Source organism: Homarus americanus, unplaced genomic scaffold, assembly GCF_018991925.1.
Source record: "Homarus americanus isolate GMGI-L3 unplaced genomic scaffold, GMGI_Hamer_2.0 scaffold5589, whole genome shotgun sequence".
Lineage (NCBI taxonomy): Eukaryota > Metazoa > Arthropoda > Malacostraca > Decapoda > Nephropidae > Homarus > Homarus americanus.
In genome coordinates, this window is record NW_024736650.1 from 3189430 (window position 1) to 3259375 (window position 69946).

The following is a 69946-nucleotide window of genomic DNA, read 5'->3' on the forward strand; positions in this document are numbered from 1 at the left end:
AACTATCTGTGCAGGTGGGGGTCGATATGCTCCGAAATGTTAAGCGTGACTAGTGACAGCCCTCATATACCAATATTTATCATCCATGGTCTCATAATGTTTCCCACAAAGTATGCACAGATAGTTGTTTTAGCTAATGTACACGAAATTTCATAAATGTACACGCATTCACAAACGTACACGATTTCACAAACACACACGAATTTACATAAACGCACATGATTTCACATAAACGCACATGATTTCACATAAACGTACACGAATTCGCAAAAACGTACACGAATTCACATACACACATGAATTCACATAAACGCACACGAATTTACATAAACCAGACAGAGACACACACACACTAGAATTACCATCACAATTTGGAGGCGGTAATCAAAACCCGGAACCGAGAGACGAAATTATAAACTCTGACGAAATCTACAAGTGTAAACAGAGTAGATTTCGTCAGTGTACTTCAGGTTTCTAGCTCCATAAGGTGACAACCCCCCCTTCAGTATTACTAATCAGTATATTTAATCCCTTGAGTACCATGAGTCCAGTTGAGTACTATGTCTTTAACCTTTTGAGAACGGTGACGTATTCTGACTACGTTCATATTGTACTCAAGAAGTAGAGTCAATCCTTGTTAATATTGTACTCAGGGGGTAAAGTCAACCGTACTCAAGGGGTTTAACAGTAGTATTTAAGAGGTTAAGTCATCGTACTCAAGATGTTAGGTCAAGTCATCGTACTCAAGATGTTAGGTCAATAGTACTCAATGGGTTAAAGTCATCGTACTCAAGATGTTAGGTCAATAGTACTCAAGGGGTTAAGTCATCGTACTCAAGATATTAGGTCAATAGTACTCAAGGGGTTAAGTCATCGTACTCAAGATGTTAAGTCACACATTCTCGCAGTGAGTAGGATTCGAACCTACGCGGGAAGATCCCATCTGATTTCTAGTCAGACGCCTTAACCACTCGGCCATCACTGCTCACTAATGAACGGTTGTTAGGACTGCATATAACTCTTACCCTTTGCAGTATACTGTGATGTGTGTATGTTAAAAAAAAATTCTCATTGACTGTCATTCTTGAAACAGATGAAAGAATTAATATTGAAATAAAGGAAATAGAACGTATAATAGTTTAGTTACCTTACCTAACTTAACCTGACCTAACTTAATCTAACCTAAGCTGACCTAACCTGACCTGACCTAATCTAACATAACCTAACCTGACCAAACTTAATCTAAACTAAGCTGACCTAACCTGACCTGACCTAACCTAACCTAACCTGACCTGACCTAACCTAACCTAATCTAATCTAACCTAACTTAACTTAACTTGACCTGACCTGACCTAATCTAACCGGGCCAGTAGGGTAACCTTGGTGGCAGTGACCGGGAAGACGAGTATAACCGGTTGAAGAACATGATGGCCTGCTTAGAGGTCACCTGAGAGGGGTAGTGGTGGGTCTGGGGAGGGGAGGGGGGGGGAGGGGGGGGAGGAGGGGAGAGAGGGGGGGAGGGGAGGGAGGAGGGGGAGGGGAGGGAGGAGGGGAGAGGGGGGAGGAGGGGAGGGAGGAGAGAGAGGAGGAGGGGAGGGGGGAGGGGGAGGTGGAGAGGGAGGAGGAGGGAGGGGAGGGGAGGAGGAGGGAGGAGGAGGGAGGGAGGGGAGGGGGGAGGAGGGGGAGGAGGAGGGGGGAGGGGGAGGGGGAGGAGGAGGGGAGGGGAGGAGGAGGGGGGGAGGGGAGGGGGAAGGAGGAGGGGAGGAGGGGGAGGAGGAGGAGGAGTCAACCAAAACAGGAGGAGGACTAAAGCCGAAGTGTGATGAATTTACCTGAGTTACACCTGAGCCGAGTCCTGGTAATTGTCGCCATTATATACAAGGGAAGAAGAAAAACATCAATAAAACACTACAATAACAGAGAGAAAGTGACGCCGTGATAATTATGATACAGTCAGGGCCGTCAACTGGTCACACACACTGTCTGTCTGTCTGTCTGTCTTTCGAGGCGAGGTCGGTGAAAGAGAAAGAGAGAGAGAGAGAGAGAGAGAGAGAGAGAGAGGTACACATAACTACCACCCAACATTAAAAAAAAAAGCGAATGTAATTTACCTGAACAATATCCTCCATTAAAGCATTCGGCAGCCACAGGTAAATCACTCAGCCACAGCTCAGCCTCAGTGAACCCTAACACAAATATATACGGCCGGTGTGGATAACCTTCAGGGTGATCGGAAAGTCCCTGTGCACCTCCACTCGTTTCCAATATTTAATGGAAGAGAATAAAATAATTAACTATATCGACAGCAGGTGAAGAATAGGCACCCCAGATCATTAAAGACACTGATGTTAACCTAATCTATCTTCCCTAGGTAGTTTTAGGGTGATTAATCATGAGGTGAAATATGCAGGGGCGATTAATCTACAAGTAATCCCTATACCATCAGTAACCCAAGGTGCACAGGGATTTTTCGATCACCTTAACACAATTACCAAGTTCGGGCCACCATCATCACCTGAGAACACCTGTTATACCAATAATTAACATCTTCACTATAATCCCACGATATATCCAACCTTCCCTTTACATTATATTAGGTTCTAGTGCAGCAATATGTTCATTATAAAACTCAAATATCATTATCATCTAATTTGCTTTACGGGAGGCACATCAGTGAGCAATCCCCCGATGCTGTTATTGTGTTGTGTTTCATCATTAACGAGAAAACGTGTCTTAACTCCGACTATAACTGGGGCAGGGAGAGCAGATAGGCGCCAGGGTAATAGTGCAGAAAGAGTGTATTTTTTTTCCCCTTTCTGCCGTATTGATATTTGTGTTGATACCAATAAGTGTAGAGAATATTTTGTTGTTGTTTGTGTCCCGTTCTGTCCGACGAATCACAAAATCCACGTGTATGCGGGAGAGAAGTGTGGTTATTGGTCCTTGCCTCACTCTTAATGTGCTGTGATTGGTCATTTTATTTTTTCCTTCGCTATAATGTACGTTGATTGGTTCTTGTCCACAGGAAGGTAATATTGAAGTGTAGTGGTGTGTCAGGTTAGGTTAGGTTACGTCAGGTCAGGTTAGGTTAGGTTACGTCAGGTCAGGTTAGGTTAGGTTACGTCAGGTCAGGTTAGGTTAGGCTACGTCAGGTTAGGTTAAGTTAGGTTAGTTTAGGTCGGTTTAGGTTAGGTTAAGTTAGGTTAGATTAGGTCAGGTGAGGTTAGGTTACGTAAGCTTAGATTAGGTCAAGTAAGGTCAGGTTAGGTAAAGCTGTGTTAAAGTGAGGTAAGACTTGAAACCAATCCCCTCACAGTACCATGGAAAAGGACCAATAAACGCTCACCATTCCCGTATACGCGTGGATAACACTTAAACCCAACCTTGTCTCACCTAAGCCAACCCAACCCAGAACACATAGTAAACACCACCAATATGTTCCATTTATTACAGTTTATCTCTCACTCACTCTGTATCTCACTAGATTTATGTCTCACTGAAACATCTCTTTATGTCTCTCGCCTTGTTTATGTCTCATTACCTTCATCATTAACACTAATCAACTCAGGCTGGAGAGACGGTAATGCCGCCAGCGTCTTTGATCTCCAGGGAACACACCACCTGGAGATTAGACACCTCAGCTTATTTCACCTGATCCAAGACCCTAACGATAACCTAACTTAAAGCTAACTTAATCTACCACTAACTTAACCTAACGCTAACTTAATCTACCACTAATCTAACCAACCATTAATGTAACCTAACCTACAACTAACGTAACCTAAACTACCACTAACCTAACCTTAAGCCATCCCAGCCCACGCTATTTAACCGGTCACACACACACACTGGCTCACGACTAATTTCACTATTGTTGACACACTTCGTTAATACAGGCAGTGATGGCCGAGTGGTTAAGGCGTCTGACTAGAAATCAGATGGGATCTTCCCGCGTAGGTTCGAATCCTACTCACTGCGAGAAACTGGTTCATTTTACACTTAAGGTACACATTTTAAATTGAGACACACTACACCAACCACCACGTCAAGTCCTTCCCTTCACTTACAATAGAGTGAACCAACAGCTCCCCCCACCCAGGACATTTACCCAAGCCACAACACAACGATTCATACGCCAAGAACGCGTTTATAAATTCTTTAGTGTGTGTCAAGTATATGGCACTGGTTAATGTTCACTCTCACCATACTGGCACTCGTTCACCATACTGGCACTCGTTCACCATACTGGCACTCGTTCACCATACTGGCACTCGTTCACCATACTGGCACCCCGTTCACCATACTGGCACTCGTTCGTTCATGCTGGCACTCGTTCACATTCCTGGCACTTGCTCATTCCTGGCACTCGTTCACATTCCTCGGCACTCGTTCACATTCCTGGGATTAACTAATAACATGAACACGTGCGTACATCACACACCTGTAAAGGCCACTGTACCTGGGCGTAACATCACACACCCAGGCCATTGTATTCTGGCGTAACATCACACACCTGTAGGCCACTGTACCTGGGCGTCACATCACACACCCAGCCACTGTACCTGGGCGTAACATCACACCCAGAAAAATAATTTCGTACCTGTATATTACTTGTTGTTTACGTTTACAGGCATATAAATACATGTATCGTTTTTTTTTTTTTACCTAAAACTTTTATCCTCCTTTCGCAGTGAGTAGATTCGAACCTACGCGGGAAGATGATCCCATCTGATTTCTAGTCAGACGCCTTAACCACTCGGCCATCACTGCTTATTTTAAATGCAGCTAAGGACTTGGTGACATTGGAAGCGGTGCGACACACACACACGAGGTTAAGCGACGTCCTGAGCACAGAACATGAAGCCTTATCTGGCTATTACCACCTGACAGACACGCCATGGTGGTAGGTGTAAGTAATAATAATAATAATAATAATAATAATAATAAACGGTTTATTAATAAGAGTTGCAGACGGTGGTTGAAAACATACAAACTTACATGTGATGTGTGTGTGTGTGTGTGTGTGTGTGTGTGTGTGTGTGTGTGTAAGTATTAAAACAGAATAACCATCAATTTTAACTGAACTCCAGAAAAAAAAAATACTGAAATAACTTACCCCAAAAAAACCCAACTTTACGAAACACAAAAAATAACCCAAGCACATTACGTCACTTCCTGTTAAGACTCAGGTAACGAGGTGATTACGTGTTGCCTTAATTATAACAGTCACCTGTTGTTTGGTCTGTGTACCTGTGTATATTTGTCTTGTAATATATGAATGTAAATATTGTTATGTTTTCATTTACATAAAGACGATATTGGTGTTTTCGGTGTGTGGAGGGGGTGGGTTACTACTATTATTTCTACTGCTATTACTATTCTAATACTACTCCCACTATTATTATACTGTACTACTACTATTATTACTCCTATACTACTACTACCACCACCTCCCTTAACCACCACCCCCACCTCTTCTTCTATGACCTAACTTCTCAGCCAAATAGCGAACATTAGCGGGGGAGGGTGGGGGGGGGGGACTCAAGGTGATATAAGGTCATCCGTGTGAACCGAGGTCACTAGGGAGTCAAAAAAACCACTAGTTTGTGAACCGGATTGTCTGCCACTCTGCCGTCATTATCGCGGCAGACGGCGGCAAATTCCCCAAAAAATAAAAGTTTCTTATCCAAAGTTTCAAGCGACTCAAAGTTGGTAGATATTGGGTAATAAATATTGATGGATTATTTTTTTTATATTAGTAAATTGTTTTAGTAGTTTGTGGTATTTTTGGGTCTCGTTGGTATATTAATTTTTATTTTGAGTTTAAGTTGTTTGATATGAGAGAGAGAGAGAGAGAGAGAGAGAGAGTAGTTGATGAAAAATATATAGAGGAAGAAGAGGAGGAGAAGAAGGAGAAGAGGAGTAGGGAAGAAGAGAAGAGAGGAGGGAGGAGGAAGAGAAGAGGAGGAAAGGGGAGAAGAGAAAAAGGAGGAGGAACAGGGGGATAAAAAGGGGAAGGAGAGAAAGAGGAAGAGGAGAAGGAGGAAGGGAATGAGGGATAACGGTGATGGTGATGATACGGCTCATGAAGATTAGGTCAGGTTAGGTTTTATCATTGGGTGCTTTATCATCAGGTGAAATGAGGTCAGGTTCCTAAAATTTCTGAGACCCAAGAAGAAGCAGAAGAAGAAGAAGCAGAAGAAGAAGAAGAAGAAGAAGATTATTATTATTACTATTATCATCATCATACTTACCATAATATAAGTAAAGTATAAGGTGGTGTCTGTACCCACTAACACACACACATAATCCTCCCTCAGGCAAAACTCGGCCAAGAAAATTTTGAACACGTTTTCTTCATTAGGGAGAGAAACGTGAAGACAATTCCCTGCGAGGTTTTCCATGACAGGTGACCACCAAGTTAAATGACTTTTACTTTCCTGGAATTACTTTCACCAACTACTGTACTACAATATCTGCAACACAACACCTGTACCACAAAACATTTACAACACCTGCACCACAACACGTGTATCATAACATCTGCACCACAACACCTGTACCATAACACATGTACAACACCTGCACCACAACAAGTGTACCATAACATCTGCACCACAACACGTGTACCATAACATCTGCACCACAACACATGTACAACACCTGCACCACAACACATGTACAACAGCTGCACCACAACATATGTACAACACCTGTACCACAACACATGTACAACACCTGCACCACCCTGTACTTGCCAACAGTGCGTAACAGAGACGTGACCGATCGCCCAAGATGCTAACGAGCCGATCAGTGGTGAAGAGGATAACGGTAAGTAAGATTAAAGTGAAGGTGGTGACGCAGCCGATCAGCTGGAAGTTACACAACAACCACCACGTCACGAGTAACCTATTCAACGTGTAAACAAATGACGTCATCAAGTGTGTCGTGCTACTGCGATAAAAAACTCATTATTTATTCACGTAAGTTAAGACAATTTATGGAGGGTCATCCTGTTAACCCTTTTGTTGCTTGTATGTGAGATTATTTTTAATGTAATCTTTTTTTCTTTTTCTTTTAGGGGATTAGCCCACCCGGGCACAGGTCACTGACCCACATCAGCCTGAAGTGAAATGCATAGTATAATAATAATAATAATAATAATAATAATAATAATAATAATAATAATAATAATAATTGTTCATAAAAATAAAATTTATAATAAATAATACAAATTCAAAATAATAATAATAATAATAATAATGAATATAATAATAATAATAATAATAATAATAATAATAATAATAATAATAATAATAATAATAATAAAAATAATAAAGAAAATACAAAATGAAACCAAAAATCAAAAGTGAGAAACAAATATAAGTATGTTGTGTTGTCAAAGTAAGAGAAACAATTGAGACCCTGCAATGTGTGTAAATGAGGCAGAAAGTCAGATCAGCAACCTGGGACTTGGTCAATTTCGTGATGCCATATAGCAGCAGGGTCTACCATTAGACAACACATTATGCTTCCAATATCTTCCCAGGCGGCAGTACCTCCCTGTTTGGTAGCTGCCTAACCTCCAATTTGGGCCAATAAATGAATACAAATCAGTGAGATATATGAACGTGAACACTTGAAATATTTATGCCAGGGTACACATGTACTACAAGCCACACGTCGCTCTACAGTAGTACATTGTTATGATTTCGAAACCTTCCCTCCTCTGATTTTAACTATAAGTGTATTCTAATTTATTCAGTAGAATCTTTCTACCTGTGCGTGTACCTGTATTTCATTTATCATTTCACCACTTATACCTCCCATTCACTCTATGGAAAGCTGACTTCATTATCGATCAATGGAGGAAAACTTGACGAGAATTTTTATAACCTGAACAATATATATCGTATCTTAGGGATTCTCTGATCTTAATATAAATCAAAATTTAATGAGAATCTGCCACAAGACAACCAGTTTACAGAGCCCCTCGAGGGACGATCCACCCACAAAACATTAAAATGTCCTCCACCATTTTCTACACAGCCGTTTTCTTTGACAAGTCCGCCGCGGTCACTTCCAGGAGTGACTCGTGTAAAAGTACCATGATGACTGATTACTTTCATAACACGAGTTTAAACAAGAATGAACATACATCTCGGAATGGAAATGGTGAAGTAATTTATATACGCTCCTAAAACAGTTCTTTTTCAGCGCATGTCATCAATAACCAGGTGTCGACATCAACCTACAGGTACTAAAATCCAGTTTGCTTTCACCGTTTTTGTTCTATCACTATTGACATACACATTCTTTTAAGGTCAAATGTACACGCATTGCATGTACGCGCACAAACGTTGCATGACTGAATCACCTTACAAGCGTATTAACACAAACATTTAAATTCACAACAACACGCGAACACACACACACACACACTGAAAATGATAACGTGTAGAATATAGGGATAGAGACATATAGATAAAAGAAGAGAGAGATAATGGGATGAAAGCGAGGAACGGAGAGCAATGGGCAGAGGAGAGTAGGGAAGACGAAATGAGTGGGAGACCAACAATTTGATTCATTGAACAATCCTAAGCACGACGAACCAATAACACACGAAATTTCTCTATGTTAACATCATTTAGCATTACGACTAGAGTTATAATAATAATAATAATAATAATACCGATCAATTTGTAAACAGGCCATAAATCCGGTCGTTTTGCAATAATACCACAAATAATCGGTCATTTTGTAAACAGAAGAATATTGACCATTATGCAAATTGCTGCTAATCTTACTGGTCAATTGACAAATAAAACCAACCAATATTCAGGTATTGTGTGTATTTTATTCGTGTCGTCGCGTCATAAACAATATTCTCACCAATGGTATTAATCAGACGAAAATTATTCCACAAATATTAAATCAAGGTTAAGAAAATTAGAAAAATGGTTAATGGGAAAAAACTGAGTGGAGAAATTGTATGGTAATTGCAAACACACACATGACACGAGTTGATATATAATACACCATTCACTCATAAAACTGTACCTTCCCCCGTGTTACAACAAAGTACCTCCCCGTGTTACAACAAAGTACCTCCCCGTGTTACAACAGAGTACCTCCCCGTGTTACAACAGAGTACCTCCCCCGTGTTACAACAGAGTACCCCGTGTTACAACAAGTACCTCCCCGTGTTACAACAAGTACCTCCCCGTGTTACAACAGAGTACCTCCCCGTGTTACAACAAGTCCTACAAGTACCTCCCCGTGATACAACAAGTACCTCCCCGTGTTACAACAAGTACCTCCCCGTGTTACAACAGATACCTCCCCGTGATACAACAGTACCTCCCCCGTGTTACAACAGAGTACCCCCCCGTGTTACAACAGAGTACCTCCCCGTGTTACAACAGTACCTCCCCACCGTGTTACAACAGAGTACCTCCCCCGTGTTACAACAGAGTACTCCCCGTGATACAACAGAGTACCTTCCCCGTGTTACAACAAGTACCTCCCCGTGTTACAACAGAGTACCTTCCCCCTGTGTTACAACAAGTACCTCCCCGTGTTACAACAGGTAACCTCCCCGTGTTACAACAGAGTACCTCCCCTGTTACAACAAGTACCTCCCCGTGTTACAACAAGACCTCGTGTTACAACAAGTACCTCCCGTTAAACATACTCCGTGTTACAACAAGTACTCCCTGTTCACAACCTCTGTCAACCACCAGTACCTCCCCCGTGTTACAACAGAGTACCTCCCCCGTGTTACAACAGTACCTCCCCTTTACAACAGAGTACTCCGTGTTACAGAGTACCTCCCCGTGTTACAACAGAGTACTCCCCCGTGTTACAACAAGTACCTCCCCGTGTTACCAGTACTTCCCCGTGTTACAACAGTACCTCCCCGTTTACAACAAAGTACCTCCCCGTGTTACAACAAGTACCTTCCCCGTGTTACAACAAGTACCTCAGAATACCTCCCCCGTGTTACAACAAGTACCTCCCCCCGTGTTACAACAAGTACCTCCCCCGTGTTAACAAGTACCTCCCCCGTGTTACAACAAGTACCTCCCCCGTGTTACAACAAGTACCTCCCCGAAACAGGTACTCGTGTTCAACAGAGTACCTCCCGTGTTCACACAAATACCTCCCCGTGTTACAACAGAGTACCTCCCCCGTGTTACAACAGAGTACCTTCCCCGTGTTACAACAGTACTCCCCGTGTTACAACAGAGTCACTCCCCCGTGTTACAACAGAGTACCTCCCCCGTGTTACAACAGAGTACCTCCCCGTGTTACAACAACAGAGTACTCCCCGTGTTACAACAACAGAGTACCTCCCTCTGTGTTACAACAGAGTACCTCCTGTGTTACAACAGAGTACCTCCCCAGACAACAGAGTACCTCCCCGTGTTACAACAGAGTACCTCCCCCGTGTTACAACAGAGTACCTCCCCCGTGTTACAACAGAGTACCTCCCCCGTGTTACAACAGAGTACCTCCCCGTGTTACAACAGAGTACCTCCCCCTGTGTTACAACAGAGTACCTCCCCCTGTGTTACAACAGAGTACCTCCCCCGTGTTACAACAGAGTACTCCCCGTGTTACAACAGACTACCTTCCCCGTGTTACAACAGAGTACCTCCCCTGTGTTACAACAGAGTACCTCCCCCGTGTTACAACAGACTACCTTCCCCGTGTTACAACAGAGTACCTTCCCCCGTGTTACAACAGAGTACCTCCCCTGTTACAACAGAGTACCTTCCCCCGTGTTACAACAGAGTAATAACATTATAACAACAACAACCCGTGTTATATGGAAGTACTGTGTATGTATGTGTATGTGTGCGTATATGACCTATGTGCGTCAAGATATACACAGTACACATCATTGCGTGTAAATGGCGAATAATTTCAATATTTGACAACCAGAATGATAAACGGGGTTAACTTGTTTAGTCCACATAATAAAGTTTTGCTTAGTAAATACAAAAGATCATATAATTCCAAAATAACTACAAGTACATTATTTCTCCTATTGTCTTACAGATAAATCGATATATAGCACGATTATTTTATTTAATTATGTACAGTTTTAAGCTTGACATTATAATTTAATATGTGTGTGTGTGTGTGTGTGTGTGTTTATTATGCTCAATGTTATGTCGATATCCTCCGGCTGCAACGTCAGATACCCACGTAATTATTCAAAATAGTCGAAATGTACAGGATATCAACCCATTTGTCGTAAATATAAACAATATTAGTAAAAACTGTTATTAATACTGACTGTTGTCCAGAGTGTGCGACAGGCGGGATTAAAAAGTGGAAAATGTTTACCGAAAACAACCATTTGTCAACCAGTGTTTGTTTACGATTGCACCATTTTAAAACAGTTTGAGTAATAACATCACACACTCACATTTAAAGACCATTTGTATGTTTCCTGATTAATGGTAATGTGAGTGAAGTGTTGTGTTGGGGTAGAACTCTATTAAACTTTCAATAAATGGTTAATATGTGTTATGGGGTCACCACCTCAACTACGGTTTGTCTTCTTGGGATTTTGACTAAATTATTTATTTTACTGGATAGATAATACATGCAGAGGAATAAACAACGGAAAAACTAAAATTAATTTACCTGAAACAAAGAAATGGTCCACGTCGGCGAACTTAAAAGATTACTTTAGACGTCAGACTCGTTGGCAGGAACCACCTCTTTTGGTTTTTCCCTTGTTTTGATTCCCAACAGCAGCTCATATCATAAATATATTAATAAAACTAATAATAATAAAGTAATAATAATTTTCGTATTTTTAGTTCAGGGATATTGGACCGAGAAGGGTTTCATACCTAGTGTAATCTTGTCTCTAACAGCGACGAAAATGATTTATTGTAGATAATATAACCCAATCAATCCTTCCTAACCTACCTTCCCAAGATTGTTGTTTTATTACATTTTAAATTGGGTTCAGTACGTCGGTTCAGGTCAGGTTTCTTTCTTTTAATATATTGTCAACGAGAGGACGACCAAGACGACCCAAGTGTAAAGCATTGTATTCACTCTAAGCAAAACATAACACTGATCGGTCCGACTAATTACCCAGTCAGTTGCGCAATGAAGTCAAATGATGGTCGTACAAGCGTAATTCGGGCTGTGAATCACTTCTCGATTATTATTGTGAAACAAAAAATTGGTAAACTTAATTTAATCTGAGTTGTGTTGTTAGGTTAGGTTAGTTAGGTACTTGCACGTGATCTATTAACTCAGATTAAAGTAAGTTTTCCAATTTTTTGTGACTTTCTGACACCAAATACTAGTCGAGAAGTGATTGGCAGTCCGATTTATTCATCTAGGACCATTATTTGACTTCATTCCGGCTACATTTGGCTACATTTGGGTAATTAGTCGGACCCTCACAATGGCCCTCCTGGTCTGAGTTTGTTATCTGACGAATACCTCCTTCAAGTGTTAAATACATCGTTAAAAACAAGAAATGGTTTGTACAGTCCAAACTACACCTCACAAATTTGCCACTTTAGATCAATGATATTATTTTCACACTGCAAAAATCACATCAAAATAAAGAAAAATTCCTAAAAACTAAGGATTTGTTGGGCTTTTGTTCTAAAACCATTACATCAGCTTACCTTACTGTTGACCTCACCTTAGCGTCTGCCACACCGCCACGCCTAGACAATGTCCATCACCACATTAAAGCCATCACACAAAACATACGTCTCTTCCATTGTTTCTCTTTATCCACCTTTCGTTCACACACTGCTGATTAGTTAAAATATTCCAGGGCGTTTTTTGGGAAAATGTTAACCACTGATGGGTAATAAGTACTCCTGTTCTTGAAACCACTACCGGTCAGTCGCTCGCTGTGAATTTTATGAAAACAAACGCAAAAAAAAAAAAATCCTGTAGCTGCGTTGAAATGATTAAAGAGAATAGTAACAGATCGTAAATTGTAATAACACAGCGTGACATAAGAAAAGTAGATGACGCTACTTGTGGACAGTCTTAGCAAGAAGTTCGCCAACCAAGCGATGTTGTTACTCAGCGGGGAAGTCTTCCGGCTGTCTCCAAGTTTATAAAGGCATCATTTAATCTGGTATTATAATTTATTTGAAAATTTGTATTATCATCATCAACCTCTACAGCACGAGAGCAAACTTCTTCATCACAGTAGCAGCATAGCGCCTGCATGTCATCGAGTTGACCGAACTCTATCTGTGATCTGTTTATACAAGGAGACAGAAAGACAATAAGTGGTTATTTCGGCAGGAACAAGAGTGATTTTAGGATATAATATGGAAATTGAAACGGCTGTTGTTTACTCTTTATCATAATTAAAAGTTAATAGACTAAAAAGATTTAATTTTCACGAACGCCACAAATTCCACATATATATTTTACAAATGCCTGTAGGGTGACGGGCTAAACCTAACTCGCTTACTTTAAATAGTAAGCTTAAATACCCATGTAACTCGGCGAATAATATTATTATTATTATTATTATTATTATTATTATTTCTCCCAGTATATGACGAATAACAGAGTTCCTCCTTTAAGCATCCGTTTTCTCTCATAACCCGCACTTGTGATCACGTCAGAGCCCCCATCGTGAAACCCCTTCAGTGTGTTCCCGTTCAACACTACAGTCTCTTCATTTTCCTTCCAGTATTGCATTAAGCACCAACACATTATGGAGTAGAGATAAACAACGTAAACCAAATTATACAAATAAGTAAACAAAACCATGATTCAATTTTGTTATTTTGTATAAGAATTGTTTTGTTTTAATGAATCTTTATACAGGATATGTTCTCGAGTGAAGTATTTTTGAGTAAATTAATAAATAAATTAATTTATATAGGTAAAAGGCTCTAGTTTATATTATTCAATACATAACTTTGTGAATTCTGCTCGTTTGATATTCGTAATGTATTATTATCGTTATTACTGATATATTATTATTTTATCATTACTATCTTATTATTATTATTATTATTATTATTATTATTATTATTGAGAAGCAAAATTTAAGGGTTCCATATCCCTCTCGGGCCGTTAAAGGAAGCGTAGATGCAACACTTAACCAAACCCTCGGTGGGACACTGTAATCGACCACCTATCACTTCCTCATCTGTAAAGTTAGGTACCCATTATGAAGCTGGGGTATTTTAGTAGTAGTAGTGGTAGTAGTGGTAGTAGTAGTAGTGGTAGTAGTGGTAGTAGTGAAGTAGTTCTAGTATAAAAAATATTTTTCATCCTGGAATTCAAACAACATTTACAAACGCATAATTCACAGACTCAGGTAGCCAAACATTTTTATTAATTAGCCAAATATCATTATTAACTAACCAAATAGCCTCACCAAATAGCCAAACGTCTTCACTAATAGCATAAATTATTTCTCCCACAAGGAAAAATAGATAATTACAGAATATTCCCTTGCTATTAAGCCTCTTCTATCTAAAAAACACAAAATCATCTGTCATCATTCAGAACTTTCGTAAGATACTATTTTTTTCACATTTTTCTATCCTTAATTTTAATGTGAAATGCCACGTTTAATGACTTCAACTTTAAAGGTAATAGCGTTATCGTAAAATGTCAACACAGCGTGAAGGCGACATCTAGCAGCAGTCAGTCTTCGTTACTACCAGAGATTGTCGTCACTTCCGCCTCGACTCGTGTGAGGATGCTTGTCTACGCTCCCACCATTATTATTAACTGTCTTGGGAGTCTCGGTGTAGTGACTGTAGGTTTAGGATCATTTTAACACACACACACACCCTCTACCCTACCCCCACACACTGCTTCCCCTCCCACACACTCTCTACCGCCCGCCCCCACACACTGCTTCCCCTCCCACATACTCTCTACCGCCCGCCCCCACACCCTTAGAGGTCATGTTGTTACAGATAAGATAAAAGGAAAGTAGTATACAGAGTCATCAAAAAATAAACACCCTTTATTTTAACATATAGTCAGGGTATACTTTTTGGATGACATTGTTAGTTGTGTTTTGGGGGGGTAATATTTTTCTAATTGTTATAATATTAGTGTTTCCTGAAGACGTTTTACCGATAGTCTTACGTCAGGTGGTGTGATGCTCTCTGTGTCAAGGCAAATATCTCAATTGATTTCCGTCATAAGTTCATAACTATGGAAAAAATTAGTCTATGCAGCGATTAATTTTTTTTTTTTGGCTTCTAACTAACCTCACACCGCCCTGACACCACCCTCACGCCGCCACCCTCACACCGCCACCCTCACACCACCACCCTCACACCACCCTCCCACGGACACGCAACAGTTTATAAAATACAGGAAATAAAACCTTGTAACGGAGTATCCAGATTCCTATTTCAAGGCCGACAACATTATTATGAGAACAGCGAGGCAATCAATACCATGTAGAGATGTGCGTGTGTGTGTGTGTGTGTGTTTACAGAGACGAGTTTCAGTAATAAGACGTGTTTACAAATTACTTGACTAAAACATCTATCACTTGCAGTTTTCAGCATTAAACATCAAAGGTCAATGTCTGACAGCAACCAACACCTGGGAAATATTACACACAATGGAAACGAGAATTAAAGAGTAACAGTATAATGACGAGACGTTGTTGAACCGAATTGTAATAAAAAAAATCATATGACGGAATTTTTGTAACCTCGAGTTTTACTTGAGTTGTCACATTAGGAGAAGAATGTGAGTGAAACAAAGATTATTTCAACATTAACGATAACGAAAGAAGAAACAAAAGGTCCTTATTTGAATATTTCCCACATTCTCACCACATAACATACACAAGGCCAACACACACACACACACACACACACACACCACACATACACACACATACCACACACACCACACATACACACACATACCACACATACACACACACACACCACACATACACACACACACACACACCACACATACACACACACATACACACACACACACACACACACCACACATACCACACATACACACACACACACCACACACATACACACACACATACACCACACATACCACACATACACACAACACACACCACACATACACACAATACCACACATACACACACACACACACACACACACACACACACACACACATACACACACACACACACACCACACACATACCACACACAAATACACACACATAACAATAACACACACACACACAATACACACCACAACAACAACAATAACACATACCACACACACACACCACACACACACACACAGACAAAAACCTAAGCGAGGAAGAGAGAATCCGGGATATGTATGAAGGAGGAAGGCCAACACACATTGACAGGCATCCTAAAAAAAGTAGAACATGACGTCAAACTGTCATTGTATCAGAGCAACGAGGAAAAGTCCCCAACAGGTCACCAACGCTCGATGTAACTCCCCCTTAAAGGATGACCCTGGAGGTGGTGTATACTGCTGGTGCTGCCTCAAGGTCCTGCGTGATTGTCGAGTTAACCTAACCTAATCTAACCCTGTGTGAATTACTGATTTCTCGTTCTTAATCTCTGACTGTTTGCAATATTTCAGTGTCTTGCTGATTAAATTATGTGTCAGGTCCTCATTGGTTAGGGCAGTGACAGAGCAGCGTGGTGAAAAGTCTCTCAGGGCTTATGCCTGATACTTTGTTTACATCGTGAGGCTTCTCCGTGACGTCCTCAGCGCCGCACGACCACACCATGTTGACCTCAGCCTACATTACCCCCTTCACTACAAGGACGCCACGTTTAATATTTTATTTATTTAACATCAAACGAATTTCTTCATACACAAAGGGTCCAAGTAATACTATAAGCTACGATCTATAACTAAATTCATAGACAAAATTACCCTAATAACAACTTATACGATATACTTAAATATTATAAGTCACATACCACAGAGAATAACGGGAGCATTTTACGATACAAGGAATAATGGATCACGTTTGTCAGATAACCAGTACTGCTTCTCTCTCTCTCTCTGAAAAACATTTATTTCCTTCTCCTGCAGACGGCACCGTAAGGTTTACAGTAAACACCACGACCTCTAAAGTCTCCTGATTGTATCGACGGAGAGAAGGACATCATTATTGTTCTCGTCTAGTTAGTGTGGTGTAATGAGGTCCACCAACACGAGCCTCAGCCAGCCCTTGTAATGAATCGTTTAAAGCTAAGTAAGATGGAGGGGAGGAGGAATGTGAGTTAATGAGCAGGTGTCACGAATACCTGTGGGATATTCGTGTTTGTAGCCGCTGTTACCTGGCGGGGTTACCTGATGCGAATACCTTGGCACGAATGGTCAATATTTATTACCCGAACGTAGGAGTTAATTAAAGACAATTACCTGGTGATTTTTCTTTTTGCTCCAGGTGTTTTCCAATTACTGGGTTGAATGAGATTGAGTCGTATTTTTTTTTTCACTTGGGATTGATGAAAAATTTTTGAAGGAGATAATGAAGAATAATGAGATTAAACAAAATAAAAAGATAGATGGAAGTTGATGAATAACGTATAAAAAAATAAATATTTTTTTAGTATTATTGTGGTGTAATATTTTTATTAAACTTAGAAAATGATCAAGATGCCAATGGACATAGAAGACTTATTTTTAAGATCTAATTTTAATGGGATAATTTTAGAGGGTTTCATTTTAGGGCGTCAGTCTTAGAGGTTTCATTTTAAGGGTTCATTTAAGGCATGTTAATTTGGTGGTTCACTTTGGGATTTGAGGATTAATTTTCAGGGTTCATTTTAAGGTATTAATTAAGGGGGGGTTCATTTGTGTTTCATTGTACGGGTTCAACAGGGGTTCATTTTGGGGGGTTTCATTGTACGGGTTCAACAGGGGTTCATTTTGGGGGGGTTTCATTGTAGGGGTTCATTTAAGGTATATGGTCATAATTTTCACTCTATTAAGTTTCATTAACAGACGCTGAGTGAAAAGAGTCAAAGCCACTTTTTCTTTTAAACGTTAAATTTTGGGTCGAAACACTGAATTTTGGAAAACTATTAAGATACTCGGATAAGAATTTCATTTGAATTGAAAATCAGTAGAGTAGATTTTTTTCGGAGGGAGAGAAGGGTGAGAAAGGAAGGGAGACGGGAGGAGGGGAAGGGAGACGGGGAGGGGAAGGAGAGGGAGAGAGAGTAGGTGAGGAAGAGGAGGAGGAAGGAAGAGAGGAGGAAGGAGAAGAAGAAGGAGAAGAGGGAGGGAGAAGGACAGAGAAGGAAGGGAGAGAGAATGAAGGAAGGAAGGAAGACAGGAAGGGAGGGAGAGGGGCGGAGAAGGAAGGGAGAGAGAAGGAAGGAAGGGAGGGAGAGGAGGAAGAAGATGATGGAGGGTCGGTATTCTATTCACGACCTCTCAGACTCCGCCCGCCAGGTACTTCATTATTCACCTGATTACCACCATACACCACCATACACCACCATACACCACCACCACCACCATACACCACCACCACCATACACTACCACCATACACCACCACACCATACACCACCACCATACACCATCACCACCATACACCACCACCATACACCACCACCACCATACACCACCACCAACCACCACACCACCCACCACCACCATACACCACCACCAACCACCACCATACACCACCACCATACACCACCACCATACGCCACCACCATACACCATCACCACCATACACCATCACCACCATACACCACCACCATTCACGACCATCACCTTCCCACGATCCTTGTGAGCGAAACTGAGTTGAATTTCATCATTTTTTTTCAGAATTATTCGTACTCTTGCCGCTATGTTCAGTTATACATTATGCATATTTATTGCATTACAGTTCACTCTTTGCATATTGCATTATTCACATAAAATTGCACGTGAATTGCATAGAGTTAATTATGGTAAACTGGATTGATATTATCACCGCTTGGAAACTTTCTCAACTGGGAGGAATTTTATAGTGGAAAAAAAAATAGTTTACAAGATGACTATTTCAGGCTTAAGTAATATAGTTTTTTACCCCATTAAAATCTATTAAAATCGATTAAATTTATTAATTTATCCGAAAATATCCAGATAAAATAAAAAACTTGAACCTAACTTAACCTAATCTAACCTAACCTAACCTAAATTAACCTAACCTAACCAACGTTCTATGATCCCGTGTTAAGGTGAAATATGTAGGAATTGTTGACTTTGTGGACGATAGCTGTCAGGAACATGCGCGACCTTTTGATGGGGCCTCTCTGCCAGACAGCTACAGTATCTATCTGTATAACTGTCTATATATCTATCTGTCTATTCGTCTGGTAATCAATTTCATTTAACCTGAACGTTATATAGATAAATAGTCGCCTGTTTTTACGCATAGTCATAGAAAAAAAATACGAATGAGAGTTTGTCCTGGGAATCTGTCTGTCTGTGTTTATATATGTCTGTTTGTCTGTCTATCTGTCCATTTTTTATGTCTCTTTGTGTGTCTGTCTGTCCGTCTTTTTATCCGTCTCTTTGTCTGTCTTCCGATGATCAAAGGGTTAGAGGCGAAGGTCAGGGCATCAATTATTTGCATCTGAATTTAGTCTTGCGTAAACCAGAGCGACGGTGTATTGAGGAGTATTGTGAAGCAGCCACGACCAGTATTAACCATCTCCTCCCTTACCCCCTCTTCTCCCTTACTATTCTCCCTTATTTTACTCCCTTTCCTCCCTACCCTTACTCCCTCTCTCCCTTCCTCCCCCCTTACTCCCTCTTCTCCCTTACTATTCTCCCTTATTTTACTCCCTTTTCTCCCTACCCTTACTCCCTCTCTCCCTTCCTCCCCCTTACACCCTCCCTCCATCCCCCTTTTTACCCTCCCTTCCTCCCCTTTCCTCATTCTCTCCCTCCTTCCCTCCCTCCCTTACCCATAAAGGTCACTCCTCACGTATATATGACGCCACTATACCTGTCACACACCTGCAACATGTGACGAACACACCTGCATCCCCTGATTAACACACCTGTCACCTGATGTTTTATGTAATGATTCACCTGGTCCAGTAAACACCTTTGTTACCTGGGCCCATTACTGTTACCTGGGCCCATTACTGTTACCTGGGACCATTACTGTTACCTGGGACCATTACTGTTACCTGGGCCCATTACTGTTACCTAGGGGCCCATTACTGTTACCTGGGCCCATTACTGTTACCTGGGACCATTACTGTTACCTGGGCCCATTACTGTTACCTAGGGGCCCATTACTGTTACCTGGGTCAATTACTGTTACCTAGGGGCCCATTTACTGTTACCTAGGGGCCCATTTACTGTTACCTGGGACCATTACTGTTACCTGGGACCATTACTGTTACATAGGGACCCATTACTGTACACAGGGGCCCACTACTGTACACATGGGCCCATTACTGTACACAGGGGCCCATTACTGTACGAAGGGCCCAATTCTCTATCACTTTCACCTTTTATTATGACATTTACCCAATAAAAATAATAATAGTCGCAGTGGTGATGATGATGACGATCGTTCACCTCTGAGTGTATATGTCTGCATGGTTTTCTAATTAATCATTCTTCTAACGTAACTCCCAGTGTAATTAAACTTTTTAATTAGTCTAATCAAAATATTCATCACGTCGAACAAGAAAATGCGGAACTGGATCCCATTTCGTGTTAGTATTTTGTGAGAGGATTACTGTCAAGAGAGATGACCTAACCTAACCTGACCTAACCTAACCAAACCTAACCTAACCAAACCTAACCTAGGACTACCCCACCCTCCCCCCCTAAGACAAATTTTTCCTCACCATATGGCCATTCAGAGACGAGTTGGTTGTCGCAAATGAGCCAAGTTTGACGTGGCCACGGCGGGAGGAGGCTCTCAGACTCCTGCTAATGCCTCCTGAAAGAGAGAAGTTACTTTACTCACCGCCCGGGATACAGAGAGAACACTACTAGTACCCTGACACGCCCCTTAACTCCTGTAGGTGAGAGAAAGAGAGAGAGAGAGAGAGAGAGAGAGAGAAAGAGGTATCTTTCTCCTCTTCCTTCTCCTCTTCCTCTTTCCTTCTCCTCCTCCCCCCGCTCTTCACTCCTCCAGAAGTTATCCAGCGCAAGACTCGTGGCCACTCACTAACTTAGCGACTCAGCAGGACAAGAAACTCACCCGACAGCCAACCTTGTCGAGTGAAAGAACGGCGTAGTAGAACCGACAGACAGCTTTGTGCAGTGTTGGTAGCAAGTGACCGATGACAAGTAGCTCCTTATACACTTCCTCCTTGTGAGAGCGAGTGCTGATGCCTTAAAAGTTCCGTAAACTGGTAAATAGTGATGGTCTATTACGTATGATTTTCGATTATCTTTTGCAGGTTTAAATTTTTTTGTTTTGGGAACTGTATATGTGTATTATTTGTTTACCTGTATTGTCTAGGTATATTGTTTGTATACCTGCACTGTCTAGATACATTGTTTATATACCTGCATTGCCAATATTCATGTTAAACCAATATTAATTATGTATGGCTATTTTACGGAATAGATATGTAGCCATCAATATATTTCACTATTTTACGGAAGAAATGTGTAGCCAACAATATATTTCGCTATTTTACGGAAGAAATGTGTAGCCAACAATATATTTCGCTATTTTACGGAAGAAATGTTTAACCATCAATATATTTCGCTATTGTGTAAGGGGCCCCGCTCACTTCCACCTCTTCCCCTGGGCAAGATATATCGATTCCAGTCTATTCTGAGGTTCCCGAACAAAGGTATTCTCACAGTCTTAACAAACTACACTTTACGGTTTTATTGTCTGGGTCAAACCTTCTGCCAGGTGTGTGTGTGTATGCTGGTGGTGATACTTGTGGTGTTGTTACTTGGAGTGCTACTTGATACTTGTAGTGTTACCTGATGTTTGGAGTGTTACTTGATCTCTTCTAGTTAGTGTTTATCTGATCCTTCTAGTGTTGCCTGATCCTTGTGGCGTTACCTGATACTTGTAGTGTTACCTGATACTTGTAGTGTTACCTGATCCCTTTTAATTAGTGCTACCTGAACCTTCTAATTAGTACAGGAAGCATCGTGACATCATCTCAGCTAAGGTAATTAACGGCGCTCATTTCACCATCAGAATGAGTCATTGCAGGTGTCAGTAACTTAACACTCCCAGCTGTCAGAGTGTCTTCGCTGTGTAACTCTACGGTCACTCAACAAAGGAATGAGTGGCAGTACGAGAGAGATGCCGTCACTCGCCTCACTGGGTACCTTCTCGACTTATATTTGATAATAATAATAATAATAATAATAATAATAATAATAATAATAATAATAATAGTTGTAGCTGCCACCACCATCACCATCATCACCACTATCATCACCATCATCACCATCATCACCACCACCACACAAATAACACATATCCCACATTTAACTAAGTCAGTGGTGCGACAAACAACCATTTTCTGAACTTTCTTCCACCGCTTCACTCCTTCTACCGCTTCACTCCTTCCACCGCTTCACACACACCGCTCACACACACACACACACATTGTACTACAGTGAAAGGTTCCATCTAGTTATATATTCTGTGTGTGTGTGTGTGTGTGTGTGTGTGTGTGTGTGTGTGTAAAGGAGTGCGTGGATATACATACCACCACATAAACACAAAATAATACATTCATTCATACTACAACAAATGTTAAGTTGTAGAAGTAAACATTACAACTTTTGCTACAACAATTTAAGTATTTCGTAGATTTACAAAAAAAATAAAAAATTCCCTTCGTTATCCACTACAGAATGCCTCTCAGGTTGCCTTCACCGACGAAACACTATCCATAAGAAAAACTCGTGGCTGCAATACTGTGTTGTGTGGATGTCCTTCGTCCTGACACAACACATGGAACTCAGCCACGTTCTTAAATTTACAGGGTCGTGGTATCTGGTATTGGTACGTCATGCAGCAGCTCAATACCACATACCACAAAACCTCTCTCTCTCTCTCTCTCTCTCTCTCTACCAGCTCAATATCCGCATACCACATAACCTTTCCGTGTGTCTAGGAGCTCAATACCACATACCACATAACCTCTCTCTCTCTCTACCAGCTCAATATCCGCATACCACATAACCCTTCCGTGTGTCTAGGAACTCAATACCACATTACTTCACCGTGTCTAGTGGACGTGTCGATAATATTATACTTTATTCGGCATATTACTATTATTAACGGGTGTTGATTTATTTATATCCTCAAATGTGCCGTGTGTGTGTGTGTGTGTGTAAAGGTAACACGTATTGATTCAAGTCTATTTTCACCTGAGAAAGAAGAAGTTGTCTGCTATAGATGGGCTATGAGCCTAATGTTATTTCGTGTGTATACAATTTTACACGTAAGGTCCTTAAGTTAAATTGATAAACAAAACTTAAAAAAATTAGTTCATTTCATTGTATTTTGTAATTTATTAAACCAATATTGTATGACAAAATACATTCGGGTTTATTAAAGGTATATGATAGTTCCAGCAGGTGTTGTCAGGTAAGGAAGAGTAATTAAGGGAGTTAATAGCTCATCTTCGTCTCCAGAATGAGACTTCGTGCCTGTCATAGGAGAAAGTTAAGACAGGTTAGGTTAGGTTAGGTGTGAGTGATTATACAGGTGAGTGTTGGCTCAGGTAGGCCCACCTTAATGACAACAGGTGGTAGTAGTGGTGGTGGTGGTGGTGGTAAATAATGGTAATAATAATAATAACAAAAACGATAGCATTTTCGGTGATGATGGTGATGGTGATGATGGTGATGGTGATAATGGTGATGATGGTGATGGTGATGATGATGATGATCCTAATATCCAAGATGTAAAAGCCTCGACTTAGACATACATACATACATACATACATACATACATACATACATACATACATACATACATACATAAATACATACATACAGACAAACAGACAGAGACACAGACATACAGAAACAGACATAAATGCACAAACAAACAAGCACATGCTCACATACAAACAAATATACACAAAAAACACAGACAGATAGACAGACAGAGAGACAGAGGACTCAAGACAGTGAACTAAAGACGGCAGACAGTACCAAGAAGCCTCACCTACCCTTCCACCATCTTAGATTTACCATTGATATCATCTACATGTCAAGACCAATTTATGGCAGTGGAGAATGCTTAACCCTGAGTGCCTGCATATATTCATGAACGCATTAACACACACACACACACACACACACACACACACACACACACACACACACGGACAGGTGAGTACATTAACCCCAGGTGTGAAGGCTTGTTCGTGTTATGGCGAGCACTGCTTACTGAATACCAACAAGGTTAAAACAATGGCTGGATTTCCCTCTGTAATGCGATTAGGTAGTAAGTGTACCCTGCTAGATACAGTACAGGAGTGGCCGCTGCTCTTGCCCACTTGCCTGCTCCAGGGTCAAGTGGGGAGGTGGAGGAGGGGGGATAGAATGAGGAAGAGGAGAGGTGGGGAAGGGGAGGGGGAAGAGTAGATGAGGAGGAGAGATGGGGAAGGGGAGGGGGAAGTGAGGAAGGAATAGGAGGAGGTGGGGGAAGAACAGAGGAGGAAGAGGAGGAGGAAAAGGGGTGGGAAGAGGAGCGGTGAAAGAAGAAACAGAGTAGGAAGAGGAGAGGTGGAGAAGAGTAGGAGGAAGAGGAGCGGTGAAAGAAGAAACAGAGGAGGAAGAGGAGAGGTGGAGAAGAGTAGGAGGAAGACAGGTAGTTTCTCAACCAATAGCAACTCTGTATCTGTCAAGTACGTTGTTATTATTGCCTTGGTGTGTTCTGTTCATTGTGTGTACGTTCCTATGCTCCATAATGTTACGTATATGCTCCTAACTTCCATCATGTTAATACAGTGTAAGGTCACAAACTCTTTTATTATGTTAGGTGTACTACGTTCCCAAATAAATTCCATCATGTTAATCAAGCTTACGTGCATAAACTCCACCATGTTAATCAAGCTTACGTTCATAAATTCCATCATGTTAATCAAGCTTACGTTCATAAATTCCATCATGTTAATCAAGCTTACGTTCATAAATTCCATCATGTTAATCAAGCTTACGTTCATAAATTCCATCATGTTAATCAAGCTTAAAGTATATCACGTTAACTCCCTATACACCGTTCAACACCTCGTCTTGAATTATCCTGTTTTGTCATTAATTCCATCATGTTGTCTCTAATTCATGCCAGTCACTTCATAAACACCTGTGACCAACTCAGGTAAAGGTTAGGTGAATGTATTGAACACATATTTACACTGCATTCTCCAGCTTGTAGTGACAGCAGTAGGCCGATATCCCTGATTCTGTCGACGTAACACACACACACACACACACACCTGGACGACACATTCACATTCGTTCCTCCAGAAAAAAAATAGAGTTAATGAAGTGTGTGATTTGCATTTATGTGTTTGCAAGGGGATTTTCTCTCTCTCTATTTACTTCTCCCAAATAAAGTCACTGGGGAGCCAAGAGATAAGAAGTTCAGAGTCGAATTTACATTTCTTTTACGGGTGATGACCTAGATATAAGCGACACACACACACACACACACACACACACACACACACCTACTTCTGAAAATCACCTGTAATTAAAACTTATCACCTGGTCCACAAAGATGTCATCATTACACGAATATCTCTAACATCTGTACTTTAATGCCGTCTCCCGTATGCAAATAATTTCCTTCAATGTTTATATTTTATTTATTTTTAATATTATTCATTATTAACTCTACATTTGGTATCTTATTCTCCTATATAAAAAAATTATGTTTTATAAAATTGTCACTTTATACGGTTTGTTTTATAGTTGTTATTATGCAATTTTAGTTCCAGGTTATGTAAGTGGGTTGTAGTCACCATCACAACACAACGTACAAAACAAAGCTCTACAATACAGTCAGTAAATAATTCTCTCCTTACTTTATAAAAGGAATTTACTTAAACACCCAGATAAGTTACTTTTAGCATTTACGACTGTTAATACCTCACACACTTAGGTATTAATGAGGTATTTTAGTGTTTGTGAAATACTACAGGTAACACAGATTCCTTGACGCTAATATACCTGGTCAGTTGTAGTTAGACACTAGGATTCGTACCCAAACGTTGATGGGCATCCAGCACCGAAAACCACAATGAACTCGCCCCGGAGATAACCTGTTCTGGCGAGCAACAGCTGACGTGCCACCATACTGTAAACACACACCATACATACAGTGTCTCTCTCTCTCTCTCTCTCTCTCTCTAGCCTCTGTTACACCTCACCTCTCCCTCTCTCGTCCTTATTCTATCTCTTAATATTCCTTCCTCTGTTCTCTAGTTCCCCGTTTCTCTCTCTCTCTCTTTCCTTTATCCTATTCCAATCTTTACTGATCGTCTTTAATAGCATCTCTCTCTCTCTCTCTCTCAGTCTCTCCCTCTCCATCAAAGTCTTCTCCATACTTCTATTCCCCCTTCCTTCTCTTTATTTACATTTCTTCCTCTTTCTGTCCTCTGTTTACACATGACCACCTCACCTCCTCTCCTTCCCTCTCCGACCCTCTCCTTCCCTCTCCACCCTCGTCTCTCCCACTCCTCGGGCGCAGGTAATATAGCGAAGAATTTACGAGGAGGGGGTTGTACCTTGGGGGAGGGGGTTGTACCTTGGGGGAGGGGGTATGGAAATGACAGGGGAGAGGAGGGAAGGGGAGAGGAAAGGATGGAAGGGGAGGGGAGAGGAGGGGGAGAGGAGGTGAGGTTGTACTGCATGGTAGAGTTAGCCGCTGCATGACGCTACCTGTCTACTACCCCCTCTACGTATCATCTATCTTCCTCTTTCCTTTTTCTCACACTAACTTCTTTATTCCTTTCCTCCCTTCCTCCCTGCTCCTTCCCTCCCTCCCCTCCTTTCTCTCCTCTCCCTTCCTATGTCTTCTCTTCCTTCTCTCCTTTGTTCCCCGCTTAAGACACCTCTCATGTGCCTCCTCCTCTCCGCCACGCACCGCCATCAACACGATAAATGGAAGAATATTTCACCTTTCTAAATTTTTATATGAACTGTATATTGTATTGTCGAGTCTTATATATAATTTACTTATTTAGTTTGTCATTATTACTCAAAGTAGCGATTTTTTATGTATTTTAATTTTTATTGTTGTTTTTTTAGCCACCCCTTTTTCACGTCTGGTTGAATCGAATTAATTTTTTTTTTGTGGCAATTAAAAAGTTCTCTCGATCAGGTAAGTGTTGTCAAGGCTATCCACCAAGATGTCTTACGTTCGATGATTGATTATTACTGATTGAGGTTAGGTTAGGTCAGGTTCTAACCATACTGACCCAAACCAAATGTCCCGTGGCCCAAACGTTCCTACCACTATACCTGTACTATACACCAACATATGTACTGATAGTTTCTTCACAAATAAAATTCTTAATCTTACCTGAGACCTGAGGGAGGGCCAAAGTCGTCAGCTCACCTGTCCTCGTCCAAGTGACCCGTACAGTGACCTGAGCTCACCTGGATGGCTCGGTTGGACGTTGTCTCCTCCACCGGTAATTATGTCAACAACTTACACACAGACGGTAATAAGCAGTCGGTCGTTTGTTACTACTATGGTCCACTGTGTGTGTGTGTGTCTGTGTGTTTGTGTATGTATATGTGTGTGTGTGTGTGTGTGTGTATCATATGAACGCCACCACGGGCACAAAACTGGCGTACGTTCGTCAAGTGTAAGTTACCATTAGTGTTGGTGATTGTATACCGTTCGTTAAGTGGTTAGTTGAGGGAAGAACTGTTCATTGATCTCTGTCTGTCTGTCTCTGCCTGTCTCTATCTGTGTCTTTCTGCCTCTGTCTGTCTGTCTCTCACTCACCACAAGGAAGGGGACAAAAGTAAACAAGTGACCTTTCTTTGTTGTCTTAAGTGGGTGTTAGTCCAGTTGGCTCCTACCTCACTCCTGCTGCTGTGTTGACAACTGCCTCCACACCCCTCTACTCGCTCCTATACGCCTCCACAACACCTCCACACGCCTTCAGCCACTACAAACACCCACACCAAACCTACAACAAGTTTCCCTCCGTTACTAGACACCTACATCACACATACCACACACCCTTATGTGCCACAAGACAACCACGCCTACCATCACACGCCCTCAGCTACTGCCAAACAACCACGCCTACCATCACACGCCCTCAGCCACTGCCAAACAACCACGCCTCCTACCACCACACGTTCCCAGTCACCATCAGATAACCACGCCTACCATCACACGCCCTCAGCCACTGCCAAACAACCACGCCTCCTACCACCACACGTTCCCGGTCACCATCAGATAACCACGCCTACCATCACACGCCCTCAGCCACTGTCAAACAACCACGCCTCCTACCACCACACGTTCCCGGTCACCATCAGATAACCACGCCACTTTCCCTCACCCCATGCCCCAGCCTGTCAACAACGACCACCACCGCCACACTCGGAACAAACAGAAGAGGACCCAGCAAACCTCTCTACAGGGTCTCAGAAAAACACACGTCAAACTCCTTCTCGTTACACCAATGTAAAAACACATATAAAAATGGTTCAAAATTAAGATCACTTGAAGATTAGTCCCAGATTATTTCACCTGATAATTAAACACCCTAATACTACCTGGGGTTTAGATTAGGTGAGGTACAGAGGCAAGTGGGTTAGGTTAGGTGAGGTAACGGCAGGAACCGCGGTGGGTGGCTGCAGACACTGGACAACCTTCACACTCAGGAAGGCTGGAGCAGTTTTTCTCACCCTAGACACTGATGAGATTAAGACGGTAAATACGGAAGGTGGTGATGGTGTTGTTATTATTGTAGTATATAGAGCAGAGGTGAAGGTCATTATGAAGATTCTGTGTATGAGAGAGATGAGTGGGAGGAACAAAAGGAGAGAGAGAAACAGAGAAGTGAAGTTATATTAGATTACCTTCGATTAAGTTACATTCGCATTAGGTCCATCAGTCAAGGCAAATAAACTAGGGTGTCTAATCTTCAGGTGATCAGATTCAATTTTAAGACCTCTTCATAGTTGGAAAGGCGAGACCTGGCACCAATCACATTCAAGAGCTAATAGAAAGGTTGATTGGGATTGGTAAGACGGTGAACACTAAGCTTAGGTCGGTGGAGGGGGTGAGGGAGGTAAGGGGGAGGAGTGGAAGATAGAGGGGGGGGGAAGGATGGAGAGAGGAAGAAGAGAATAAGCGTAAAAATAAAACCATAATAACTAAAAAGAAAGAAAAATAAAAGAAATATACAAAATAAAACTGAAGTAAAAAAAAAAGATGAAAATAAAAGACTGAAGACAAATCAACAACCACCACCACAACCATTATTCGGCATTACAAAACACAATTATTTCTCCTTTACTTTATTCACAAAATTTCTTCTTTTGCGTCTCGTGTCCATTACAGGAAACATCAAAACTCTGCCTCACGAGTCATATATTATACATATATACATGAATTACTGTGACGTCTTATACAGATTTTACTTCTGTGTATGGATATTCGTGCAAACACTATACATACGAGGGTTGCATATACACACACACAATCTATACATACATGGTGGTTTGTTTATCATATATACACATTAAACATACATGGTTTATCATATACATACTTTTATGCATACATGGGTTATCATCATACACCTCCTTAACGAGGCGATTCTCAGTGTATTTCTTCCATTACAGTAACCTGCTAGACTAGAGAGTTAGATACAGTACTGTGTGATGACAGCAACAGTACAGGGGTCAGCAGCTGTCAGCACGTCTCATTAACAGCCACTCGGAACACGAGAGCTGTACGTGCTGACAGCTGACATTCGCCTCCTGACGTGACTCGCAATATAATGGAACTAAACACATATAATAACAGTATATAAAATTATACTTATTAAAATATTTTCTTTTTAATAGACACAGACTTACACAGGTGGATAAATATACACAGACAGGCACATAAGCGTTCTATAAAATGCTATAAAATGTTTGTATATTACACAGTCGACCTCCAACACCTTCCTGGTGAGTATTGTGTAGTTGTGTGGGTGAGGTGTTACTGTACACCCCGGAGTGTAGGCAGTACACCCCAGGAGTGTAGGGAGTACACCCCAGGAGTGTAGGGAGTACACCCCAGGAGTGTAGGCAGTACACCCCAGGAGTGTAGGGAGTACACCCCAGGAGTGTAGGCAGTACACCCCAGGAGTGTAGGGAGTACACCCCAGGAGTGTAGGGAGTACACCCCAGGAGTGTGGGGAGTACACCCCAGCAGCAGTACACCCCAGGAGTACACCCCAGGAGTAGGGGTGTGGGAGTACACCCCAGGAGTGTAGGGAGTACACCCCGGAGTGTAGGTAGTACACCCCAGGAGTGTAGGGAGTACACCCTAGTAGTGTAGGCAGTACACCCCAGGAGTGTAGGGAGTACACCCCAGGAGTGTAGGCAGCACACCCCAGGAGTGTAGGCAGTACACCCCAGGAGTGTAGGCAGGAGCAGGTGTGGGTCACTACTAGAGAGCACCCGTCGCCGGGAACCTACGACAAGTTCACAAAACAGAAGGCGGTGTTCCTCACCACCAATAGATGGCGCTGTACTATATAAGGAACTCCCTATACGTCTCTGTTGAGGTTAACTTGTGTATGTTCCCGTCAAGTAAGACTAAAACACTGCATACTAATCCTAACGTACAATACATCTAATGATATATTTACAGGAAATAGTCTACAATCATGATCACAGATCAGTCAGGCTGCCAGTGATCATGATCAGATAATGTCATGGTTGATGCTCAGAGCACGTCATAGTGCAGAGATTGTGCAGTAACCTATTGTTAAGCCGAGTCGTGCACGCGAGAGCTGTTACAGCCTCGCCTAAGCAGTTAAAGAGCTCTTGCTGTTACACGTGCGTCTCTAGTACCATACATCTTTGTACATACATAAGGCATCATTATAAACAATACCTACACTATTATTAACATATAACACGAATGTTTGAGCATAAACACTAGATTTCGTTTCCGTTTTCGAAGGCGACATTGTCGAAGGAATTGCTATTTTCTTCTCTCTCTGGCTTCCTCTCCCCTTCTTCCTCACCCTCCTCCTCCTCCTGCTCCTCCTCCTCCTCCTCCTCCTCATCCGGCTCCTCATTGATGGTTTCAAGAGGCTTGCTGAAGGTACTCTCTATCATAGGGGCCTCGATGCTGAAGTTGAAAGTAGACAGCAGGATGGTGGACAGGCGAATCTTGCTCTTATTATCCTCTTCTATGAGCCAGTGGGAGTCTTTACGCATCACGAGACTCTTCTCCTTGACGGGGCCTTCAGGAGTGACGGGGATGGCCATCTCCACACTGTAGTTGGCGCCTCTGTCACTCACCATCACCACGCTGTAGGGAGAGTCACGTTACCTTGTGTACCAATATGTGAAGGTGGTGAAGAGTATCCGGGGTCATGACAGGTGTATACGTGAATGGTAACTGAGATTCTGTATAAACAAGAGTCCAATTGTATTCACCTTTACGACTAAATCTCTTCTTTTTTTTAACTCATCCCAATTTAGAGAATCTTGATCACGCCTCAAGTGTGACTAAGACAATGTAAAAAAAAAAAGGACCATTATGAGGCAACTTTCAGGGTCGTCATGCCCAGTGAGTCATAACTTGTATTCATTGATTAATTCTCGACCAAGTCTTAACATCATTCCATTCACGATGAGGTAACTGAAGTTTTAAATGTCATTAACTGAATCTCTTGTGTCAAATAAGGAATTTTTATCTCTAAGTGGAAGTTAAAGACCTGGGTTTGCACATCATGTCATTAGCGTCGATGTCGTATATGAGAGCAACTTTAAGACACACAATTAATTGACACTATTGACACATTACCAATAGCAAGCCTAAAGAAAAAATAAATCACTACCACTAAAAAAAATATTATAAAATTCAATAAAGTCTTCAAACGATAATGAAAATAAATAAACATTGAAAATAATCATTTCTGACCTGTCGGGTAAAACAAGGGAGGTAACACAACAAAACTTTATTTCCTCTCACTTCTCACTCCTGTTGTTGCTGCTGCATGACGCCAAGTAAAGACAGTGACTAAAACCCCAATAACTTACATGAAGATCACGACCATGAGGATGTTAGCGGAGGTACCGAAGAAGAACTGAGCTCCTGGGAAGACGTCGACGGTGGAGTGGTAGACGGCGGTGTAGAGGGAGAAGCTGATCATCGGCATCACCCCGTCCAGCGCCCCTAGTACCGCCGACACCTTACCTGTAACAGACGCACACAGATACAGGTGAGTAGATGATAGAGTGATGAATCTTGGTGTAGGAGGTTGGTGTGTCAGAGAGGAATGTAGGGGGGTGGGAGGGACTGTGAGAGGGGCTGTTGTAGGGACTGTGGGAGGAAGTGTACGTGTTGGGGGGCGTGTTGGGGGGCCGTGGGAGGAAGTGTACGTGTTGGGAGGCCGTGGGAGAAGTGTACGTGTTGGGGGGCTGTGGGAGGAAGTGTACGTGTTGGGGGGGCTGTGGGAGGAAGTGCACGTGTTGGGGGCTGTGGGAGGAAGTGGTGTGTGTGTGTTGGGGGGGCTGTGGGAGGAAGTGTACGTGTTGGGGGGGGCTGTGGGAGGAAGTGTACGTGTTGGGGGGTGTGGGGAGAAGTGTACGTGTTGGGGGGCTGTGGGAGGAAGTGTACGTGTTGGGGGGCTGTGGGAGAAGTGTACGTGTTGGGGGGCTGCTGTGGGAGGATGACCAAGAGGGAAGAAAATGTAAAAAATATATTTACAAACAATGGGGGCAAAATATACGCCAAAAATATACCTGGAATACATAGTGTGTGTGTGAGTGTGAGTGTGTGTGTGAGTGTGAGTGTGTGTGTGTGTGTGTGTGTTGGACTCGGCCTCAGCACACGACAGAAACACATTTAAATTTAACATACTTGATTGGTAAAGCGTCAAAAAATTAAAACAAAAATACAAATATACAAACAGACACATACACACGCAAATACATAGACCTGCGCACGTAAAGTATACACACCTCCCCACACACAGACCTACGGATATACACAAACGCACAAGGATCTGTCCACACACACAAAAAAAGACAAGTGGTTTAAATTAGTCCCTATCCGGCTGTCTCAAAATACTACGCAGTCCTACAAGGTCGAGAGAGAGAGAGAGAGTGTAAATTTTCAAAGAAGATCAAAGTTACATTATTTGTTTTTATATGTCTACTGTTGTGTATTCATGTGTGTGTGTGTGTGTGTGTATTCATGTGTGTGTGTGTGTGTGTGTGTGTGTGTGTGTGTGTGTGTGTGTGTGTGTGTGTGTGTGTGTGTGTGTGTTTCATAATCGTGTATTAATTATTCCTAGTATGACATCCACTATAAGGTCTTCTAGTTATAACTCACACACAATATATCTTTCTCCACACGGTGTAAGAGTCACACACTATATATCGCCCCACACAGTATTTTCATTTGGTCTCCTTGGCCGGAGGTTCGACATTGTTATTCTCGGCAGATCCTTCCAGGCTAACACACACACAAAAAAAAACCCTGGACGAGTTGGGCAGCGGCTCCGTTAGTGGCAGTCCAGCACTACCTCCAACACCACCACCACCTCCAACACCACCACCACCTCAACACCACCCACCACCACCCCTCACCACCCCCAATACAGCTTCCACCACCACCTCCAACACTACCTCCACTCCAACACCACCCCACAACCACCTCCATCACCACCCCCAATACAACCCCCAATACAGCTTCCTCCACCCCCTCCAACACTACCTCCAACTCCCCCAATTTTACGCCTCCACCACTACCACTTACAAACTCCTCCGTCTACTGCATCCTCTGGCCTCCACCACCACCTCCACCTGATGCCTCCATTGGCCTCCACAACCTCCATCACTGGCCTCAACTACCTCCAGTATCACTAAATTACAGAACTACTCCCCTACAATAGTTCGCTCAGCAGATCTCAATATCCAGTAATTTTTAGAAGGTTAGGTTAGGTTAGGTTAGGTTAGGTTAGGTTAGTTAAAGTGAAATTCGGTGAGGTGAACTTAATTATTGAGGTTAGGTTAGGTTCAAGTAAAGTTAGTTACAGTTAAGTTAAATAAGTTAGAGGTTAGGTTAGGTTAGGTTAGATAGTGACTGCCAGGTTTTGAGACGCAGTTCCCCCCAACCATCCAGACCACACGACGTTCCTCCTCCCCCTCCTCCCCCTACCTGTCCAAACCTAACACCTAACCTAACCTAACCTAACCTCATCATCACCCAGAATCTTATTGGAATACTGTAACACTCGACTACATCCTGCCTGTGAAGCTGTGTAGCCCTGTGACCCTGAGTAGCTTTGTGGCCCTGAGCAGCTGTGTGACCCTGTAGAGCTGTATAGCCCTGAGCATCTGTGAGAACCTGAACATCTGTGTGACTCTGAGCATCTGTGTGAACCTGAACATCTGTGTGACTCTGAACATCTGTGTGACCCTGAACATCTGTGTGACTCTGAGCATCTGTGTGACTCTGAACATCTGTGTGAACCTGAACATCTGTGTGACTCTGAGCATCTGTGTGACCCTGAACATCTGTGTGGCTCGAAGTTTGGGAAAAAAAATGTAATACCTAGAATAACAGACACACGGTTTCGTAATGGCGCTTCCAAACATGGCTGTAATAAGATGGTAAACAACTCATTGATACAACTCTCGCCATTACTAACAAGATACGACCCTGGACACGTCCCCACAGCACTTTATTATATGTTGTTGAGAGCCTTACCTGTCTCCACACACACACACACACACACACGCACACACACACACACACACACACACACACGAACTACTTATCTCAAGACATTAGCTGAGATGATTAAACTCTTAAGTCGTATTAATTACCGAATGCTTCCAAGATTTCATTTCATTAAAAACTGGTTTCCCGTAATTAGTGTAATGACTCTGTAAGGATGATGCGACGTATTATGATCGTAAATCCTCAGTGGCATGAAACTCCATATGTCAATAACAGTGGATCCTGATACGTGTGAAATATTGCCCAGAAAAAAAAATAAATTACTAAAATTTTTCACTCATACATATACACAAGTCTTTCAATAATACATATTCATACAGTAAGTCTTTCTATAATACATATACAATACCCTTACGCTAATGCATACATAAATACAGTACTAATTTTGTAATATTTATTGACGAAAAAATACGTAATATTGATCGCCAAAACACGGAAAGAAAATAATACCCAGGATAGAGATGAGACGCATGTAAGGACCATAAGCTGTAAAATGTCTATATATATCACTTGAGCCATAAGGAGGCGCCACTGGGAGGTAAACCCCTTTAAAGATGATAAAACTCCATAATGCTCTGAGCCTCGGCCAAGTTAGGTCGCGCCAGAACTGAAGGAACTCGCATTAAAAGTTGGCAAGAACCTCAAATTTATTCATCATATTCACAGTGCATCTCTCCTTTACCAGTCTGGACTTTTCATTTTTGTTTTTTTTCTTTATTTATTTATTTATTTCTCTATCTCTAAATTTTTCAGGTTTTATTAGTCTCTCTCTCTCTCTCTCTCTCTAAACAAACACAAACAACAATCGCTTCCTTGTTTACATCAGAGTCCGACGTCACCAAACCAGAAGTTGACGTAAAATCTTTAAGACATTTTGTGGATCAACCTGAAGATCAGCCTTCACCTTATTTGACTTTAAGTATAACCTAACCTAACCAAACCAAACCTAACCTAACCTAACCAAACCTAACCAAACCAAACCTAACCTAACCTAACCAAACCTAACCTAACGCTAACCTACCCCACCTGCCAGACAGTTTTAGGAGGCACAGTTTGGCCCAACACCACTGACTGACCTGTAAATGTCACCGACGTTTTTAGAACTTACACTGTAGCACGACTAGTATTTCTGACCCCCCAACATGCGCCAGGATTCAAGGATGGAAGGAAGGAAGGAAGGAAGGAAGGAAGGAAGAAAGGAAGGAAAGGGTTTTAGGAGGCACAGTTTGGCCCAACACCACTGACTGACCTGTAAATGTCACCGACGTTTTTAGAACTTACACTGTAGCACGACTAGTATTTCTGACCCCCCAACATGCGCCAGGATTCAAGGATGGAAGGAAGGAAGGAAGGAAGGAAGGAAGGAAGAAAGGAAGGAAAGGGGAGGAAGAAAGTAAGTAAGGAAGGAAGGAAGGAAAGGGAGGAAGGAAGGAAAGAAAAGGGAGGAAGGAAGGAACAGAGAAGGAAGGAAAAAAAGTAAGAAAGTAAAAAAAAGAAAGAAAAACCTATCAACTGACCTAAACACAATCCACACTTTCCTTAAATCATTCTCAAGAACGCCCCCCCCCCCTCTCTCCCTTAACAGGTCGTATAAATGAAACAAAAATCAGTGTGTAACTAAGACCCGTCCTGAGTGAAATCTTCCCACCACTGCCACACCCAACACCACAAAAACTAGTACCATCCCGGCCTCAAGCACCATACCTTCTGATACAAATCCCGGATGCTTTGGTAATGGTCAGACGGCGTGAAGCTTGAAGTCTCGGGGAGGAATCTAACAGCGGGGAGGACAAGGGAGAGGAGAGGGTGAGGAGAGGATAGTTACAAGGGTGGGATGAGGATAGGTTGAGCAAGGGAGGAGTAGGTGAAATGTTGTTGTTGTTGTTGTAGTAAATCAAGGAACATAGAGGAGGACAGGGAACATCATCATTAGACGGGGGAGAAGAGTTACGTCGTTTGGCGAAAGGATAAACAGACAGAACTGGACGAAAACAGAACAGCATACACAAGGAAGAAACAACATAAACTCTACGACCTAAGAAACGATGAAGGTGTGAAGCTACGCCATTCTTCGAGAGAGAGAGAGAGAGAGAGAGAGAGTAGTGTGGAGAACGTCTGTAAATGGATTCTAGTGCACTTTTACGCTGGGGTCAGATTGCGTCACGTTACTCTAAACTAAGATCTGTGATGTGTGTGTGTTGGCAAGTTTTTCCCTGTGTAGGAATATGGAGTCTAACAAGGAGGGGTGTGAAGGAACTCCCTCACGCACACGCACGCACACGCACGTCTTTGTATTATTGCCTTCATCCAGATTCGTCATTAGTGAGGTAGTTCAGAGGTGATAGAGAAGTGTGGCAGTACTGTTTGTTTGTCAATGATATAAACATCCGATGATTTGCTTAGTTCTTGACTACACCAGACAGGTTCATCAAGGGCAAGAAGGAATCGCTAATGTTAAGATCGAAGCTTAAGAATCAAAACAACAAAGTTAAATTACATATTAACTTTGGCTTCAATGTAAGAAATCTTGACACATGTTCCCCTTAGTGCGAGAGGAACTACACACCAGCACACAGCTTCACCACCACACCAACACAACTTCACCACCACACCAACACAACTACATATTTCACCACAATCGCACATCACCATCACAAACCACCACGAGATCGACTCCATCCCACGATCACGTAAACGAAACGGTTCACGGTTTCTGTCATCAATACAATGGAAAGTTATGAGCTAAAAACTTGTCTCCTGTACAAGGCCATCATCAACATAGAAGGACACACTGAGAACAATATGATAAAGAGAGTTAGTGAGAAGTCCGTGTGTATCCGGGGAACTAACTGGGGTGCTGTGTGTTTGGTAATATTGATGTGAGTCTATCTATGAAGATTAAACAACCCAGTTAATTTTTATCTGGGGGTTAGGTTAGGTTAGAGTGGTTTGGTTAGCATTAGTGGTTATTCTGAAGGTGGAATAAGGTGGGTAATCTTGATATAATCCTATTAATGTAAAAGTAATTAAAACAAATACAACAATGGTAAACAAAATGATAAAACGAGAATCGATCTATTAAAACAGAATCCGTCTACTAACACTAAAACGATGAATTAGAAATGAAGTCAAAATCCGGATTACTTTACCTGAACGCCACAGATGAATTGTTAAAGAGTTGTCCGGTTATGAGTGTGTGTAGATCAGTCAATAACATCAGTACCTCTAGTGTAAAGGAGCAACAACAGTGATACTTATCTGTTGTGTAAGAAGGAAGGTCATACTTACTAAACGTCTACCACCTCTACTATTGCCACACCAAAAAGGTCTACTACCTACCACCATCAAGGTCTCTCCAACACTATCATCACCACCATCATCACCACCATCATCATCACCACCATCATCACCACCTCACCATCAAGCTTAAGAGTAGAGTTCTCTTAACTATATCGGTAAAAACAATAACAGTTTATCTAGGCTTTCTTAATAGTTATCTTATTCAAATTAAATTCTCCATGGTTAAAATATTCCTAATAGATTCTATATCGCGATAAAATCCATATCGGTTGAAGCCTAAGGAAGAGATACAGCTAAAACAATATTCTATTTACTAGAGATCAAGAGTGAAATGAAACACAGTGTTAATGTTAGATTTTCTCAAGTGTTGCAGCAACTGACGCAATTCTCTTGTTTTCGCAATGCAATGTTGATTCCTTTCAGAGATGGAGGTCGAGAGTGAAGGACACAGAGATGGTATTAAGGTGACATATTAGTGTGTGTGTGTGGCAGAGGAAACACACACTGGCAGATCCTCTCAAGTATGTGCTATCAGTGACGTGTTTCTCCTCATCCTCACTGGAATCTTGAGGCCCAGGAAGAAGGTTAAAACTCACCTCATCCCACTACGTATCCACCCCTACACTGACCTCACTGACTATCCCAATCCCCATGGTATATAACCTTTACATTCTCTGGTGAATAGACAAACTAGGTCGAATGTTTGCGTCACTCTACCACTTGCTAAGCGTAGAATATTTCCCAAGAGCAATAGAACAGAAAAAAAAAACAAATTAGCGTCTGGTTAGGGGGTCACTAATACCTTGACCCCCTGACCGACTTCAACAAGTACTACCCCGTCAGGTCTTGTTACTCGCGGGACATTTAAATTTTTTTGCTATTGCTAACCTAACCTAACCTAACCTAACCTAAACCTAACCTAACCTAACCAAACCTATACAGAGGCCACACCTTTACATGACTCAATATAACAACAAAAAATGAATGAAAATCTTGGATACGTCAAAAAAAAAGTAGACTATCCACTTACTCGGATACACACGATGAATGAATACTCTTGAACGGCTAACAACTGGTATAACAGGTCAACTATGCCCTGGAGAGTGTAATCGTTCTATTTTCGTGTCTTTTGATTGGTAAAGACACGATGATGACCTGTACTTGATACTGACGAAACACAGGAGGATCGTGTCAACATCTGGCGACCTCGTGGCTTTCAGAAGAGGTGGGTAAGGGGGAAGGGAGGGGGAGGGGGAAGGGTGGGGTGGGGAGAGGGGAGGGAGGGAAGAGTGGGGGAGAGGGAAAGGAGAGGGGAGGGATGGATGGGATGGGGGAAAGAATGTGAGGCGTCTATTGCTCCGACACGAGTCAAGACATTTGTTATTCTAAAAGTTGCAGACTTTTTCCCCCCCAACAGGTAATTATGTCCTAATTTTCCCCTCCAACAGATAATTACTTCCCATTTTCCCTTCAACAGGTAAATTTTAGAGGTTGCGTGGTTTATTCTCATCCCATAAAGGTAAGAACGTCATTACCTTACCAGATGCGGGTGACTTTTCTCAAAACAGGGAGAGGAGAAACTATTTTTGCTGCCTAATGTGTAAATAACTTTCTAATACCCCGTCTGGGAGTCTGGTGCTGCCTAGGGAGGAGTTTGAGGGAGGGAAGGAAGGAAGGAAAGATAGGAGGGAGAGAGGGAGGGAAAGTAGATGGATGGGAAGGAAGATAGGAGGGAGGGAGGGAAGATGTGAAGGAAGGAAGGAGGGAGAATGAAGATGGGAGGCAGGGAAGAGACAAAACCAAGGTACACTGTTTTTATCAGATGGTAAGGACGAGTGCTGAAATACTTATTGTTTCAACCGCAGCTATTTCAGGGATCAGCAAATCACACGGTCTAGTTGGTTAATAGACTTATCACTGTTTTTTGTCTCTGTCTCTCTCTGGTTTACTCTCTCACGCTCTATCTCTTTTCCCCCTTCTCTATCTTACTTCTCTCTCTCACTCGGTCTCTCTTACTCTCCCCCCTCTCTATCTCTCTTCACTTCCACTCTTTCTTCTCTCTCTCGCTCGCTCTCTCTTACTCTCCTCCCTCTTTATCTCTCTTCACTCCCACTCTTTCTTCTCTCATTCTCTCTCTCTTTTATCCCCATCTCTCCTTCTTCCTTCCCCCTCTCTCTCTCTCTCTTTTCCCTCTTCTCAGCCCTCTCCGTTCTACCTCACATTAACGTGAATTTCAACTTGGTAATCAAACGTACATTAAAACACACAAACTTACTGTAACATCATATATTCCCAAGACAGTGACGCCATACCTTATTCCCGAGGCTTTAAATAACCATTACACCTTTAACTGATTACTTATACCCCATTTTCTTTATTTAACTGGTAACTAACATCCCATTTTCTATAACTGGTCACTAACACTCCATTTTCTATATCTAGCTACTCACTACTGACCCGTTTTCTATATGTAACTAATATTTGTCTATTTACTTTACTGTACTTCGTTTTCTTCCATCTAAAAAAAGGTATTACTTAACTATTTCCTTATCATACAAAACACACAAACACACATGCTAATTACCATGAAACATTGGACTCATTTACACCTCTCTCTCTCTCTCTCTCTCTCTCTCTCTCTCTCTCTCTCTCTCATCCAGTAGTCAAGACCACTGTTCCTTAGCCTTCACAGACCACACCTTCACAACAATGTCTCTATACCGATTTTCTTTCGCAATGACGCTCACCTAGATACAGCCGTAGTTAAGGTAAGGTCTTCTTGTCAGGTAAAAGAAAAAGAGAGAGAAGGTGGTTAAGGAATGTGGTGTGGTTGGGTGGTTAGGTGTGGTTAGGATTTTTTTTTTAGTATTATTAATTAAAATTGTAAAGCGTATGTTGCAATGTTCACTTCGTTATTCATCATGAGATTTCAATACTAGTTTTAGGACTATTGAGTGACGTTAATGATGTAGTTTGACCTGAGGACGGTACGATGTGGTTTGACTCATGAGTGACGGTATTGATGTAGTTTGGACTCATGAGTGGACTCTGAGTGACGGTAATGATGTAGTTTGGACTCTTGAGTGACGGTACGATGTAGTTTTGTACTGGACTTGACTGAGTGACGGTTAATGATGTAGTTTGGACTCTGTGAGTGACGGTAATGATGTAGTTTGGACTCATGAGTGACGGTATTGATGTAGTTTGGACTCGTGAGTGACGGTAATGATGTAGTTTGGACTCATGAGTGACGGTATTGATGTAGTTTGGACTCTGAGTGACGGTAATGGTGTAGTTTGGACTCTGAGTGACGGTAATGATGTAGTTTGGACTCTGAGTGACGGTAATGATGTAGTTTGGACTCTGAGTGACGGTATTGATGTAGTTTGGACTCTGAGTGACGGTATTGATGTAGTTTGGACTCTGAGTGACGTTAATGATGTAGTTTGGACTCGTGAGTGACGGTAATGATGTAGTTTGGACTCATGAGTGACGGTAATGATGTAGTTTGGACTCGTGAGTGACGGTAATGATGTAGTTTGGACTCTGAGTGACGGTATTGATGTAGTTTGGACTCTGAGTGACGGTAATGATGTAGTTTGGACTCTGAGTGACAGTAACGAGGCCAGGGAATCAACTACAGTATTAGTATGAGGACTGAGTGTCATGTTGAGTGCTTTTGAGTAATGTAAACACTGTGTATTGCTTCCTTTACACCACACCGACCACCAACAATACTCATGACCCGATGTGACAATACCTGGTCAGACTACGAGAGGTATCACTCCTTGCTACTGAAACTCCAGGATCACCTACAGATTAACACCCCCTTCTTATTTCATCTGAAGATTTAATCGCTTTAATGCTAACCTAACCTAACATATAGTAACCTAACCAAACCTAAACTAACATAATTTAGCCTCATCAAACCTAACCCCATCTAATCTAACCTAACCAAACCAAATCTAACTTAACCTAGCCTTGGTAGGGTTAATCATCAGATGGAATAAGCTTAGGAGGGCTAAATTTCGTGTAATCCTGCCTCAGGCAACATTCAAGCAGAAGAGAGACAGAAATGGCACTGGTAAACAAGCAGGAAGAAGTAGGAAGAAGCAGGAAGAAGCAGGGAGAAGCAGGAAGAAGCAGGGAGAAGCAGGAAGACGCAGGGAGAATCAGGAAGACACAGGAAGAAGCAGGAAGACACAGGAAGAAGCAGGAACAAGCAGAGGGTGGGTCATGCCGCCTGGACACACTCTGCTCTTCAACATTGAGGTCGAAGCTGTGTTGTAAGCAAAGTGTTTAAGCATTAGTTACCGCCCAGGTCCGCTAATGCTTTTACTTACTGATCTGACCTAAGATACCCTGAACTGACCAGACCTAACCTAACTGAACCTGACCAAACCTAACCTAACCTGACCTGACCTGACCTAAGATACCCTGACCTGACCAGACCTAACCTAACTGGACCAGACCAAACCTAACCTAACCTGACCTTCACCGCCATTGCACTGCCACACAAGTATAAATTTGTGTCATTAACATCTACTAATCTGCTACAGAATCTACTCTGAAAAGCTACAGATTCCTTGAGTTAATTAATACCTGCAGTCTTCATTAAAAATCTTCAATCAATTAACCAGGTTTATATCATTAGGGTCCAGTTACCTGTTTAGGTGAGGTGAGGTTCATTATCTACTACAAATTATCCACGACCTGTCTCAGGATGAACTCGCTCCATAATATAATCATCACACACACACAACACTTACGCGCGTTCTTATCCCCCACATGACAGGGTTTGTTATTGAATGTCGTCGTGTTTATCAGTGTTATCGTTTTGCAAGATTTTGTTGTTTATATTACTTTCAGGTCAGTTATTAGGTGAATTAATGATCTAATTAATATAATATTCTTCATGTATGATATAATTATAGCTAATAATAATCAGTTATAAAAGTAGAATGATAAGCATCAGGTGTTAACAGGTTAAATATTAATGATGCGACACATAAATCGATTCTCCATGGACGCTTTCAGGACCAGGTAAGAGAACGGCGTCATTTAGGGTGGTTACCTTGGGGAGGTATAAAAGAGGGGCCCCATCACCACCTGAGTCTCGTGGCTCTCCTAGCAGCAGGGGTCCATCCATCTAGGTATCCTTCAACCCTTTACCGGGCCACAAAAAACTAAAATGCAGGGTCATGTTGCAACCCCCTCCTGACGCCCCACAGCAGCTACCTGGCAGGAACCCAAGCCATGAAGCCACACCCAAGCCATGAAGCCACACCCAAGCCATGAAGCCACACCCAAGCCACGGTCATTGAGAGAGAGAGAGAGAGAGAGAGAGAGAGAGAGAGAAAGAGAGCCAGACCGCCCACCAATACAGTTAGACTTTAGGCAGACTCAGCAGAACTCTCTCTACGTGATGAGAATGCCGTGTTAGTGTACGATACCTAAAGAACGCCCCCATGTTAATATACGAACCATTTGAATAACCAGGTCATTATTCTTCTATGGGTTCGTACAGGTTGAGGCAACACATAATGTCACTAGTGTTAGCATTATGGGCACCTAACTTAATACCTGAGGAAATGAAAGACGGTAGAGTTCAATATCAGTCACATAACCTCCTTGTTTACAGAGGGTTTAAAGTCCTCAATATGCTGCATCCTCACTGCCCCTAACACTCACTCCTTCAGGATAAATCAAATGAATTTATGTTCTATACAACTTCCTGCACGTGTATTGTGTTTGTACGTAGTGTTAAGAGAGTGTGTGTGTCTGATGAGTGACTTGGTGAGACAGAAGGGACTTACCTAGCTCGTCGGCGGCCACGTATTTGGACAACATGGCCCGGATGGCAATAGCGCAAGAGTTGACCAGCAAGGCGGCCACGGGAGCTGAGGGGAGAGTGGGGTTAAAATTTATTTATGTATTATTTTAAATAATAAATAATAATAATAATAAAATCAGCAGTATTTATGTATACAATGTTTGTATACTTATCATAAATCTGTATAATGATAATGATGATGACTATTATTATAACTATTATTATTATTACAGTATTTTAATTATTATCATTATAACAGTGGTAATTAATGCCAGTGTGTAATCAAACGTGATATACACCTGTGGTCAGTATACACAAGGCAGTATAACTATTAATTAATTTTCACAACAAAGTGACCTTCCACTGCACTATTAACCTCACATGGATGGTTAGGTTAGGCTCAAGTATAACATTATCAGTGGATTATTAATGCATATATAAAACATTCTTTTAAAATTAAATATTACAAAAATTACTAAAGAAATATTAATCTAATTTATATCAGTTACAAGGCGCCATGACACAGTATAATGTGTGGATGTTAGACAAGACGAGTGGAAAAAAAGGACATTTGTGTAATTAATTAATGATCAATGCCATTATCCTGATTAGCTGAGGTAATTAACTTAATGCTGTATTTGATAACGAGGTGAGGTTTTTCTTCCCAGGAATTGACCTAATCTAACCTAACCTAATCTAACTTACCCTAACTTAACCTAACTCATCTCAAACCAAACTTAAACTTACCTAACCTAACCCTAACCTACCCTACCGTAACCTAACCCTAACCTACCCTACCATAACCTACCCTACCCTACCATAACCTACCCTAACCTAACCTAACCCTACCCCAACTTAAACCAAGAGGACTCACCAAGCCACATGAAGAAATAGGTATCCTGAGAGACGAGGCCATACAGCACATAGTCGAACACTGAGGAGAAGGCCCCCACCATGGCCAGCACATTGTCTGACACCTTCATCCCAGCACTCAGTACCGGTACAGCCACGAGTGACCCTGAAACGGATGAGAGGTCAAATAAGAATCATGAAACCAGGTCACAGAAGATCCTGAGATAATATATAAGTGGTTGGTAGGAGAGAAGGATGAAAGGAATATTGATGATTTTTGAGAAAGAAAGAATGATGATGATGACAGTGAGAGCTCTATGGATGGAGGGAGGGAGGGAAGAAGGAGGGTATCACATGTCGAGGAGGGAATGACAAAGGAGGGAGGAGGGAAAGATGCTGCCAAAGGTTAGGGAAAGGAGGTCACACACTCACAGGTAGGTCACAGGTAGGTGATAGACACTCACAGGTAAGCCACAGGTAGGTCACAGGTAGGCCACACACTCACCTAGCGTTGCCAGCAGATTCTTGTAAGTGACCCAGAGACCATAGTCGGCGGCCTGCCAGTGAAGTACCTGGCGGGTGAACAGGTACATGTAGGCACCTGAGGGAGGGAAGGAAGATCTCATTAGTGGAGGGTGTGGCTGAGGGAATCAACAGATGACACCTGTTGATTGTGTTAATATACCGGGGATGAATACATGTAGAGAGAGAGAGAGAGAGAGAGAGAGAGAGAGAGAGAGAGAGAGAGAGAGAGAGAGAGAGAGACTATAAAATATTTTCATAGCACTTCGAAAATCTATAAATCACACACACACACACACATTTAGGATTCAACTCCACGATAAACAACACTTCATAACTCTGAGTGAATCATTTACATACGTCTATATAAAGCAGTGAGTAGTGTTTCGGAGCTTCAGTTACTTTGAGGCGCTTGTTGATATACAGTAGCTCTTGAGGGCCTCTTGATAACTAATTTGTTTTAATTATTCTTTTGGTTAATTTCACATTTTGTTACTTTTATATAATTTGAATTTTAAAAAAGTATTGAATCTCAGTTTCTCATATGTATATTTTTGTTAATTTATTCTTGTGTAATTTTTATTTATTTTTATTTACTTTTTAATATTTCTCATTCATCTTTCCACCCCCTTTATCATTCTTCACTATACTCTTATTTACATCATCTTAGAAACGCTTATTAAATCCGGGTTCTGTTTTTCGAGATTTGATTATAACATTAGTTCAGGTTTACATAATGGTGTCGACACTTACACCCCCCCCCACCACCACCATGTACATTGTTTGAGGCAGGTCAATAGTGAGAGCCTTTATGGACGACGGACTGCACCCTTGTCGTTCCCTCGGTCTTTGTCCTTGATTTTTTCTCGTACTTACATCACCATACACGCCACCACCTCGCCTCATCCCCACCCAAAGACCCCAACAAAAAATATCTACGTGAGGAGTGAGACCTTCTTCCTCCCCCCTCCCTTCTCATCTGTTCGCATGAGTACCTCCTTCTGCGCCTCCGTCAACACCACCTAAGCTTCACGTGCCTCGAATAAACACCACAATCTTACAGGCACCAAAACGACGAGGATGATAATGGAGCTTTTAACCCAATCTGGCCAATACCCCATCAAAGTCCATTACCTCTCTCAGTGCTTCCCTCTACACGTTATACCACTGAGGGTCTCGTCCACCACCGCCTCACCTAACCTCCCTCTGTCTGTCTCCTGCTCGTGGTCGTGACATCCGGGTCTTGTAAACACCTTTGCCCTGGCCAAATACATTACGAACACCAATTTGAACTCGGTATTGACTCTTCCTCTTCCTCTCTCTCCCTCCCTCCCTCTCACCTCCCCCCACTCCTCCCTCTCCTCTCCCCTCCCTCTCACCTCCCCCCCCTCCCTCTCTCTCTCCCCCTCTCTCTCCCTCCCTCCCTCTCTCTCTCCACGATGATGTGCGTAATCTTGCAGCTCCCAGAGGCTAAGTAGAGCATGATAACAGCAGCACCCAGACCACCACCACCAACCTTAGATGTAATAGTGTCAGGTCAGGTCAGGTCAGGTTAGTAAAATGAGTTACGATCTATAGTTCAGTTTATTATGAAATGTTTTGTTTTATAATGAATTGAAGATTATTGTGAGTTAATTTGTTGTTGTATCATCTTTTAAGGATTTGCTGAGTAGGTTTTGTCGATCACTCACCTAGACCCCACATCCACCCGCATCCACATCCACCCGTTCATAATTAGTCGCGCCCATACACACACTCACTCATATATATCGTCATCCATTCACATCCACCCGCACCCACACACATATCCACCCACACTCATATCCTCTCCTACGATAGTACCATACTCTAACTCTCGGCCGCTTGTTACAGTGTTTCATGTTTTCCTCCAAGCTTTTAACCCTCAACAACAAAAACAACAACAACAACTTTAGTTTATCGTAAAAAAATACTCTTGATTTTGTTTACAATATGTCAAAAGCTATTCAGATTTGTTCATCAATAAAATTTCTGTTTCACACTAAAAATTATCTGTTTCCCATTTTCTTTAATCCATGACTGAATAAACTAGAAATACATTACAAAAACACAAAATTATACGCTACAATAAAGGTAAGTGTGTCAATTACCTGTCCAGACTACAGGTACGACACCAATATCTACGAGAGGCCTTGAAATCCTTCCTGAGTTTCATCTGATAAAAATGTCGTTTATATGGAAATCTGATACCGGAAGAAAATGTATTCGGTGTGTTTTTATGAGGGGGGGCTGGTGTGGGGGGTAGTGGTGGGTGGGTGAGGTGTGGGAGTGAGACCACGATATGAGGTGTTTAAGTTGTGGTGATTACTGCTGTGTGGGAGGGAGGTTGGTAGGAGGGAGGCTGGTAGGAGGAGGTAGGAAGGATAAGGATGTAGGAAGAGCTTGATAGGAAGAACATGGGGGAGAGGTAGGAAGGGTATATGTACAAAGGAGGAGGGTGCAGGGGAAGAAGGAGTAGAAGAATCAGATGAGAAGAAGGAGGTAGGAAGGAAGGACAGAAGGAAGGAGTCCTGAACATACCATCACTCCAACATTATCATCAACAGGAGGAGGAGGAGGAAGAGAAAGAGGAGGGGGGGAAGGAAGATGAAGAGGAGGATGAGAAGGAGAAGAAAGAGGGGGAGGAGGAAGAGGAAGAGGAGGAACTGCCTGACGGAGGAATCGTGAGACAGTGAATCAATGTTGATGTTTTGTCAAGCTTAAGAAAAGTTACACAACAGACACAAACAAAAGACTAACAACAAGATAAAACTTTTACGTAAAAAAAATCCTCCATAAAAAAGATAATTAAAAAACTGAACAATAATAAAAGTATAAATAAAACAAAATAAGATATAAAAAAAAGGTAATTGAACAAAGACAAAAAAAAAGTCACAGCTTTTGTTTTGTTTGGTTACGTGACTCACCACTGCTATACTCCCCTCCCCTCTTTCACCCCCCCCCCCCCCCCCCCACAATCACCACACAGCCGCATCCTAAATCTAACCGAAGAACAACATGGCCATCTCTTATCAGTAACTCTTATCTCTTAAATTCTCACAAGTAGGAGTATTTTAGCGGGAGTATCTTTAGTAGCAGCGGTAGGGGAAGGGGGGGGGAAGGAGGGGAAGGGGGGAAGAGGGGGAGAGGTCACAGGCGGAGGCGGTAGAGGGCGGAACTTCTACCTTGTACTCATGTATGTTCTCACCTTGATGGCCACGCGAGTACACACCAACTCACCTCTACACTCCCCCTATCCATACTCACTACACCTTTACATCCTACACCTACACGTGCCTTCTACACCATCTGTTCTTATACCTTACACCCAACACCCTACAGACCACGAGGAAGAGGATAAGATTAACATAGAGAGAGAAGAATACAGGTGTGTGGTGGAGACGTGAAGGTAGACACACACACACACACACACACACATGTAAGGTTGACAGTGGGGGCCAGTTTACAGTTGGAGAAATAGACAGAACAGTAGTGAAGTGGTATGTGGGTAGACAGGTGCATGGACAGGTAAACAGAGAGATAGATGGACAGAGAGAAGAAATATTAAACAATAGAGAGACAGGAAAACAGACAGACACATACAAAGAGAGAGAGAGAGAGAGAGAGAGAGAGAGGGGCAGGCTAGCGTACCACCTCGCCTACGGGCTAATGTATTGCAGCATCTCCCAAACACAAGAGTGTACCCTAGACCACATGCAGAGCCCCTAGCAGCAACACCCAGCCCTCCTACCCCTTCCCTAGCCCTCCCTCCCTCCTTCACCATTCCATCTCCCTCCCTCCTCACCACTCCCTCTCCCCATATCCCTCCCTTACCCCCCACCCTCCCTTACCCCCCCACCCTCCTTGTCCAGCCGCCTCCCACAGCCAAGACACAGAGGACGAGTTATCGGCGCCGGTCAGAGGACATAATCGAACTCCAAGAGACTGGACTGACACACAGAAACCCCTTAATCGACTCCCCTGAACACCTGCCCTCTTAATCGACTCCTGAACACCTTGCCCTCTAATCGACTCCCTGAACACCTGCCCCCTTAATCGACTCCCTGAACACCTGCCCCTTAATCGACCCCCCGGAACACCTGCCCCTTTAATCGACTCCCTGAACACCTGCCCCTTACTCAGTCTAAGGTTCGTTGTTCGGCTGGTACCTACGCCAGCCACCTCAAGGGGGTAAGGTACGGAATAAGGGGTACTCTAACAGGAACTCAACCTAACCTAACTATAAAGGATTGGGTCTCAGATCATTAGTTACCGATAATTACGATCAGATTATAACAGTTACATAACACTCACATAACACACTCACATAACAGTTACATAACACTCACATAACACACTCGCAACAGTTACATAACACTCACATAACACACTCACAAAACAGTTACATAACACTCACATAACACACTCACATAACACACTCGCATAACACTTACATAAAAGTCACATAACACACTCACAACAGTTACATAACACACTCACATAACAGTTACATAACACACTCGCATAACACTTACATAACACACTCACATAACAGTTACATAACACACTCGCATAACACTCACATAACACACTCACATAACACTTACATAACACACTCACGTCATGGTCACAATATTTAGCAGCATTTCTTGGGGTCACCTGAAGATTAACCAACCTAACACTAACCTAACCTAACCTAACACTAACACATAACCATCCTAATCTAACCAAACACTAACCTAACCTAACCCTCCCAGGTATAACGTAGGAGTAATTAAACACAGGTGAAATAAATTAGGGGCGAGACACGAATACGAGTTAACATATAACCACATTAATCCATATTTTTACCTGTGTGGAAATTCTCAGCTTATTCAATATTCGTTAAATGGATTTCATATGAAGTTAGAAAATTTTTATCCTCAAGTTAGTGCGCTATAGAGGCGTGTGTCCCCTTGGTAATTGGAGTGAGGTGAGGTGGTTTAGAATCGCTCGCTCATTACGGCAGTACAGTCCAGTCTTGCCACCGTGATTATTCTGTTTATTTTAGTGATTTATTTATATAATTTTTATGCTATTTTTTAATATAATGTCAAAAGAAAACATTTTTAGTTGATATTGAAATACAAAATATTTTAAGTTTACTCAATGTAATTTTTTTCATATAAATTTACTCGCATAGATTATGTAACTACGGTTTAATTGTTTTATAACTCAACTACGTCAATATAACATCATATAAAACACCCTTAAGCCAATGTCAAAGAAAATATTTTATATAACCCAAATAAATATATTCTTATAAATGTACTCGATAAAGGGGTCAGTTACTGGGATTTTATTGGTGCATTCCCCAACTACGTCACACCTTTATAAGAATGACGTCACGCCTTCATACGACTGCAATTTACTGCCTCGATTATCTACGCTACACTGTGTGAGTCTCAGAGTGGATGAATACTGTAACAATAGCTCCCAATAGCTTACTTATAAAAACAAAAGAGCCTCGTGACGTCGATTAGCACAGATACACCTTTTGAATATATATCTTCAGTGGTTAACGAGTTCACAGATCACCTGGAGATTAACCACAAACTCTAACCAAACTTAACCTAATGCTAACTAAACCCAACCTAACCAAACCCAACCTAACCTAACCTAACCCAACCTAACCTAACCTCAACAAGATAACTGTGTATCATTCTGGACTCGGGACATAAACAAAGGTGCTCTGAGTCTATTTAACTGTATCTTGTGGTAAAGTAATATAATCTGGTTTAAGTGTGAAGCAAAAACAAGTCTTCTTGATAAAGCCTTCGAGATAACTTCATAAAGACGAGTTGAAAAAAAAAAAAAGTTGTACATTCTTCTAAGGTCGTGTGAATCAAAACACTTGTGAAGTTAATGTTAAAATTCTGGTCTTTGTGTTAGCTCGTGATTGTCTGAAAGTTGATTGCATGATGAGAGAAATTGATAGGATGTTGGAGAAGCTGTACATGACAAGTTAGGATGACAATGTTGGAGAAGCTGCGCATGACAAGTTAGGATGACAATGTTGGAGAAGCTGTGCATGACAAGTTAGGATGACAATGTTGGAGAAGCTGTGCATGACAAGTTAGGATGACAATGTTGGAGAAGCTGTGCATGACAAGTTAGGATAACAATGTTGGAGAAGCTGTGCATGACAAGTTAGGATGACAATGTTGAAGTGGTTGTGCATGACAAGACAAATAAGCACACCAATGAAAAAGTTATGCATGAAACAGGTCCAGGTGGTTGAAGACATAAAAAAAATAATCCAAAACAAATATGGTGTGGAAAAGCAACATTCTACCCTACACACAGTCTACCAACGGGTAACATTCACACTCATCTAACAGTCAGGCACCATCATGAATGTAAAAATAAACGTCACAGACTGCATGACTGCCGATGAATAACTCGTACAAGGTAAAAAACGCATTATGCCAGAGTGAATTTTTCTCTTTCCGTGTCAGCATGTTTGATGGGCCTCGCGACAAGTTCTATATTTATTCAACTTTTTAAGCAACTGTTTGTCAATTGTAAGGGAGGTTTTAGAGCTCTGAGGGCCACCTAAACTATAGATAGAGCTTGGAGGATCACCTGAGCTATAGAGTCAGCTTGGAGGACCACCTGAGCTATAGAAAGACAGTTTGGATGACCACCTTAAACCTAAAAGGAAGAAAACAAAACAAAATAACATTGAAGAAATGTATAGTTTTCTCTTCCGCGAGTCGACGAGTTCACGACCCCAGTGTTGACAGCTCGCGAGGAGACGGATGATCACCTTGGTAGTAACGTGTCCAGTAGAGGCGAAGCGGTCCGTCAGTGGTTGGGTCGGCAGCCTGCCTTCACTCTAACTAACGGTGTGTCTCAGCTTCCCGATTACCTGCCAAGACAATGCTCCACCCCACACAGGTTTCATAATGCTCCACCCCACACTGGCTTCATAATGCTCCACCCTACACAGGTTTCATAATGCTCCACCCTACACAGGTTTCATAATGCTCCACCCCACACTGGCTTCCTAATGCTCCACCCCACACAGGCTTTCTATATATTAACCTTTTTTAAGAGTAAGTCAACATGTTAGCAGTAGGTGTGTTAGGAAAGGTGTGTTAGAGCAGGTGTGTTAGAGCAGGTGTGTTAGGGCAGGTGTGTTGGGGCAGGTGAATCCAGGGCAGGTGTGTCAGGGCAGGTGTGTTAGGCAGGTGTGTCAGGGCAGGTGTGTCAGGGCAGGTGTGTTGGGGCAGGTGTGTGTTAGGAAGGTGGGTTGGGGCAGGTGTGGGTGTCAGGGGAGGTGTGTCAGAGGTGCAGCAGGTGTCAGGCAGGTGTCAGGAAGTGTGAAGTGTAGGACAGGTGTGTCAGGGCAGGTAAATCAGGACAGGTAAATCAGAACAGGTAAATCAGGACAGGTATGTTAAGAGAATTTCCAACCTCGTGTGGTCGTAGCTTCCAAAGGACAGTATTCAAAGTGGATATAAAAAAAAATATATAAGTAATGGTGATATTTAGCGCGAGGACATCAAAGGTTCAAGGTATCGACTGGAACCTGACGAGAGGAATCGAAACCTGTCTGGGAGGATCGACTAAACTCACACCTCCACACCACCTAAAAACATCATTAATTTACCCTCTTCTTCATTTATTTACCATCTAACAGTTAACTGAGTAAGAATAACTAAATATTTAACATTATCAATCATTAAAGATATTAACACAAGAACATCTAGATTTAACTGGTAATCCTAAACCAAGAATTTAACCTCACACCAAACACGACCATCTAACCAAACTAGTTTTTATCGGTTTAATAGCTGCTCTCCTCCACCCCCCTCTCCCCCTCTCACCTCTCCCCCTCTCTTCCCCCCTCTTCCCCTCTCACCCCATCTCTCCTCTCCCTCCTCTCACACGACAGTCACAGTATCAGTAAGAATGTTAAAAATGACTATCCACTATCTGCGTTGTTGCTATAATGTTATTAATACGCTTCAACACTTAAGATATTTAAGTGTGCAAGATACATTAATAATTGCAACATCCTAGTGTAAAGAACTGTGTGTGTATGTGTGTGTGTGTGTGTGTGTGTGTGTGTGTGTGTGTGAATTTCCACTGCACTCGTATTCAACATCGCTAGTCAACACACAACACCACTAGTCAACACACAACACCACTAGTCACACACAACACCACTAGTCAGCACACAACACCACTAGTCAACACCACAACACCACTAGTCAACACACACACACCACTAGTCAACACCACAACACCACTAGTCAACACACACAACACCACTAGTCAACACACAACACCACTAGTCAACACACAACACCACTAGTCAACACACAACACCACTAGTCACCACAACACCACTAGTCAACACAAGACCCTGAGAAGAAGAACGCGGAACAACACACGTCTAGTATATTACTTCAACACACACAAGCAAAACATTTTACTTCCTCATTCACAGCAAAATTACATCATCCCGAAAAACAATAAGATATACACAAAGAATAATTCCCTTTAAGTTCAATGATACAAAAAAAAAATAGCTACATACTTCAATATTGACGTAATCTATAAGGTAAATTTGTAAGCTATATTAAACAGTGTTAAAACTAAGCATTGAAGTTACATTTTAAAAGGGAGTTTTAGAATATGATAAACGTAAAGTGAATTATACTGACTTACTTGTGAATATTTTGATCATGTAGATAATGAAATGGATGTAAAATCTGCCCTAAGAACACTCGATGTATTTAGTATTGTTCACGAATATAGTAGTGGGGTTTTCTTGTTGTTGTTGGAGGTGAAGTTATTAAACACGAAATATGCAAAGCGGATGTGCAAAGGTTGTGACACTGACGAGAGACAAATAGCGAAGAGAGAGAGGAGCAGGTAGATAGGACCGTCCTCCAACCACAAGCAAAGCGACTGAGCACGCGAGTTGTCCGGGGCAGGTCTGTTGAGGCTGACCCAACCGCCCCGTGGTTTTCTGTACCTCGTTATTGCCCCTCCTCCTACCCTCCCTCCCTTTTTTTCCTATTCTCTCCTCCCTCCTTTCTCCTCCTCTCTCTCTTCCTCCTCTCTCTCTCTCTCTTCTCTCCACTCCCCTCCTTCTTCACTACAAACAGTATCATCTATAGGTAAAGGTGTAGCGGTAATAACTCAAAATGTACAGTAGCAAAAATTCTGTCTTCTTCAAATTATATGGAATGCTGCTCTCTCTCTCTCTCTCTCTCTCTCTCTCTCTCTCTCTCTCTCTCATTTACCGAAGATAAAAATTTACTTCGGCAACTTGCAGTGACAATGACTAGAACTGTGTGACGTAATCTAAGACATAGGAGAGTACTATACAATGACTCATATCTTATGGCCTCAGTGCAGCATAAAACACATAGGTATACAAAATTATGCACACACACACACACACACACACACACACACACACAAAGTAAAAAAATGGCAAAAAACTGAACCAATTCTTACGATGGATAAAAAGACTATTACAGTTTAGTGGGTAATAGGTAATAGGTAATAGGTTAAATATAATTGGTGTCTGACAATATGTTCATTATATCTATGAAGCCTCCCCACCTCCCCACAGTTGGGCATTGTTTTGGTGGAGATGATCACATAACCCTATCCTTGGTACGATGACTTAACCCTTAAGTATGATAATTTAACCCCTTAGATACGATGACTTAACCCCTTGGATACGATGACTTAACCCCTTGAGTATGATGATTTAACCCCTTAGATACGATGACTTAACTCCTTGATTACGATGGCTTAACCTTTTGAGTACAATGAATTAAGTCATCGTACTCAAGAGGGTTATAGAGATACGTAATTACAAACCAGGTTATAAGATATTGTCACTAAATAGGTTAGGTTAGGTTAGGTTAGGTTAGGTTAGGTTAGATTGTCTTAAATATGAATAAAATCTGTTTTACGATGATGACCTTCAAGTTAAAACAATAATAGAAGGGAAACCAATATTTTGCAAGAGTCTGTCGCATCTTAAAAGTTAAATGGAAGATTGCGAAGTATACACGTCCCAGACACGAATTTTGTATCCGTCTGACCTTACAGTAATGAGGTATTGTAAGTTCATGCCTGTGTTATATAATTTCATCTCTTTGACTAAACAGACGGAGATAAAAGAGTAATCAGAAGTTAGTGAAGGTAGTCTAATATCCCCTTTGTGTATGGGTTCCCCTCTGAGCTGAGTAAAATCGTCTGACGTTAAGTAAATAATATCTTATAAGTGACGCCCCTGTAGTGAAGGGGTTAAGAGGCAGTACATCAGCTAATACTCACCTCGACCGAGTTTCCTCAACATGTTGCACAGGATCAGGAGCAGGACGTACACCCGGACACTACCTTCCCTCTTCTTCAGTGTGCACTTGAAGCTGTCGATGAATCCTGGGGTTGAGGAAGTCCCTCAACATCATGCCGAAGGTGATACTCTTTGCCCTCTTCAGGACACTCTTCGTCTGCATCACTTTCTTTTTGTTGGCCTTGTCAATGCCGTACACCCAGGCAACACTCTCTCGGAGACGCAGAGATTGTTTAGGGGGCAGAATTTCCAGTTTCTGCACGTTGGCGAAGGGTCCGTGACTCTCAGGCAGGAAGAACGAGATGTAAAATAAGGACACCACGTACATGCTTAAGGACGTTCCAAATAGAACCTGATATCCGCCGGCTTTGTATATGTAAGTTCCAATCAGTGTACCGATGGGTCCCCCGAGGAACCATATACTGTTAGCCAGACCCACCCGAGAGGTTCTGCTCTCCTCCGACGTGACATCGCTGATGTAAGAGTTAGCGGCCGTAAGGAAAGATACTGTTCCGCCACCCAGGGAGTCGAGCAGTGCCACGGCCAGCAGGTACTCCACCGGCCACGTATCTACCATGGAGGATACCAAGTACCCCAGACTGTAGAAGAGGTGACCGATGGTGGAGACAGCGAGGGGGACCTTCCTGCCATACTTGTCACTCCACGCACCCATAAACAAGATGAAGAACAGAGGGATGACAGCAGTGATGATCCCGTTGTACATAGCGAACACACTCACTTCTTTGCTCATACTGTCTTTAACTTCTTTATGTTGAGAAAGATTCCCGCACACTTCGCGCGTCTGATTGAGATTAACTTCGCACACTTTGTCCATCTGAAGGTTTTCCACGAGGACTACCATGTTGGAGTAGGCCAGTCCGTCAAGCAACATGATGGGCTCCACAGAGATGGTGCCCAGACAGTCCGTGAACTTCCGCCATAGGCTTCGTTTCTCCGGCTGCGGCTGCGTCTGCGCCATCGTGAAGGATGTCACTTCTCTAGCGAGCCGAAACAATTGTGTACAACAACACTGGACGTCACGTTTATGTAGTGACCACTGGGATCACTCTAACCGCTACACTTCCTGCTACCGGATCTCCCCTTCCCATTACGTCCGAGAAAAAGTCCTAAATCCTGGAAGCAGTCGTCTTTGCCCTGACGATTTGCATGCACAGGTAAATCCCCTATTTTCAGGTCTCTGTAGGTCCGGGCCGACTGGTCTTGCCTGCGGTCCTCTTCGGGACTCTGCTGAAGCCAGAGTGTTGTGGCCCAGCAGCGTGGCACGCACCTACCTGCAGTGGGTGGAGCTTACATTTTGACGTCACGCGCGAGGGTCGCCCGCTGATGCTTTCTTAAAGGTCAACCCACGTATTTTGTAACTAGTTGACACATGAATTAAATACCTCATTGACAATCCGTCTAAAGTGTTAATAAGGAACATAAACTTTGTCTTGCACTCTGACCATCAAGACGTGAGATGACAACTAGGCACAGGATGAGCCAGGGAGGGGCTGGCAGGTGCCTCGCAAGTCCTCCTGGCTCGAGGGGAAGACCACAGGACTGAGAGTTTTCCTACACCTAAAGGGACGACTGTCCAAGGTCTATAGTGACGACAGGGCAAGGCGAGGCAAGGTCGATGTTGGCATGAATTTCCTGTAAGGTCAACACACAGTGAGCAGCGTAGTGTTGCATTATACACGGTAACTACAGCTCATGAAGAACAATTATGGATCACCTAAGCATTAGACACCCCAGCATAATTTACCTGATGATTAACACCCCAACGTCACCTCGGGGGTTTAGATTAGTTTTAGGTTAGGTAGGTTAGGTTAGATTAGGCGAGTGTTTGGTTAGTGTTGGGATGGGTTGGGTTGGGTTAAATTAGTGTTAGGTTATTTAATCATAAAGCGTAATATACCCAACAGTTAGGGTACCTAAATTTACTCACTCGTTACACATGGGAAGTTCACAGGTCATTAAGTATGACTGCAACAGATATCTCTCAGAAACCACTGTAGTTAAAGCTTGTAATGTCTCTAAAACAATACAGTATATACAGTAATAATAATGGCGTGGCTACATTAAACCATTATCTAATATAAAAACAATATATATATTCTAAAATGTCTGTGTGTGTTTGGTTGTTCATATACGTACGTGATTTTCATAAGCTTGGTTTAATGCAGAGTCACAAACAACAATACCATCGTGTCTGCCGCTGCTTCACGAACCCGAGATTGACCCATGAACCACAAGCACTAAACACCGAAACATTATTCTGGTCCACCGGATTCATAATTCTGTATCTCCGGGTTCGTAACAGAGCAGGAATGGCGACAGTACGTTTGGTCGTGACTGTGCAGCCTAATATAATATAGATATGGCTCACGTTACACCCCCTAAAAAATCTTGCCAACCTCCGCTATCCGCCCACCCTGTCAACGCCTGCTATTCCCTCAACCCTGCCAAATCCCTGGAAATAAACCCGACACCCCAGCCAGTGTCACCAATCTGAGACTAACTTCTCACTTTAACTCGCAAATACTCACTTTCTCTGACTGTTTTCCTGCTTGCATTGTGGATCTAAGCCAGTTGTTATGTTCCCAGAGACCCCCAGCAGCCAGCAAGCCTCTGTCGATGTTCTGTGACCTCTTACAGCAACAAATTCAATTTTATTTACGATTCAGATTGATGTGACTTCCACCACCTTCTTGGTTGTGGGTCGGAGCGCCTCACTGTGGGTAGGAGCACTCACTGTGGGTAGGAGCGCCTCACTGTGGGTAGGAGCACCTCAATGTGGGTAGGAGCACCTCACTGTGGGTAGGAGCACCTCACCTCTCTGCTCTCACACACACACACACACAAGGTCCCTGAGAACTTAACCCCAGCATATTATAATGTCACACCTTTTAAGGATATTCTTCACATTAATCGTCACGACGCAGCTGACATTCTTACCAAATAGGTGACAACTGTTTTATTTAATTGTTATAGCTTAATGGGAATTGGTTCCTAAAGGTAAAATTTACGTTATTTCATGTAAGACTTCGATTACTCTTAATGACATAACCAAAATATAGACATTAGGTTAGGTTAGGTTAGGTTAGGTTAGGTTAGGTTAGCATCTTGTAGTTTTTTATGATTGTCAATATGACTTGCTATATACAGATCAGTTTGGATATTCGAGAAGAACACACACACACACACACACACACACACACACACACACACACACACACACACACACACATAATATGTACCCACCCATCCACACACAAACACCCACCCTATACAAACACCCACCCCCAAACACACCCACCACCACACGCCCACCATACACCCACGCCCACAGCTTGTAGACTCGCGGCTGACCTATAAGTAGTGAATGTAGAGTGGCGGTGTACAGGCTGGGTAAAAACTCGTTTGTCTTCGCACTTTCTTGTAGAGCTGGACACAGATACTGTAGGTTATGGTTCCCTGAAGATTAGTCCAGCCGGGCTAATTACAAATGAAGATATAACCGCTAAAGCCTAACCTAATCTAACGTTAACCTAACCAAACTTGATTTAACGCTAACCTAACCAAACCACTATTGCGCTATAACCTAACCCAACTAATCCTAACCTAACCTAATGCTAACGTAACCAAACCTGATTTAACGCAAACCTAACCTTCATCCCCCCAATTAGTGTTAGGGTGGTTAATCTTCAGGTGATTCACATTAATTAATATCTAAACTCTTCTAAGAAACAGCTCATCTTATTTAACATTTTCAGAAATTAACAAAATCATCAGTAACAATTAAGTGTGTGTGTGTGTGTGTGTGTGTGTGTGTGTGTGTGTGTGTATGTGTGTGTGTCTGTGACTGTCTGTGTCTGTGTAGTGTGTGTGTGTGAGGTATTACTAAGGGTCGCTATTGGGACATGAACTCGACAAGGTCACCATCTGTTTTTAATGACCAAACCGAAAGTAAATCCTCCACACTTTACACTCGGGAACAACAATCAACAATACTCTATGAAAAGTAAAATATGAACGTAAACATCTGAGATAAAGGAATAAGGTTTGGTTTTAACAAGTGTTTTTTTATATATGGGTTACAAAAGAGACATTACTCGGGGTCAGGATGGAATGTAAGTACCATATATGGGGTGAACGAGGCTATGGTAGGTCAAGGTATGCTACACTGTACTACTAACAAGGCTGGATAACTCCCTCACACACACACTCTTACTGACGATCTTCTAACAAATTATGATTCCTGAACTCAGACAAGAACGATAAACAATATATTTACTTAAAACCAATAATAATAATAATAATAATAATAATAATAATAATAATAATCAATTCAGAAAGGGTATTTACAGTAAACTTAGGTCAGCTGTACAGTAGGTCAGGGGTGAGAGTGAGGTGATATGTGTCAGGTAACTGGTGCCAGAGACGAATTAGTTTGGTTCATCGTATCAAGAGTAAAAAAAAAACAGAACCCTTTATAACTCCTGAACAACAACAAGGAGGAGATATTAGTGCAGGTCTCATCTTGCTACTTCACTGTCAACCAACAAAACCGAATTTAATGAAACACAGCACACTGCAGCTGTGAGTAGAACTCGCTCATGGAAAAACATGGCGTTACGACCGGGTTTTGGAAGCATCTCTGTCGACGTTATTAAAATGTTATTACTAAGCTTCAATAAGTATGGTCATTAAGCGCGTATTCTAGAGCAATAAATAAACTATCACGCAACTCTGGTTACCTGACAATAATTAACACAAACAGAGACGTGAAGAGAAAGATATTTAACAAGAACACAGTCACCAATAACACCATGGTCGCTGGAGTTAGCCCAGTGTGTGTATACGCCCCACTTGACGGAGATATCGCCAGACGCACTCACGCCAGGGTGATCCTCTTGTCCATCTTCCGCTTGGCTGGCACAACACAAGGTCCTCCCCATCTAAAACTCTGATATAATATTGAAGCTCAGTTTCATATTTTACAGTAATGGTGAAAAATACTGAAATATACGTGTAAATATTGTGGTTAGGTTTTCACTTTTGTCTAGTTTTAGTTTGTGTTTAGTTTCGGTTATTTTAATGCGTCGCTGCGCTTTATCAAGTAAGGTGCCAGGTATCTTAGCGCTTATTCTACGCTACCGGTTACCTGCAATTGAAAACTTGAGAGAGAGAAGAGAGGATAACTTCTTTTGCATCAATAAATGTGTATGACAAAAACATAAACTCACCATTATTGTATATTACTCTCACCCTTACTGCATAATACTCAGTTGTATTATTTACCGTTATTTAACCACCAGTGACAACGGAAAACAATGACAACAAAAATTCAATATACTAAATTAACTAAAAAATATGAACCTTCATTAATTCTTTCGTTGTTGTTGTTGTTGTGAAATATGTTGTTGTTGTTGAAGAAGAACATATGCTAAGGAATATCATACAAAGAACAAGTAAAAGGAGGGAAGTTGCCACAAATATCACGACAGGAAGAGTCAAGCATCAAATACCATTGTGTTCTATATCATCCTGCCCGGGCACCTGGCCAGGACAACTACTCCTGCCGGGTTCCTGGACGGGCCATCAACGGGGCTACTCCTACCGGGGCTACTCCTCAGACACACGAGACAATGTTATGTTCTTCTTGGAGGACTTAAAAGAACATTTTCTTGTTCTTGTCAGCTAAGATACTCAAACCCCGACAGGATTTAGCTGCGTCAGGTACAGGAACTTCTGTCGGGAAGTTGATCAGTACTTAGCTTACACGAGACCATGTCTTAACTCTGTCACCCCCCCAGGTATTTCTGAGTCAGCTGTTGTCTCTACCACGATACCCCCGGATTAAGCTTTCTGGTGCTCAGGTGGTGCTCAGGTGTTGCTCAGGTGATGTTCAGGTGGTGATCAAGAAGTGCTCAGGTGGTGCTCAGGTAATGGTCAGGTAGTTTCTCGCCCCCATCATTCCGGTATAGCGTGGACATCATCACCACCACCACCTCGTCAAACACCGATTCACTGGCAGGTGGTACTTCAAACCTACCTAAAAAAAAACTGGTACCTGGTGAGAGTATGACCACACCTACGTAGTTGATACTTAGGGCGTGGTTATGCAGCCTCGCCCTCTTAAAAGACACAAAAATAAGAGCGTGGTTATACAGCCTTATACTATAGAAACTTAAAAGTGAAATTTTATCCCAATCTGGCCCTGAAGAATAGACTGGCAGGGTAAAGTGGTTCAGTTAGTAGATTTGTTTACACTTTAGACTGTTTGGGATTGCAGCATCGGTGAGGTTTGTCAGTAACTACCCTGACTGACTGTGAAGATTTAGGCACACGGACTTGGTTTATGAGTATTTTTGTTAATATTATTATTATTATTATTATTAGTAGTAGTAGTAGTAGTAGTATTATTATTACAGAACCTTAGTCACAACCCTAAGAGGAAGCGACAGTCATAACCTGCAAATGAAACCTTCACCTGTGCATCATCCCACCTGTTAATGACGTAGCCTCACCTCATACCTGTTCGTGACGTAGATAGTCAACTTGTATCATTCCAGCACGTGCAAAAAAAAAAATTAACACGAGTCAAGATTAAAACTTTTACGTCAATTGTTTCCTTGAATAAGAATTAGTGACTCATATACTGTAAAAGGACAATGTTATGAGAAAAAAAAGCTCTTGTTTGTGTTTTTGTACTGGGAGTCAACCTTTAAGTGTGTTATTGTAGAATGAGTCTTTTAGTATATCTTATGACCTCCGCCTGACCTTGTTGCTGTTCCTTCTCTTCTTCTTTGCCTTCTTCCTTGTTATCCATATATTCCTCCTTCTCTTGTTGTTCCTTATCTTCCTCCCCGTTATCCTTCTCTTCCTTAATCTCCACCTCCTATTGTTCCTCCTCCTCCTCTTCTTCTTCTAATCCTCCTTCACCATCCATAACCTCCACCTCCACCACACCTATCACCACCAACTCCTTAGGATCAACAAGAATAAAAACACACTCCATCACTCTGACACACACACACACACACACACACACTAATCAACAAGCTAATGACCTATCCTACCTGTGTTTCTGTACTGACAAAAGGTAGGCACGTTTTCTGTTTGTGTTTGTGTCCTCCCGCATCACAACATCCTCCTCAGTCCTCACGTACACCCTTCCTCCCCCTCCCTCTTCTTACACACGACAATGGTTAGGTACCTGAACAACACATTACAACACAACACAACACAACACAACAACCGTCTACAATAATACCTTGTCATCTGACCTCACTCCACGTATTGAAAAATTCCCCCCTGTTGTTTGTTATCAGACCTGCCAGGGTGAGGGAGTTTAGGGTGAGGAGGAGTTAAGGGTGAGGGAGTTAAGGGTGACGGAGTTAAGGGTGAGAGTTAAGGGTGAGGGAGAGGTGACGGAGTAAGGTGAGGGTTAAGGGTGAGGGTTGGGTGACGGAGTAGGGTGACGGAGTTAAGGTGAGGAGTTAGGTGGAGGAATTTAGGTGATGAAGGAGGTAAAATATAATAGTGAGGTAACGAAGGAATAAAACAAAAGTATAATATTTGGAAGAAGAATAAAGTCTCAGCACGAGTCAGTATTATCATTAAATGTTTATTATAAGAATGAGAATAATATGGAAAATATAGAGCAGTATTTTGGTGCAGTTGTTAATGTAAATACTGTCAATTGTTCAACGATACGACTATGTACACATTTTGTGATATGTACACATTTTATGAGGTATGTACACATTTTATGAGATATGTACACATTTTATGAGGTACGTATACATTTTATGAGATATGTACACATTTTATGAGGTACGTATACATTTTACGAGATATGTACACATTTTACGAGATATGTACACATTTTATGAGGTACGTATACATTTTACGAGATATGTACACATTTTACGAGATATGTACACATTTTATGAGATATGTACACATTTTACGAGATATGTACATATTTTACGAGATATGTACACATTTTATGAGATATGTACACATTTTACGAGAGCACATTTTACGAGATATGTAACATTTTACAAAGTATGCATACAAACAGACCTACAGCACAGTACAAGCTTGCCGACCTCAGAGAGATTCATAAAAACTGGTTATTTGAACGAAATGAAGACATTTAGATAAAAAACGTTACCACAACTTTCACAGCATTACAGTTCTCTCTGATCACCTGAAAATTAGCCACCCTAATATTAACCCAACTCATTCTCAACACAGACACAGCCAAAGTTCACACAAACACAACCTAAAGTTCACACAAACACACAGCCTAAAGTTCACACAGACACAGCTTAAAGTTCACACAGACACACCCTAAAGTTCACACAGACACAAACCTAAAGTTCACACAGACACAGCCTAAAGTTCACACAAACACAGCCTAAAGTTCACAGACACAACCTAAAGTTCACACAAACACAGCCTAAAGTTCACACAGACACAGCCTAAAGTTCACACAGACACAGCCTAAAGTTCACACAAACACAGCCTAAAGTTCACACAAACACAGCCTAAAGTTCACACAGACATGCACGTAAGGTTTACCGTGTTGCCACATTACGAGTTGTGAGGAGCGATTATAGATTACAGGATACATGACAGTGACAAAGTTGTTGGCGAGCGTCCCCTGTGAGGGTGATTGGTGAGGTGTGTATGGTAATACTGCGAAGACCTTGCCACCCAGCGATGGATGTCGATAATGGTAGCTGAGGAACCTTACTTACACACACACACACACAGGAAACAATGCCCCATATGCGTCAAATTCTTAAAAATACAATAACGTAATTATACCGGTCACCTCACGGACTTTAGAAGAGATGCCCCGAATTGTCTTTCTCCCAGGCTTCATGCTTCCTCAACCTTCTGCTGTCTGGCCACAAACTTCTCTCGATCCCTGACTCGTGGGCCGCTGCTCTTCTGTTTTTGCGAATGCTTGATGAAGAAGCTGTAAGGTGTCTTCAGAAGGCTTCATATAGATGACGTGATGGAAATACCAATAACCAAATTACTTTTAAGCTTAAAAGACGATAAGACATATGGTGAATTCTGGACCAAGCTTTGTTATTATTTCTGCGGTCGTTTGAAGCTTAGAGCCATTGCAGTGTCTTCAAAAGATTTCCCTTACAAGATATAGTATAGTAAAGTTTGGGAGGCCTTGTCTTTTCATGTATTTTGAAGTTTTTTGAAGTTTAGAAGCGATACAGTGTTTTCAAGAGCTTTCCCTGACTACAAGATGTTTACAGTGCCCTTGATCCAATTGTCTACATGTTGAATGGGAGATAAGGATGTTTTTGAGGGAGGGAGGGAGGCAGGGGACCTTGAAGTCGAGTGTTGGATTTCACGCGTGTGTGGGAACCTTGGCTATGTTGTCTGTCCTCAGTCGTGGTAATATCCTGTCGTATTGTCTTTGGGTGGTGGGTGTGTTTTGATGGTGGGAAGGATATGTTATTAGTTTATTGTTTGAGGTGAGAATTATGACGATCTCTCTCTCTGTCTCTCCTTCTCTCTCTGTCTCTCCTTCTCTCTCTGTTCGTTTCTTTTTCAAAATATGATCAATCCCCCACATAAACAAGTATAGTCGCCTCGGGACCCCAACAGTCGTGACAGGCGGAGGTCACTGAGCCATCTAGCGTCGTCAACACACACTTCATTCCTGGAAGGGTTTCAACGTCATACACCTTCCTTATCACGCGTTACTAATCCTGTTATATCTGGGTCTTGACTCATAAGAACCATAGGGTACGATTTTCTCCTCTGGTTGGAAACTTGAAGACGCCATTAAGCATACAGTACAAAATTAGCATTGAATTTTAGGTTAATCTTTATATTTGCTTGTGTTTATGGATTTCCTTGTCTCGAGTTGAAGGAAAAAATCGAATGTGTGTGAATGTTTTAAGGATGCAACACACGAGGCTTTCTGGGTCACGGTCACCTCACCCGCCACCCCTAATCGTCTTCCTACAATTAATGTACAAAACTTCCGCCGTCACAATGATTTTTAGGTATGTTTATTACACGACCTAACAAAATTAACCCTGCATCAGATCAGGGTGTTATGAGTTTGTTATGTGAAGCAACAATAACTACGACACATTGTAAGAATACGTTAAGTCACCCACGATACTCAGTAATAACATGTAAATCTTAAAATCACCAAAAAGATCACTGGAATGAAATAATGACGTATGAGTTAAAATGTATAAAGGAAAACTTAAGAAAAATTATTTACATACATGGGTAACTAAGGTATTCAATTTCTTATGCTTACATACAAGTAATATTGCCTTTTCATTTCCCTTTTCTAATGTCATTGTTTATTTTGGATATTTTTTTATATTTCCAGGTTGTTTACTGTCTTATTATCACCTATTTTCGGTTTTATAATAACAACAATACAAAAACTGATGACCGTCAATAAAACGATATTTCCGGTACAACAATAGCCTTTTTTTTTCTTTTTTTTTTTTTTTTTTACCTTCTCTCAAATACTTAAAAATATAACCCACTCCTAAGTTAGAGTCGACTGTTTAAAACTCGTTGTTAAATACTTGCACCGTGTCAAGGAAGCAACGAGTGGTGGTTCCTCTTTCTCCTTTACAGCGAGTCTACCTGCCACCTCCTCTTCCTCGTCAGTGACCTGCCAAAGTATGTGGGCAAGTGTCCAGAACCAGAGGCATGAAAGGTATGAAACCAAGAGTCCAGGGTGAGAAACCAAGAGTCCAGGGTGTGAAGCCAAGAGTCCAGTGCATGAAGCCAAGAGTCCAGTGCATGAAACCAAGAGTCCAGTGCATGAAGCCAAGAGTCCAGTGCATGAAGCCAAGAGTCCAGTGTATGAAGTCAAGAGTCCAGTGCATGAAGCCAAGAGTCCAGTGTATGAAGTCAAGAGTCCATGACCTGAGGCAAGAGGCCGAGACTAGCAGGGTCAGACATCACAGTCTGGCCACACAAGTACCTGGGCTGGGCAGGACCTTCAAGCGGTCTACTACCAGGTCGTCATTACGGGGTAGACGGGCGGCCGTACCCAACATGGAGGCTGACGCCACCCTGGGGACCCGTCCTGCCCACCTGTTATTTAATATTCACTACACCTGCCGAGCTTTACTTCTAGTATATATATATATATATATATATATATATATATATATATATATATATATATATATATATATATATATATATATATATATATATATATATATTCTTAAACAATGAGACTTTGTCTTCGATTCAGTGTTTCCGACGTGATAACACTCTGGGACCACCATGGTAAATCACGCCAACAAGTGTTCATGCCTAAGCTAAATAATAAACGCAATACCATTCATGCATTGTAATTACAGCCAACAAGTTAAGGGGCTGTTGCACCCGCCAGGACTCGGCAAGCACACCCAACACCTGATGTATGGCCGCCCGTTGTAAGGACCAGTTTTTTGCGAGGTGGGTTTTTTTTTTTTTGGCTGCTTCAAGAACCTGAAGATCATGTTGGCATTTTAACTGGATATATTAATAATGTGTAGCTTTATGTTCCCGATCTACTGTTAGCTTCGGGAATATTTTGGTAATAATATTCAGCTGAGGATATAAACTAACTGCAGAAACACCATCAATGGGAAATGCTGAAGAAAAATAATGAGACGTGGAGACGCTGGTGAGGTGTAGCAACTTGACCCAAGGTTGGCGCGGTCCTGCGCAGTCAATGTGATGGCGTCATGCACGGGGAGTGTTGGACGCCCTCTCGCACTTGTATACACAATTTGTGTGTGGCAAGACTATTTGTTATTTTATCTGGCGTCCTGGGATTTAGGTACCCTAGAGACAAACTATCGCGGGCGTGCCTCACACTTCACCTGGCATATAATTGTAATTTCTATTCTTTACCGGGGGATCCGCGACACGTGCCAAAGCGGTGGCAGAGCATAGTTCTGCTGTTGAATATTTTTCCTTCTTAAAGCAATTTACATAATCCTCCAACACTATTTTTTCTCAAACATTTACGACAACTAATAATACCGGTAACTCGGAGCTAAATATTGTTACCTGTGAAAAAAAATATTCCAAACAGCCCTGAGATAAACTTCCTGAAAAGGCTACGTGAGTTTTAGTCGTTAAAATTTCCACAAGCAACCTTGTCCATTCTTTCGAGAAAAATAAACAATATTTATGTTTTGTTCTATCTTTAGTGATCAAAACAGGTTACGATATATAAATACACGTGAGGAAATGTGGAATTACAAGAGCCTAATGGTAGACCCTGCTGCCATATGGCATCACGAAAATTGTGACCAAGTCCCAGGTTGCTGACCTGACTTTCTGCTTCATTTACACGCAATTGCAGGGTCTCAATTGTTTCTCTTACTATTGACAACACAACATACATATATCGTTTCTCACTTTTGATCTTTTTTTTCATTTTTGTATTTATAGTTCGTTATTATTAAAATTATTATTATTATTACAGTTACTGTACTATCATCATTATTTTATTATTTAAAACACATTTGTTTTAAATACGATTTTAATCTTAACCCTTCAGCAACACCACAGGTAGATTAGCTTAGGCTTTGACTGGGTCGTAATGTTTACTTTAAATTAGAAGAAAATAAGGTTCGCGGGTTCTTGTCCTGCGATACACATTTTACCTCAGCTGCCCACAATGACATAAAATGAATACGTGGAAGGTATATACAGAATAATCTTTTCCTTCGCAGGTACACACTGTCATGAGAGTAAGAGGGAAAGAAACACCACGGAAAGACAAAAGAAGGTTGTCATTAATGGTTGACGAGTGACAGTCGGTGAGAGAAGAGCGGACAATTCAAGCAATGCCAGACCCAGGAATGTCAAGAGCCGCCAGTAGACGTAGGATCAGTCCCCTTAATGTGAAGTAAATATAAGTACTTTCTTGGGCGACCCGGGTGAGATAACCACGTTGCTTAAGTATTTATATATTATTTCTCATCCTCAGAGAGTTCGCCTACACCAGTGTCCCCCCTCCCTTCAACAACAACAACAGAACGACAACTTTAAGTGTTTTACCGTTTCTTTTCATTTTGCAGTAGAAAGTGAGTCTCGACTTCCTCTACCTGAGCAGCCAAAAACAAACTAATCCACTACAGTATTTCCCCACGTCGTCTGCGACCAGTTGAACACCACGACTAGGCAGTATCGTGGTGTGTGTGTGGTGATCTTCACATACTGTACTTGCTCAGTGCCGTCATAGACGATTCATACAGACACCAAACTTGGTATTGGTCGATTAAAGTACAGATACACAGTGCCGGATTTAGACCTGTGGAGGCCCATGGGCAGCCTCTTTGTGGAGGCCCCCCTCATTATAACCACCCAAGAGGGTGGCGAGTGAAGCGAGCCTAAACACATTTTTGGAGAATTTTGAAGCCTTATGCAGTTATATTGAGGAAATTAGAACATTGAGAAACTTTTTATTAACTGTATATTTAATGGGTGTACAAATTCCCAACACACACACACACACACAAAAGTGAGACATGACTGGAGTCATTCATGTGGTTTCAAGTCGACCAGCCCTGATATAGCTACTACCGCACATGTCAAAAATTTTCAAGAGACTTCACAGAAAAGAATATATTATTAGTTATTACAGAGAGATGATTGTTTGCATTATTTATCAGATAAACCTCTACTCAAATAATGGTTCTGTCCAAGAATGCATGTATAGGCTTCTTTAAGTCCAAGGTCAGATGTAATATGTGGAGGCCCCCAGATTGTGGAGGCCCCTGGGCAGCTGCCCACTTTGCCCACTCCTGAATCCGGCCCTGCAGATAAATCTAATACCAAGTCACTTTAGAGGCGAGCTTAGAAATAACTTTTGAAATTTCGTCAAATTTCATTACACACAGGTTTGGCAAATAAGTTAGCATGGAGAGTATGAATGTCGTCCACATAATAAAGACTAGTTCCAATAACGTTTTGTTTTATCCCAACATTAACTAAAAGCATAAAATAACATTCTTAGAGTGAGGACATTACTAAACACGACAATACGTCACACGGCCACCT

General features: G+C 41.9%; 2 protein-coding genes and 3 non-coding genes across 5 annotated transcripts; 2 read left to right on the top strand and 3 right to left on the bottom strand.

The window, feature by feature from the left end:
• Positions 1-903: 903 nt before the first annotated feature.
• On the bottom strand, positions 904-985 carry Trnas-aga. The gene has a single exon. It is a non-coding gene; the product is annotated as a tRNA-Ser (tRNA).
• A 2911-nt stretch (positions 986-3896) lies between these two features.
• Positions 3897-3978, top strand: Trnas-aga. The gene has a single exon. It is a non-coding gene; the product is annotated as a tRNA-Ser (tRNA).
• Positions 3979-4686: 708 nt separating this feature from the next.
• Trnas-aga lies at positions 4687-4770 on the bottom strand. Its single transcript has one exon. It is a non-coding gene; the product is annotated as a tRNA-Ser (tRNA).
• A 4014-nt stretch (positions 4771-8784) lies between these two features.
• On the top strand, positions 8785-10801 carry LOC121872232 (extensin-1-like). Its single transcript, XM_042374899.1, has 3 exons — positions 8785-8842; positions 9127-9589; positions 9826-10801. The coding sequence occupies exons 1-3, from the start codon at positions 8785-8787 to the stop codon at positions 10799-10801; spliced, it is 1497 nt and encodes a 498-aa protein (XP_042230833.1).
• A 19654-nt stretch (positions 10802-30455) lies between these two features.
• LOC121872299 (proton-coupled folate transporter-like) lies at positions 30456-56951 on the bottom strand. Its single transcript, XM_042374995.1, is given in 7 exon segments — positions 30456-31517; positions 32252-32408; positions 44078-44161; positions 44969-45112; positions 45452-45547; positions 55837-55940; positions 55942-56951. Coding segments are annotated over 7 exon segments (1857 nt in total). The 5' UTR covers positions 56835-56951; the 3' UTR covers positions 30456-31138.
• Between the last annotated feature and the right edge of the window lie 12995 nt (positions 56952-69946).

Excerpts from the sequence above, each read along its gene's own strand:
- LOC121872232 (XM_042374899.1), top strand. The coding sequence starts at position 8,785 with ATGCAAATTGCTGCTAATCTTACTGGTCAATTGACAAATAAAACCAAC. Across the intron at positions 8,843-9,126 it reads TAAAACCAACCAATATTCAG|AGTACCTCCCCGTGTTACAA; the intron begins GTATTGTGTGTA and ends GTGTTACAACAG. Across the intron at positions 9,590-9,825 it reads ACCTCCCCGTGTTACAACAG|AGTACCTCCCCGTGTTACAA; the intron begins GTAACCTCCCCG and ends TCCGTGTTACAG.